General features: G+C 36.5%; 3 protein-coding genes, 2 long non-coding RNA genes and 1 pseudogene across 10 annotated transcripts; 5 read left to right on the top strand and 1 right to left on the bottom strand.

Annotated features, from left to right (window-relative positions):
* The first annotated feature begins 5824 nt into the window (after positions 1-5824).
* Positions 5825-9399, top strand: LOC106349969 (annotated as a pseudogene).
* Positions 9400-14447: 5048 nt separating this feature from the next.
* On the top strand, positions 14448-16401 carry LOC106349926 (methyl-CpG-binding domain-containing protein 2). 2 transcript variants are annotated; one of them, XM_013789886.3, is made up of 5 exons: positions 14448-14700; positions 14931-15414; positions 15503-15556; positions 15658-15806; positions 16080-16401. In XM_013789886.3, exons 2-5 carry the CDS (start codon positions 14951-14953, stop codon positions 16187-16189), a joined length of 777 nt encoding a protein of 258 aa, XP_013645340.1. In that variant the 5' UTR covers positions 14448-14700; positions 14931-14950; the 3' UTR covers positions 16190-16401. The 2 variants fall into 2 exon arrangements, with proteins under 2 accessions (XP_013645340.1, XP_013645345.1); XM_013789891.3 differs by having other exon boundaries at positions 16107-16401.
* Positions 16402-27885: 11484 nt separating this feature from the next.
* On the bottom strand, positions 27886-29751 carry LOC106349986. The gene is made up of 3 exons (XR_001271140.3): positions 29327-29751; positions 28682-29211; positions 27886-28561 (listed from the first exon to the last, which is right to left on the bottom strand). It is a non-coding gene; the product is annotated as an uncharacterized LOC106349986 (long non-coding RNA).
* A 3209-nt stretch (positions 29752-32960) lies between these two features.
* Positions 32961-35036, top strand: LOC125591381. Its single transcript, XR_007327371.1, has 3 exons — positions 32961-33272; positions 33403-33830; positions 34252-35036. It is a non-coding gene; the product is annotated as an uncharacterized LOC125591381 (long non-coding RNA).
* A 7422-nt stretch (positions 35037-42458) lies between these two features.
* LOC106449620 (putative clathrin assembly protein At5g35200) lies at positions 42459-46055 on the top strand. Of its 5 annotated transcripts, XM_048765534.1 has the most exons (17): positions 42524-42592; positions 42789-42871; positions 42969-43075; positions 43157-43226; positions 43293-43390; positions 43487-43628; positions 43711-43811; positions 43899-43982; positions 44092-44142; positions 44232-44297; positions 44371-44436; positions 44530-44610; positions 44696-44773; positions 44847-44999; positions 45093-45171; positions 45254-45366; positions 45454-46055. In XM_048765534.1, the coding sequence occupies exons 3-17, from the start codon at positions 42983-42985 to the stop codon at positions 45835-45837; spliced, it is 1659 nt and encodes a 552-aa protein (XP_048621491.1). In that variant the 5' UTR covers positions 42524-42592; positions 42789-42871; positions 42969-42982; the 3' UTR covers positions 45838-46055. The 5 variants fall into 5 exon arrangements, with proteins under 5 accessions (XP_022563990.1, XP_013746813.1, XP_048621491.1 ...); XM_013891359.3 differs by lacking the exon at positions 42789-42871 and having other exon boundaries at positions 42460-42592; XM_048765533.1 differs by lacking the exon at positions 42789-42871 and having other exon boundaries at positions 42528-42755.
* A 1301-nt stretch (positions 46056-47356) lies between these two features.
* LOC125591382 lies at positions 47357-49469 on the top strand. Its single transcript, XM_048765536.1, has 2 exons — positions 47357-48823; positions 48899-49469. The coding sequence occupies exons 1-2, from the start codon at positions 48601-48603 to the stop codon at positions 49384-49386; spliced, it is 711 nt and encodes a 236-aa protein (XP_048621493.1). The 5' UTR covers positions 47357-48600; the 3' UTR covers positions 49387-49469.
* Positions 49470-72089: the final 22620 nt, after the last annotated feature.

Consider the following 72089-nt stretch of genomic DNA (forward strand, 5'->3'; position numbering starts at 1 on the left):
TCATAGGAAAGGAAATATAGAAAAAAGCTGGTGTAATTAAAGATGTACGCTACATCAGGTCTCCTCCCGTACGAGAGATTCGTCCATGAATCCCGAAAGTATGTCGTCATCAGGCTCAAACTTGAAGAGCTTCACGTTGAACACATCGGCGGTATGAATATGGGAAGGAAGACGAAGGCGGTAGGCATTTGCATTGATTTTCTCGACTATCTAAACAGGTCCAATCTTGCGCGGTTTGAGCTTGTTGTATTGACCAACCGGGAATCGTTCCTTGACCAACACAGCCCAGACGTGATCACCAACTTGAAAATGTACCTCTCGACGCCGTTTATCCGCTGACCGTTTGTATTTGATTGCCGTGCCTGCTAAGTTATCTTGAGCCCGAGCATGAACCTCAGCTATCTCATCAACAAGCTCCAATGCTCGCCCATGGAACACGCCGGGTTGAGGAAGAGGAGACAGAGCCAAAGGGCCGCGCGGAATCACGCCGTAAACCACTTTGACCGGACTAAAACCAAGGCTCCTATTATGAGCGTGGTTATGAGCAAACTCAGCCTGACATAAAAGAGAGTCCCATGACCGAACGTTATCACCAACCAAGCAGCGCAAGATGTTTCCCAAGCTTCGATTAACAACTTCTGTCTGCCCATCAGTTTGAGGATGATACGCAGAGCTCATGTTCAAACTAGTTTTAAGCAGCCTCCAAAGAGAACGCCAAAAGTGGCTGATGAAACGGGAGTCTCGGTCAAAAACTATAGAAGTCGGGAGACCGTGTAATCGATAGATTTCGCGAAAGAATAAGGTGGCAATCTGCACAGCATCCGTTGTCTTTTTGCAAGGAATAAAATGAACCATCTTTGAAAATCGATCGACAACCACAAAGATTGAATCATTGTCGCGTTGGGTTCGCGGAAGACCAAGCACAAAGTCCATACTGATGTCACTCCATGGCTGAGTCGGAATAGGCAAAGGGAGGTAGAGACCAGCATTAGACGCCTGTCCTTTACTCTGCTGACAAGTCGTGCACCGTGCCACGAACCGTTCGACATCATGTCGCAAGGTAGGCCAAAAGTATGAATCAGTGACCAGCTTAAGTGTACGATCCCGTCCTATATGGCCTTTGCGATGTAACTCCACGATGATCTGTAGCCGGAGGCTACAATCAGGCACACACAATCGATTGTTTCTGAAGATAAAGCCATCGACCAAAGAATAATCGGATCGTATCCCATGAGTGAGATCCAACCAGACTGAAGAGAAGAACATATCCGTCGGGTATAGCTCCGCAAAGCACTCAAATCCAGTCACACTCACCCGTAATGTAGATACCAACGCATAACGGCGACTCAAAGCATCTGCTACTTTATTAAGCTTTCCTGACTTATGCTTGATCACAAATGTGAATTGCTGTAAATAAGCTATCCAAGAGGCGTGGCGTGACGAAATCTTGTCTTGCGTACGGAGATACTTCAATCCGACGTGGTCTGTAAAGAGCACGAACTCCTTATGAGCCAGATAGTGATGCCAATGTTTAATCGCTTGGACGATTGCATAAAACTCGATATCGTAGGTGCTATACCGAGCTCGAGCACCAGCCATTTTTTCGCTATAATAAGCAATAGGGCGACCTTGCTGACTTAAGACCGCTCCAATACCTAATTTACTTGCGTCACAATGCAATTCAAAAGGCAGGTCGAAGTCGGGAAGTACCAGAATTGGAGCTGTCGTGAGCTTAGTTTTAATAAGCTCAAATACTTGAGAAGCTTCCCGCGTCCATAGAAAAGACGTGTTCTTCATGCAATCTGTAACGGGAGGCATGATGGCGCTGAAGTTATGCATGAAACGTCGATAGAACGATGCTAATCCATGGAAGCTCCAGACTTCCGAGACCGTTGTTGGCGTGGGCCACGAGGCAACTGCGGTGAGCTTCTGAGGATCCACCCGTAATCCCGCGGCAGAGACGACATAACCAAGAAATAAAACCTCCGAGACGCCAAATTCGCACTTGTGCTTTGCCACAAAAAGCTTTTCGCAACGTAAAGCAACTAGAACGTCTCGTAAGTGATCGAGATGGTCATTGATGGACGTGCTGAATATGAGAATGTCGTCAAAGTAGACGACAACAAATCTTCCAATAAATGGACGAAGAGTTTGATTCATGACTCGCATAAACGTGCTAGGAGCATTAGACAAACCAAATGGCATGACGAGCCATTCGAACAATCCTTCACGGGTCTTGAAAGCTGTCTTCCATTCATCACCAGGCCGAATCCGAATCTGATGGTATCCACTTTTCAAATCTAGTTTAGTGAAAATAGTGGCCTTACCGATCTGATCCAAAAGGTCATCAAGACGGGGTATTGGAAATCGGTATCGCGTGGTGATCTTATTGATTGCGCGACTATCTACACACATATGCCACGTTTTATCCTTTTTCGGGATCAGGAGAGCTGGCACGGCACATGGGCTAAGACTTTCCCGTACATAACCTTTAAACAAAAGGTCCTCAACCTGACGTTGTAGTTCTTCGTGTTCTTCGGGTCTCATGTGATAGTGAGCGCGGTTAGGCGTTTGGCACCAGATCAATGTGATGATGTATGTCACGGAGAGGGGGTAGTCCGGCAGGCAGCTCGTCGGGGAATAAGTCCTTAAACTCCTTGATGACTGTCGTAAACGCAGGAGGAATGACCACGGTTTGTGCTGGTGTTGCATCGATTGCTACTAACGCATACAGTGGGCAAGACTCACGAAGTTCCTCTTCAAATTGGGATTTTGATATGATGAGGAGATTCTGTTGTGTAGCGTTTTGTTGCTTCGTACCGCGAGGGACATTGTCGGCATCCGGAGACGGTAGAAGAGTGATTTTGCGTCCTTAAAACATGAACGAATGTGTGTTGAGTTTACCATTATGGAGAACTTCTCTATCATATTGCTATGGACGGCCTAATTTGATGTGAGACACATCCATCGAAGCTATGTCGCAGTAGAACGTATCTTTGTAGAACGAGCCGATAGACAATGAAAGGAGTGTGCGTTGAGAGACAAAGACCTCTGCGCCAGTCTGCATCCATAGAAGCCGGTAGGGATGCGGGTGAGGCTCGGTTGTCAAAGAAAGCTTGCGAACTGCTTCCTCAGAGACGACGTTAGACGAGCAGCTCGAGTCTATCACAAATCTGAAAACTTTTCCTTTAACCGTACAGGTAGAGCTAAACAAGGATGTTCATTGTCCTTCTTCACTTGCTTTAGGAGCTAAACAATTCCGGCGTAGCATAAGGAAATTTACAGTGTCGCCGCAGACTTCTTCTTCTTCCACGTCTTCGTCTACGTCGTCCTCATCGTATATAGGCTCTCCAAGGACTTCCTTATCACTGGCGAGTAGACCACGCCGTCCTTGAAGACACGCGGTTTGTATGTGGACATGCTCGCCACAGGTGAAACAGCGGAGAGCATTCGGTCGAGATGGTCGTGGTTCTGCTACTGTCGCAGCAGGTTCCCCGGTGTGGTTGTTGTTACGTGGACCCGTTGACGTTGTAGTCGAATCACACCCTGCAGCTGATTTGGTGTCGTCAGCGATTGTAGTGGAGAGAGTGCGGGAGTTTCCAGACCATTGTGTAGCCGCCAAACGTGTTTGCTGTTCGACTAGTAATGCTCGTTGTCGAGCCTCTGAAACAGAGCATGGATCAAACTGTTGGAGCATGTTTTGGAGCTGTGGTCATAAGCCTGCAATAAAACGAGCCACTAACTGATCCTCAGAGTCATGAATATCCATTCGTGTGAGCATCTGATAGAATTCGTTTTCATATTCCGCTACGGATCGTGATCCTTGCCGAATATTGTGAAACTTCTGAAACAATAGGCGCTCGTAATTGTACGGGATAAAAGTTTTCCTCATATGTTTCTTGAGCTTGTCCCATGAAGTTATCTTGTCCTTGCCACGATGAGTCCGAGAAAGTTTAAGTTGGCTCCACCATGACGCGGCGTGTCCGTGAAAACGAGTCGTAATGAGAGGCACCTTCTTGTGCTCTGGAACATCTTTGAATTGTATGAATTCATCGACGGTAACAATCCAGTCGAGTAGGTCCTCCAGTTGTGATCCTCCGTGGTACTCGGGAATATCAATCTTTAACCCGACGTCCACCTTGTGTCCTCGTTCCTGTTATGTCGTTCATGTCGTCGATGAAGTTGTCGATTGTTGTCGCCGAATGGGTTCTCATCGTCGACGTCATCGTCTTGTTCATCAAAGATAGGGTTGTTGTTGCGGTGTTGGTGTTGTGGTGGCGTTGCGTGTTGTTGTTGTGCGTTCGCGGGGTGAGCTGCAAACGCCGCTTGAACTCCAGCCTGAACTCCGGCCTGAATTGCTTCAGTCATCGTCCGTCTCATATTTTCTTGAAAGTTTTCCTGAAAGTCATCCAGGAATTGTTGCATCTGTGTCCATTCGTTAGGACGAGGTGCCATTGAAACCGAAAATGATAATCATGACTAGAATCACAATTAAAAGGTCTCTGATACCAATTGACGGAGCGGAAGTACCGTCTAGTAACCGATAAAGCAAAGGTAACGTTGAATTATGAGAATGCCCGTTATCTTAACCTTCTTAAGTCTGTTGAATTCTTAGAGAATGCCCAGAAGTAAGGATTCAAGAGTTGTTTAAAACAAAACCCTAATTTATATTTCAATAATCAAAGTCGTATCTCTCACAAAGCCGAGAAGACACTATATATTGTAAACATAAAAGCCTTAGTCGGCTAAGAAACTAAACCCAAACCTAATTAAAAGGAAAAGCAAACTATCATAGGAAAGGAAATATAGAAAACCAAAGCCGGTGTAATTAAAGATGTACGCGACATCAAGAAGTCAACACAGTGGCTTTGGATTCCAGTTGTGCTTTCAATCCTTTGATTGTGCTTATCGAGAAGGTAGTGAATCTGGATTGATGATCTACGATCACACATAGCATGGTGAAACAGTGGTGAGTTGCAGTCTCCCACACGCAACCAAGTGACCCTAGATCTCTGGAAAAGAAAACGTTCTTCAGCCAAGGCCAGTTTGTTCCAATTCGCATGCGCTTGCTTCTCACTCTCAGCAGTACTACATGAAGGAGAAGCCATAAAAGATGTCTCATTTTAATACCTAATCAGAATATTAATAACTTTCAAACAAAACTTAAAAAATCTCTAAAATCAAAATAAAAATTTTATTTTAGGATTTAAGAATAAAAGTAACTAATTTTTTATTAAATTTTAAATTTTATAAAAAATTAATTCTGAATAAAATAAAGAATTAGTATTAAACTTCATGAAACAAACTAAATTTGAAATTAAAACTAAAACTAATATTATGATTTTTCTAAGACTATATAAAATTTAGTTACTTTTATTCTTAGAACTTAAAACAAAATTTGGAATTTTGTAGATTTGTTTTTGAATTTTATATATTTTTAAAATTTTGTTTGAAGGTTACTAATGCTTTTGGTTTAAAAAGTATAGTTTTAGTATTAGAATAAGCATAGATTTAAAAGCAAGTGCATTAAAATGAGTAAAATAATTAGTTTGAATATTAAAATGGATATTTAAAAGTTTAGATATTTAAAAGTTTAATAAAATTTATTTGGAGTATTTTTATGGAACTTTTTTGCAGTTATTGTTATAAATCGCCATGTAACGTGCAGGGCGGGTGGATAATCTAATGGTAATAACATGACTAGTTTTTCAATTGTCTTTTTCCTCTTGGTAGCTCAAGAAAAGTTGGTCGTGTTTACTCAGGACCTTGACTTTCTTATAGTCACTCGTCAACGCGTCGTAACTCGCCACAACCCCATTATCGGTTTCGCGCCAATATCAACTTTTATTTCATATGAATTTTCCACAAATGCAAATTGAAGACACCCGAATCATGTCTTCTTAGGCCTCTTTGATTTTCCTTTTCCTTTTCTTGTTCCTCAGAGCTTCTGCTCAAGATCCCACTTACCTGGGATACAACTGTCCAGACACGCCAACTTATTCCAGCGACAGCACCTACTTCACCAATCTTAGAACCGTCCTGTCTTCTCTCTCTTCCCAAAACGCCTCCTACTCCACAGGACCACAGGGTTCCAAAATGCCACCGCCGGGGTTGAGCGGGTCGAAATTTTAACTAAAAAAAAAGAAACTATCCGCGGATTGGCGGGTCGTGCGGGGCGGGTTGACCCGCGAACCCAGGCCTATCCACAGGGTTCCAAAACGCCACCGTCGGGGAAGACCCGGACATGGTCAACGGACTTTTCCTTTGCCGGGGAGATGTCTCGGCGGAAGTTTGCCGTAACTGCGTAGCCTTTGTCGTCAAAGACACCTTAGATCGGTGTCCCGAGGAGGAAAAGGTCGTGCTCTATTACGATCAGTGCATGGTCAGATACTCTAACCGAAATATTCTCTCGACCGTAAACACCGAGGGATCTCTAGTGTTAAAGAACACCAAAAATGTTACATCTAACCAAAAAGACAGGTTCAGAGATTTGGTCTTGTCGACGCTGAACCCAGCCGCCGTTGAAGCCGCGAGCAGTTCCAGAAAATTCGATGCGAGAAAAGCCAATTGGACTGCATCCCAGACTTTGTACGGGTTGGTTCAGTGCACTCCAGATCTGTCCAGAGAAGACTGTTTGAGTTGCCTGCAACAGAGCATCAATCAGTTATCCATTGACAGAACTGGAGAAAGATTTGTTGTGCCTAGCTGTTCCGCAAGATACGAGCTTTACCTGTTTTACAATGAATCAGCCACTATAAAACCATCACCACCACCACAGCTGCTTTCTACTCCTCCGCAACCTGGTCAGAGCTTTGTCTTCTTCCTCTGTTTATTCATGTTTCAGAAATTAATGTACACAATTTCGTCCTTTCCATTGTTATTCGTTGATGAAACACAAAATTACCAAACCTCAGCACGCTAATTTTTATTTTTATTAGGAATTTTGAAGATGTTTACAACACCCTTAATTGAGTTTACACACAGCCTAGGACACACAGTAGCTTGTGACCAAACGATCTCTAACTTAACTTTTAACACCAAATCTTGTAAGCATGTTTCGTTTTAACAACCAAACTTGTGTTCCAACGAGTAATTCACTTGTTTTTTTTACTATCTATAAGAAAGCAAAAACTACTTTTTCAATATTTTCGACTAACCTTAGCAACACACGCCTCCTTTATATATATACCTTATATCTATGATCCCATAAGCTCATAGATGCAATGTTAAATTCATCTAGGTATAATAGAAAAAAAAATTCTCCAAAATAAAAGGAATACATCATAAACTAAATATTTTCTAAACATATCTACAGTTGCACGTTTTCTTCGATTAAACTCTCCAAATATCTTATTGACATTTCTCTCTCTCAACTTCACGTGCTACATTATCATCTTCATCGATACCTTGAATGATTGCCTTCATACAACACCTTCCAATATCTATAGTTTCATTGTCAACTTAAGATTTTTTTGAAGCCAACCCATCAATCGTACTATATCATCCATCTCTTTCTCCAGGGTCCTCACATGTGTATTGAGTTAAACTTTCTACAGATGCCCACTTTGATACCAATCGAAAGTGCAAGTGTATGAATTTCCACCTCATTTTTATTTGTTATTGATCTGCATTGTTGTTTGGAAAGCAGAGAAAGGTGGGAGTTCAACTGGGTTAGTGGTAGCCATTGTTGTGGCTATTATGGTGGCTGTTCTGCTTTTCATAGCTGGTTATTGTTTCCTTGCAAAGGGGTCAAATAAGGCTTATCACATATCATATGCACTTGATGGTAAATATTTCTAGCATTAACATTCGTTTTTGGGTTTGAACTTTCAGTGGTATCAGTCCTCAGCATCTTTTTCTTGCATCTAAGAGTTTCACTGTGCAACAGGAGATAATATAACAACCGCAGACTCACTACAAATAGACTATAGATCAATTCAAACTGCAACAGCTGATTTTTCAGAGAATAATAAGATTGGTCAAGGTGGATTTGGTGAGGTATACAAGGTAATATTTGCTCCTTAACTGCCTTAAGTTGTGTTTTGTCTTCAAATTTTGTGCCAGCACGTTTAGATAATGGGATGATGCTGATGAAAACGGTAGGGTACACTATTGGATGGGACTGATGTTGCGGTGAAGAAACTGTCAAAGTCATCAGGACAAGGCGAAGCAGAGTTCAAGAATGAGGTTGTCCTTGTTGCAAAGCTACAGCACAGGAATCTGGTTAAACTTCTCGGATTTTGTCTACAAGGAGAAGAAAGAGTACTAGTCTACGAGTATGTGGCGAACAAAAGCCTTGATTACGTTCTCTTCGGTTAGTTTCATTTAATACTTTGTTTCAATGATTCTTGAGTCTTGGGGATGCATATCATTATAGCTAACTGTAATATATGGCTGTGCACAGACCCTGAAAAGCAAGTCCATCTTGATTGGACTCGACGATACAATATTATAGGTGGAGTTGCTCGAGGGATTTTGTATCTTCATCAAGATTCACGACTCACAATCATACACCGTGATCTCAAAGCAAGTAACATTCTCTTAGATGCGGATATGAATCCTAAAATTTCAGGATTTTGGAATGGCTCGGATATTTGGATTAGATCAAACCCAACAAAACACAAACACAATAGTTGGTACCTAGTAAGTCTTTCTCTTAACTTCTCATACGTTATATTTTTGTTTTTGTTTTTATTTTTATTTTGGAGACTTAGTTTTTGTTGTGAGTTTCAGTGGTTACATGTCTCCCGAGTATGCAATGCATGGTCAATACTCAATGAAGTCTGATGTGAATAGCTTCGGTGTGTTAGTTCTTGAGATTTTAAGTGGCAAGAGGAATAGCAGCTTCTACCCAACCGATGGGATACATAACTTTGTCTCTTACGTAAGTTTTGAGCTAATCAAATTCTATATATACCTGACCATGATTGTAAGTATTGATTGATAGATTAATAATCTAGGCGTGGAGGCTTTGGACTAATGGGACACCTCTTGACCTCCTGGATCCAGTTATCGTAGATAATTGCCAAAGGAATGAAGTTGTTCGATGTATCCATATTAGTCTTTTGTGTATTCAAGAAGATCCTGTAGATCGTCCTACCTTGTCAAACATTGTTCTGATGCTCACTAGTAATACTGTGACATTGCCCGTGCCTAGGAAACCAAGTATTTTCTTTCAGAGTAGACCCAGAAAAGACCCACTTGATTCTGTTGATGATGCCTCGATCACAGATCTATATCCTCGCTGAAGACGAATGTTGTTTACCTTCATGACTGAATCCTAAATCAATCGTTGTTGTAAAATAAGTGGAAAAGGTGCTATGTTATATTGCTATTTGTAGTGTAACTGTACGCACAACATGTATGTGATGTAATACTATTTACGTGGTTTTCCGAGTATTGAGATTCCAGTGCAATTTATGAGGCATTCATTATGTTTTGGGCACATTTTCCTGGAAATAAATATGTGTACCTTGTTCACTTCGAGGATGAGGATCTTTGATGCTCAATCTTATTTAAGTCTAAGGCTCTCAATCTTACAAATCTTATTTAAGTCTAAGGCATGTTTGTTTCACATCTAGATGAATCACCTCGACGAAGATGAGAGTTTTGTTTGTTTAGATTTAAAATTGTAACTCATCTGATTGGTTCATCTGCATGAGTTTCAGAAATTTAGGTTAATTTTAAAGTTCATCCAGCTAAACCAATTTGGATCGTTTGGATGAAGATAGATCTGTCAAAATGGTATAATGTCTATTATGTCCCTAATATGATTTACAAATTACAAACCTAAACCTCATATTATTTTGTTATCCACGAAAATGACAAAACCGCCAAAAACGAAAAAAACACGTTTTCACGCCTAAATGGGAAAAACACGTTTTCACGCCTAAATGGGAAAAACACGTTTTCCTGCCATAACGGAAAAATGTGTTTTCTCGCAAAAACAAAAAAAAAATGTATTCTCCCGCCAAAAACGGAAAAACACGTTTTCCTGCCATATACGGAAAATATGTTTTCTCGCCAAAAACGCAAAAACGTGTTTTCCCGCCAAAAACTGAAAAACGCGTTTTCCGCCAAAAAATGAAAAACGTGTTTTCCCGCCAAAGAAGGAAAAATGTGTTTTCCTGCCAAAAACGAAAAACGTGTTTTTCCGCCAAAAACGAAAAACGTGTTTTCCCGCCAAAAACGAAAAACGTGTTTTCCCGTCAAAAACAAAAAACGTGTTTTCCCGCCAAAAATGCAAAACGTGTTTTCCCGTCAAAAATGCAAAACATGTTTTTTCATTAAATTCGTAAAATCAAATTTCTGCTAAAACTGAAAAAAATTATATTTTCCTCCAAAACTATTTTTATATTTTAGACAATTAAGAAAAAAGAATTATGAAACAAAAATAAAATATGAATAAATCAAAACAAGGATATTTTAGTCATTTGTTTACTAAATTCATCATGATGGAAATGAAAATAAAGAAACAAACATAAGTCTATTTAAATGATTCATCTAGATGAACCATCTAGACATACAAACAAACAATCTCATAAAATCTGGATGGATCATCTAGATAAATCATATAAATGGATCATCTGGATGAAGATGACAAATGGTAAAACAAACAGCCCCTAACTCGATTGCACTGGAGTTTTCTTAGAGCTTACTGACTCCAGGTGGGATTCTGAAAGCATCTCCAACGTGGCATTGTAGTTAGGTAGGTCTATTACCTTGTTTAACCCTTCTATAATTAAGTCTCATGTTCTTGGACCGTTTCATTGGAGCTTCCTTGGCCTCTGGTATATGCTCTTGATCCATACATGTGTCAGTCAACAAAACTCTCTCTCTCTCTCTCTCTCTCTCTCTCTCTCTCTCTCTCTCTCTCTCTCTCTCTCTCTCTCTCTCTCTCTCTCTCTCTCTCTCTCTCTCTCTCTCTCTCTCTCTCTCTCTCTCTCTATACTATGTGAAATATTAAATTCCCTTGTCATGTATAAGTGGTATACATTTTCGTTAATCTTCTATAAAACTTTGAATGGACCATCTTTTCTTGGGGAGAGATAGTCCACGACATGGTGCTTAATATCCTCTATAGAGTCAATAACCCGATCATCATCATCCAACAATAGAGTTATTTGATTTTGATCAACAATAATTGTCATGTGGGAAAATGCAGTATTTGCATCACCATCAACCGTCCACTGAATCCTTGAGTGTTTTTGTAGGAAAGAGTCTTCAGCCTTTGCAAGGATTAGCCAATTGTCATGTGGTAAAATGCAGTATTTGCATCACCATCAACCGTCCACTGAATCCATGAGTGTTTTTGTAGGAAAGAGTCTTCAGCCTTTGCAAGGATTAGCCATTTACCTCTTAATGTCGCCTCAGCCTCAACAGCCTGGGGTGAGGGAAAAGACAGAGAAACCTGTTGGCAGATGGCTCTTCAGTACCTTTAGCTTCCTGCTAATTCTTAACTGTTTTGAACCAAAGAAAGGAATGTCTTTCAGCAACCACTTACCAGTTCTGAAAAACCAGGGCAGATGTTTAGATGCACATAAAACTTGAGAGGTCTTTTTGTTTATTGTTTAGCTGATCCAAAAAGACACAACATGTTCTGTGATCTGAAATTCCGGGCTAGCCAAAGACCCTAGTAGATTCCGAAAACTTTGTGAAACAAACATCATTAGTAAGAATTTTGTTTAGTTTCTTACATATATGGCGGTTTGACCAAGTAAAAGTATTGGTCAAATAGATCCCTTTGAAGACAATCCCTAAAGTCAAGCATGTCTCTATGTGAAGAGAAAGGAGCAGAGCTAAAGTGATCCTTTGTAGAAATAACCTCGTTGAAATCCTTCAAAACAATCCATGGAGTATCAAAAACATTTTGTATGTTAATACGGTTTCAAATTTTTTTAATTAGTTTCTTATTCTAGTTTGTTAAAAAAAAAGACTTCATTGTAGTATGAGATATGAATAAGATAAGTTATTTGAATGAGTTGGCTAAATATTTTCTAAAATAATTGAGATCTGTCAAGCGTTATATGTTGTTAAAATAGATTTGGAACTTTCAGTTTCCACTGGGATTGACCTAATACGAGTTACCAAAATAATTGTTCAGGTAACAATTTATTGTATTTTAGTCAACAAAAAAGTACTCTCTGTATTTCACAAATATAATATTTTTTTTCATTTGTTTCTCACATATTAAAAAAATAAATTAAGTATATATATCACAAATGCATCATTTTGTGTATCAATTTTCAGTAAAAATAATAGTAAGTCAATAAAATCAATTAATTTTTTGAAATTTACGATTCACTATTATTAATAATAGAAATTTACAGAAAAAAAATTATATCTTTGTCAAACATTTTTTTTCCAAAATTTTTATACTTTTGGAATGGATGTAATACATGTTGCAGTAAATTTAGCACTTTATTTTGTTTAAACTGATTTGGAAAAGATTACATTATAGAAGAATTCAAAAATAATAATATTTTTGCACTAGAAACTAGCAAGGACAGGCATCATTGATTTTACCCTTTATTTATGCTGGTTTGTTTCGAAATAAGGTGTATTAGGTGTTTTCGTTTGAACAATAGCAGACAGAATTCGGATACCATTAACATAATACGAAACTAATTCTCATAGTTATATAGGTTTTTCTATTTTGTTTATTTTATCAATTTTGTTTCAAGTTAATTTTAGTTAAGATACAGTTGAACGAGGTATGGGCTACAAAGTACAAATCAATATATAGTCAGGATTGACAGTTCCCATCCAATATCACCATCGCAGAAACACAATATAAAAACCAAATCGTTCCCAAAATGAAACTTGATCCATTTCCGGAAAGATGTTCCACAATGAGAGATTTCAGAAAGAAAAACATAAATACAAACTACCAGTCAGTGCAGGCTTAACGTTTTACAATGCCCTAATCCAATTTAAAACTATGCCCTTTAATATATTTATCTAAATTATAGAACCACTAATATAAAAGTAACTGAAATTTGAGTAAAAAATTGAATCACATCCACTGTTTATAAAAAAAAAAAATTTTAAACACTAAATTATATATTTTTTTTTTTTTTTGCATTTGTCCTTGCAAAATCATTCATTAAACTAATGTAATAAAAAATTTAACCATAGCAATCTTTTGTTTACAAGAAAATCAATCTACTCCATGTAATCCCTTGCGTAACATGTTATACCACAAATAACTATTTATTAGTTTTAACTTAGAAAAACAATCATCCATTTACAAAAAAATATATTTTAATAGGATTTCTAACTTTTTGGTATTGATTCTCATAAAAAATTTAGTTCCATAAACATATCATCAGTAGTTATGTTTGAAAGCATATCATTTAAAAAACAAAAATTCAAATTCAAACATCGTGACTTCAAATTATCATGACTAAAAATGTCCAATAAATATTATTTTAACTAAAACTTAATCAATTTTATTTATTTGTAAATATTAATAAAAAATAAAAATAAAAATACAGTAGAACCTCTTTATATTAATAATGTTGGGACTTTGAATTTTTATTAATTTATAGAGATATTAATTTACAAAAGTTTCCTGATTTAGATTTTTTATTTTAAGATATATTAATTCTAAGATAAGAAAAATATTTGATTTTAGTGTATAAATATTAATTGTTATTTTTTGAAATTTGACATTTATATTAATTATATTATATTATTTGGTGTATATAATATATATTGTATAGAACTTAAATGTGGTTTTAGATATAATATTACTAAATCTAATCAAAATATATTAAGTGTTAAGAAAATATAAATATAATTCTATTGTGAATCTAAAACAAACAATATAATAATAAGTTTTTACTTATATAGAATATGTATACATATAAATTATTAATTTATAATTTTAATGAGACCATATATTTACATAGAGTTTTCTAAAAATTATTATCTTATTATTTTATCAATTTGTGTCAAATTTTGAACCGTGCCAAGTTGGGACCGACGAAATTTATTAATTTATATAAATTATTAATTTATCGAGTATTAATTTATAGAGATCTTACCGTAGGTCCATTTAAATATAATGATATAATCAATTTTTTGGATGAATTGTCCTCTAGGTCGGCCCAGCTAAAAATCGAGCAATCGATGCTTTGGATTACTTGTCTTCTGGGCCGCCTCTTATAGGAGTGGTTACTCAACAGCCATGTGAAAATATAATAAAATTATCTCTTATGAAATATAAATAAAATATATGTAGAAAGGGAATTAAAATATTTAGTCACACTATTTTATAAATAAAATATATGTAAAAAGGGAATTAAAATATTTAGTCATCATTTAAATATTTTAATTCCCTTTCTACATAGATTTTATTTATATTTCATAAGAGATAATGGTGAAATGCAAGTTTTACACAATGAGCTTGCAAGAAACATATAATCCTTTTATGCTAACATATCTTTCTTAAACAGGTAAAATATCATCAAAGATATTGACTAAAACATGTCTTTTTTATGCTAACATATTTATGCAAAAAGGGAATTAAATCATTTTATATATATATATCTCTCTCTCTTTTTATTTATGTCTCGACAACAGCACCCAACAAATCTAAAAGCTCTTGTTCGAATTGGTTCCCTGAGATTGTCGGATTATCAAAAATCTGTAGAGGGAGCCTTGGCGGATTCTCTCTGAAACCCATCTTCTCTTCGTGTAATGATCCTTCTCCTTCTCCTTGAACATTTAATCTTTGGATCATATGTGTAGGGATCTCGTCTCTCTTGTTGGTTCCATTTATATGGGGTTGATGTCAATCATTTTGAATGAATCTGTTCATTTTAGGGTTTAACTCGTAACGAATGAGCTGATTCTATCTTATCAGTGTGTTTCTTGCATACATGATGTGAACTCTTTTTTTTTTATTTATTTATCATTTATTACAGGAGGTGGTTCTGTATTGAGTATGTCGTCGCAATCCTGCCATGGGAATGAGTCAAACAGTGTAAACAAGGAAGGAAATGTTGACCCTTCCTCTGTGAGCGAGAATCAGTTGGTTCTGTATGACCCCAAGGGGAATGAAACCGAAGAAGAAGGAGCCGAACCTAACCAATCTCAGACTTCTTCGCACAAAACACAGTGTCCTTCCATTGGGGCTTTTACGGTCCAGTGCGCAACTTGTTTGAAATGGAGGCTAATGCCTTCGATGGAGAAGTATGAAGAGATTAGGGAACAGATTCTCGAAAAGCCGTTTTACTGCGAAACAGCTTGCGAGTGGAAGGCGAATGTGACTTGTGATGTTGCTGAAGATATCTCTCAAGATGGAACCCGTGTCTGGGCTATCGATAGGCCTAGTATCTCTCGCCCACCCGCTGGCTGGCAACGCCAACTCAGGATTAGAGGTGAAGGTGGTACCAAATTTGCTGATGTGTACGTTTCTTTTCCCCCTTCCTCTCTTCTCGTTTATATGTCACAGTTTACTCTTTGTAATTCTTTTTGTTTTTTGTTTTGTTTTCAGATATTATGTTACTCCTTCAGGAAAGAAGCTTCGATCGAATGTGGAGGTCCAAAAGTTAGTTTTGTGACAGCTTTATTTATGATTGATTACCAATTTTGTTTTGTTAGTAACTTATTAGATAGCACCCTAGTAATAAGCTCATTACTGGCTTGTAGGTACTTGAATGAGAACCCGGAATACATAACCCAAGGAGTGAAGCTTTCCCAGTTTTCGTTCCAAATCCCGAAACCTCTGCGGGAGAACTATGTAAGGAAGCGCCCAGCTCGGCCAATGGAACCAAGCGACGCCCCTGTAGCTATTGAAGGTATGTCCCCCCCCCCACCTGACTTGTTCTACATCAACTGTTTTGTTGAGAGTTTTTATAAGGAATTATCGGAAAACCCACATCCTTTATTTTGTTCCTTTTTTTTTAGTTTTTCATGCAAATATTACTACTTGTGTGAGTTGGAAAACTTTACAAACCACTTACTTCTCTTCAGCAGCTTCTTCTTGATTTTTGTGATAGTCTTAGGAAATGTACTTAAAGAACTTTGCTTCTACAAGTTTTCAACATCTGGGTTGTTTTGCTTCTTTTCAGCTAACCCACTGGCATTGGTATCCCCAGATGCTCAGACACCATTGCAGCCAACTGAGCCTGGACTTTGCACGCACTTGAAAAAGGCAAGAAGATCAGAGCCATCTAGCTAGACAAGACTCAACTATCCCTCTTCGTTGTTCTTCGATGTAAATTGAGCATATATTTAATTTTTTTGGGTTGGGTACATTGAAGAAATTGGAGAGGACATGTGGGTTTAGCTTGTTTTGTGTGTATTATCTATCTCAAACTCCTTTAATAGGCAGAATATTCGTCTTTTGTTACAAAGTTTCTGGATATCCATGGAACTTCTTTCTTTCGTTAATGTTTTTTTATTAAACTCAAACTTGATAGATTGCCAAATTTAACTGAATTCACAAACCCCCTAAACCCTGGTATATCTGCATATAAGGTCTAGATAGCTTTAGGAAAAGTGATTTACTTGGTTGATTGCTTCTTTTGTTTCCACCCTTTAGTGATCATGTCATAAAACATATTTTCTACAGCTTTGAAATGCTTCAAGCCTCTCTAAATTGAATAAACCATTAAAGAAAAAAAACGAAAATATCCCTTCTTAAAAAAAAAAAGTTTAGTAACACTTAAAATTGAGGTCTTGTTTTATGCTGGTTTAAGTCTGTGGGAGTTCTATAACTCGCTAGCTTTGTATTTTCCCCTGTGTAATCACTATGTCAGTCGTATTAAACGCATAGCACCATCCGTTTTCGAAATTTCTGACACATGCATGATGCGTTATGTCAGAATTTCGTACAACTAAGTGATCCTCTCAGGCAGTGTCTTAAGAAAGTTATCAACAAGAAAACACCGATATTTCCTTCTAATCGAGGTCTTAAATTATATAACACTTGTGTTGTTTTTCTTATTCACCATTGACATGGACATCCTCAGATGATCAGATAGCATTTAGGCTAGGTAAGCCAGCCGACCTTAGGCTTCACATTTCATGTCAAGAATCCTAAAGTGGTAAAATATTATTGTATTTTTTAGCTCACGAGGCAGATTCTTATAAATAATTATTCAAACAATGATATTCACATGACTTAGGTTATAAGTAAAAAAGTTGATCTTAACATTGCCGCCTAGGGTCCAGTATCCCCTATCCCCTCAAGGTGGATCTTGAATGTTACAAGCTGGATAACATCCAGCTTGAGAAGAAAATATTCAAATTATGTGTCCCAATACCTTAGTCAATATATCCGCAAGTTGAAATTATTCTAAACATGCTTGGTAATCGTGGCACCACAAATGAGTTTGTCCCTATGAAATAACAACCCATATCAACATGTTTAATATGAGCATAAAATATTGGATTGTACGTAGGAAGATGAATTGCAGATAGACTCTCAGATGTTAGATTCGGGTTTATTATGGACTGGAAGAAGATTGTGCAACACTTGTACAGTGGACACCAATATCTGGAAAAAGATTGTGTAACCAAAACATTTCAGTGACAGTATCAGCCATGTTCCTATATTCAGCCTTTGCGGACCATTTGATAAATACCTCAGGGAAGAAGCGGGGTAGAGGAATTGGTCAACTCTTTTGAAGGTTGGGGAACCTACCGATGAAGATTCTCTCTACCAACGAATTCTCTCCCCACATTGAATGGACCAATGATGTAGCGTACATCATAATCTGATTGAGCGTTTTGGTTTATATTTTCTTTTTCTATCATTAGTATTTGTTTTGATAAAACAATACTTTCTTAATATTGTAGAGATAAGGAATAAGACTTTAGGATAGAAAGTTAGATCTTAATCTTTTAGTACTTAGAGCTTAAGTTTGCATTGATATTTTATAAAGCTTAGAGCTCTGCGTTAAAACAACTCTTGAATCCTTATTTCTGGGTATTCTCTAAAAATTCAACAGACTTAAAAAGGCTAAGATAACATGCATTCTCAGATTTCTACGTTACTTTCGCATTAATGACTAACGGTTATTTCCGCTCCGTCAACCAACAACTGAATGACCGTCGTGTCATAGGGCATGCAACCCAATAAGAATCACACCATACACTAAGAGTAAGTGGATTGACAGTACATTTTAGAATATCTTGTACTTGACTATTTTCCAAGTATATAACAACTCTTAAAGCAGCCTCATAATGATCTGGAGTGCTACATAGAGGAAAATAAGCATATGTTGAGGAAGAATCGGAGAATTTGGTATTTGGCATTGATATTTGGGCAAAACTGATATGACTTGAGGTGTAGACCACTCGGAAGAAAAACTAAGCCTCTCTGATCACACAGTTGATCAAGGCAACCATCATTCATAAGAAGAAGAGGAACATAGAATTAAAGATGATGCAACAAATACACCAAGAGTTAATCGATTTAATACAGAAGAAAGCTATCACTTTGCTCGATACAGAGCATTGATAAGATGTAAGAGCACCAAGAAGGTTTGATATAAAGATACTTAAGTGAAGATACTTATGTTGAGAGGGCTACTTCGATTTTAAAGCTCTCATCACCACATTTGATGTAGATTCTATCGAGCTTGCAAATTATAAAAATGCTTGAGGGATGTCAATTGGGTATAACTGAAAATAGGAATGGGTGAAGAAATGAACTTTCTAACTAAGAATCACATATGGGCGGTCGTTTCCAAACCAAAATAGCAACATGTTGGAAATATCAGTTTGATTTATGAGCCATTGTTGCCTCAAGTGTTTCTATGGCCGTTTCGTTGTCCTCATCAACAATATGTAGGGTTGCACGATTAGCATCCAGAGTTTGTCCATCTACGGCTTGTTCTATTTTCCCATTGAAGTCTAGTGGAGGACATTCCCTGGGCCATTAAGGGTATTAGGGTTTGCATGGGTCAAACTCGAGTTCAACCTCTGAGCCGTTGCGGGCTTCTTCTAAGGCGGAGTTCTCTCCTTGAGGAGCCACGTAATCTGGCTCGAGTTGGGCTAGACTTTGTGTGCTTTCTTCCATCCTTCTGGAATATCTCTCCATTTGCTCCCTCGGGGTTTGGACCTTTCACCTTCGTGACGATCCCTTGGTTGCAAGTGGTGGCATTTTTCATATTTCTATAGCTGAGAACATTTCTAAGACTTGCTTTCAAGGGCTCAAAATGTTATTTCAAATCCGTGTGTGTCGTGATGGCCACATTTTGATCATCTTTGATTACACTCATCATCATTAGTTTCGGCTATCCTCCTTCGTTTACCGACAAACTATTAGGGTCAAATAAAGCCAGTTCTTGGTGATACTACGAAAGACAAGAGATGAAAGATCAAAGTAATTTTTATTGATCAAATAGAAAATGTACAACACATAAGAGTAAGAACACTTGTTTTAGCCGCTTGCTTTTTGTAAAAATAGGTCAAATGTGCTAACCTCACTTCTTAGGTTTTCGAGCTTGTATTTATAGTATATAATCATGTGTACCCCTTGGATTAAGAAAGATTCATATATATATTTAGATATTATAAGATTTCCATTTATTTACATGAACTCCTTTTATCCTTAGGCATGAGTTTCCTTCCGTCCAATAGGCATTACGAATTCCTTCTAGCCAGTAGGATAGCGTCTGGCATATTACTTTTAACAAATAGGATTCTCATGGTTTAGTTTACACCCAACAGGACCCACATTTGGATATTTTTAGGTGGTGATTAGGCATGTTGTTCATATGTTAGATGCAAGTGATTTCAAGTCATTTGAGTTTGTGGTTAAAAGAAAAATGTGCAGGAATAAGTCATTCATTTCAGCCAAATGCACCTCACCCGTAGCAAGCATTATCATTAGCCCAAGTAGAAGATCACCTTGGTAAAGAAGCAGCATGCCTCGGTCTACCAAGATACCGGATCGAGGTAAAGAAACTTTTGGGGATTTTTGGCCCAACTTAACCCTAGCCAACTTAGATACATTTTTTTTTTTGAACATTTCCAACTTAGGTACCTATAGCACATGTAAACTATCCCTTCACTAAAAGAATCTTTTTTTTTTAATGAAATGTTAAATTTATTAACATCACAAAAAGAATATACGTATAACTATAAAGAGTTCAAAAACTGAAAATTGAAATATGTTCAGAAAACTAAAGGAATCTATTGAAATAGTGAATGATTTATTTTGTATCTATCAGACATAATTTGTCGCTAAAATTAGTCAGAAAACGGATAACCACAAATAAATTTTCTGGCCTTACCTCCACCGCTATTTATGACCATATAGCCAATATGTTGCCAAATAGCAATGAATTAGCAAGATCAAGTTCCGTAGCTACGAGCGACGATAAAGCTGGAGCTTGTTATGTTTCTCATTAGCGATAGTTTTAGCTACCGATTTTTCTTTGCTAGGTGGCTACATAAATTAATGAGTAATTCTTCTGGAATATTTGTAGCAAATATGGCCACAAATTTAGCTAAACATTATTTTGGCTATATATTATTTCAGATGTAGCAACAATTATTCTAATATATCATCTTTCTTGACAATATATAGTTTTCAGTTAAAACATATAAACAATAAATTCCAAATATTTAAGCATAATATAAATTCTTAAGCATTAGAAAAGTGAACAATCTTGTTGTAAAAAATTGTACCTGAAAAGTGAAAACACATACATAGCAAAAGTTCAAACTGAAAAGTATCATTTCAAGCTTCAACATAATCTTTTGGAGAACATATTTGCATATTATGATATGTAAAACCTGCTATTTTTGTCCTGGAAAAACAGAAACCAAATAAGAAACTAAATCAGTCACTAATTTCAGTGGAATTCAAACGTTCATGAAGACTGATCTCATTAAGTTACAAAATATTGAGAATTTCTATTCTAGTTGATGAAGGAAACACAGAAATAAATTCTGTTCAGCAAGTTTATTTGAGAAATTACTTTCATGCAATTGCACTTCTCATTTGTTTTCTTTCATTACCCACTATAATCACACGACCATAGACACGGCAATTCCTCTCTCTTAGGTGGAGCAGGACCAGCATTAACCCGCAAGCTATAACCCTCAAGCGTCAGCCTTCAAATGCCTGGAATGTTAATGCCAACATGATTAACAAAAATAGGCACAATGTAAAAATCTAAAAAGATTATCTTGCAAAATATGAACAACAAACATATTTGACAAAAAAAAAATCCCTGCAACTTGTATCACTAAGTTGACAAACAAGGAACAACCTAGAAGTTTGACAGCTTTCAGTAAGGAAGAAGTTGCATCTTATAAGCATGATACAGAACAACATAACAATGAAGTCTAGCCTAACCAAATAGAGGATAAACAACAATTCACACAAGCCAAGAACAAAAAAAATGACACAAGAAATTCAATTAACAATAAATCCTATAAATGTATAAACAAGCAAAGATATAGTAAATATTCCTTACATAGCTGCCTCAATTCCAGATACAATGGACATTGTCGCAAACCTCAAAGTCTGCTCCTTCCAGTTAGTTTGTCATAAATTACTTACAAAACCAAGCCCTCACAGATAAAATAAAGTATAAGACCATATTCTCAGTTATAAATAGTGTTGTTGAAACTCAATCTTTAGGGACAAGAGAACAACATATCTGAATGTCTGCATTTTTAATATCAAACTAGATTCTGATCCGCGCGTCCGCGCGGGTGTTTTTTTCCGATAATTACATAAAGATTTCATAACACAACAATTTAATGGTTTCATTTAATGGTTTCATTTGGATTGGATCGGTTCGGATAATGTCGGGTTTAGATCAGGTTTCTATTTTTATAAAATCTGAAATGGAACCGAATTATAAATAGTTTGGGCTTGGTTTAAGTTTAAAACCAAAATATAGTTTGGATATAGGAACCGTTTAGATATTTGTGAACATTGATTTGGTTTTAGTTTTTTTTTTTTTATTTGTGTTTCGGTTTGGTTGTCAGTTCTCGACTTAACAAATTCCATTTAAACAATATATCTTGTATTTGATAAATAGCTGAATTAAACTTATTTTCAGGATATATTTTTTACATTCCCGATATTAAGACTGTTATCATGTTAAAACTGTTGCAAATACCAACTTAATAATTATAGAGTATTTTGAGTATTTTTATGTATAACTATGAATTTTTATTAGATATTTTTTATAATATATAAATCAATATATTACTATGTAAAATATATTTTGTATTTGAAATATTTAGTAAATAATAAGGACTGGAAATATATTCTTAAAATTTCTACATATTTGTTAATTTTAATAATCTCTCTTAAAATCTATTCAAATTTTAATATTAATGATCTCAATCTAGATCTGCTCCCATTTATTTTCAAAATATTAGATTCACTCCTATTTTTTTAATATAAATAAACTTTTGGTTCATTTATGTATACTTATGGTTTTATATATATATAGTACATTTCTTTATAGTGTATACAATACTCTATAATAATTATATTATTGTTTTATATAGTAAGGATAATGTTCATAATGGAGCATTGACTATTTTGAAAATTTTCCAAAATGTATATATATTAAAATATAGTAGTATCTAAAATTATTTTAATATAGTCATATGTAAAAAAAAATGTAACTTTGTATTTGAGATATGTTCGTCAAATGCAAAAACCTTACCGATACTCTTCAATACATAAAATAATAAATCTAAACTAATACTCTTCAGTATCATAAATCCATATGTAAGATATTTTTCTAATTTCTTGTTCAGTAATTTAATGACATACTTTAAATGAATATGCTAAAATAAAAGAATTTAATTTCGTTAAATAATGTTTTGTTGGGACTAATTTAGATAATATTTAATATGACCCACATTTGTTAGTCTAATTGTAAATGACTAAAGATTCCGTAATGAAATCATAAATATCTAACAAAACTCCTTATAATACGAATGTACTGTATTTCGATTTTAAAATAATTAAAATGATTTTATAATTAATATAGGAGTAGCAGACCAATATTTAACCAAGGAACTTTGTTTTTATTTATGCAGACGCAATTAAACTGAAGCATTATTGCTATCAAATCACGCGATTTTAGCTCCACTCAGTTTTGTTATTTAAGTTTAAGTACACGTAAATTTATTAGGCAGGGTTAGCAAAGTTATAAAATGATAGTGTTTAAAGTTTAAACCCAATGGCATTCCATAGTAAATATTAGGAAAAGGTAAGGGTAAAGTACCAATTGTACTTCACTTTTAATAGAGTAGATGCTTTCTTAAATAGGCCTTGTAAAATAGCTAGAACTCCTAAGCAGACTCCTCAAATATCTCCACGGCTACTACCCAATCAAACTCCTACAATTAAGGACGACTAAAACAAACTAATTAAGACTAAGTATTTTTGTTGGACACGACTACACTTAACCGTTATTCTTCAATTCCTTCCCTAAACTGGAATCACTCTTTCCAATTTACTCATCCTTCAAAAGTACTCTCATACTCAATCTCAGGTTCTAAAATACCTCCAACTTAACAGTTTTTGTCATGAAATCCTATATATGTTCTTGTGTGGGACAATAATCAAGGTGTGTCACTCCTTCATTAACCAACTCTCTTAAAAAGTGAAACCTTGCATGAATATGTTTGCTCCTGCGATGTAACACTGGTTCCTTGTAATCTTAATTGTTATGTTAACTGTATCATAGTATAACATTGTTCCTTCTCTTAGCTCCACTCCAATTGTTTTGAGGATATTCCTTAGCCACACACCTTGACATGAAATTGTTTATGTTGTCCATTCACTCTTTGCAAAAGTGGCAACTGCAACGATGGTAGTCATTCCATTTTTCTTTAAGTGGTCTCGACCACCAAGATTATGTTTGTTTTCTTGGAAACAAAAACGATAGCTGCAATTGGAAAGACATATCTTCAGTGTGTTGTGATTATGTTTGGACATTGTTTTACATGTATTTTTAGACTATATGATTTCTTTTTAAAATATTATGATGTGATCTCGCTAGTATTCAGTCTTGTTAGGATCACTATATTCATGAGTTTATAAAATCTATGATATCTCTACTTCCTTTCCTTTTTTTTTTTTACAACAAAAAGCGAAACAAAACTAAGTTGATTCCTGATCCGAGAGCCACCTCGGAGGAATTGAGTCAACATAAACCATAGCATAAAGCTGATTCCAAACACCTCGTGCCAGCTCATCCGCCATTGGGTTTTGTGCCCTCGGAATATGTTGAATAGTAAAGGGATGAAAAAATTCCTTACATCTCAGAAACTCATCCATGCGTGTAGTGAACGCCGGCCATTCTGTTGGTGTAGACACCATCTTCACCAGTTGAGAGCAGGCAGTTGCAAACTTCACCTCTGAGATTTGTAGGGTCTTCATGCACTGCATCTCCCATATCAAGCTTTACATTCATCATGTAAAGGTGATAGACTCTTGCGAATAGACATTGCACCCATCATAGTATCAGATGATCCACCTTTTTTATAAACCCATCCTTGCCCCGTGCAAGAATCTTGTTCCCTCCATGCCCCATCAATGTAACACTTGTTTATGCCATATACAATATGGTTCTCCACAATATGTGGGGATGCCCAGTTGGTAGAATTTTCGGTCTGAGATTCAGCCCACATGACACTTTCTATTTACGCAGTCCGGAGAAGATCTAAAGGATCCCTTGTCTGATTATTATAAATCTTAGTGTTCCGATTTTTCCAAATATACCAGAAAAATAGTACAATTAATTTTAATTTTTAGTATATTTAATTTTTATAATTATATGTATATTTCAAAGTTCACACCATTAATTTAATTCATAACAACAATAAGTATTATCCAATATCAATGGAAACTATTGAATTTGAAAATAAAATCAAATGAACAATATACAATACAAATTATATAAACTAATACTCGATAAACTATTAAACACGATAAATTAATAAATTTCTCCAGTCTTAGTTTGGATCGTTGTAAAGTATGATATAATTTGACAAAATAATAAGATAATAATATTTTGAAAACTCTTAACTAAATATATAGTCTTATTAAAATTATAAATTAATTATTACTATATGTAAATATTTTTATATAAGCATATACAAAATATTTTATTGTTTATTTTTATGAAAAATGAGTTTCACCTCTAATTTATTTTTATTTCAATATTTTAGTTTTACTATATCAAATTACATTTAAAACACATTTATATTCAATTAAAACATATTCAACATACATAAAATATATCAAATAATCTATATAAAATAGATGAAATTTAATCTATTAATTTTAACTAATATATAATATTGTGAAATAAATATTATTTTCGTCTTTTTAAATAAAAATATCTAAAAATGTAAATTTAAAAAAGAAGTTTTATTTAAATTAATATTTTTATAAATTAATAAATTATCATATTACAAACATTATTAATTTATAGAGATTCTACCACATCTATCTATCTATATCTATTTATATAAAATAGAGTTTATTCTCTCCTGGATGAGACACGTAGGCAAACAGGTCAGAAAGTCAGTCTCTGTGAGGATGACACCTGTCCCCTTCACCAAAACTATGAGTTTCATTATGCGGAAAGGTTTCAGACTTTGGTTTAGCGAAGGGCCATAAATCAGATTAATCAATCCATGCCCGTAACTCCTGCATCTAATGCGATCCAGCCCTTTGGAATCCCTCTCTTTCCCTCATATATATCTCCAGTGTGATATAATCAGCGATTGGAGATATATTGGTGTCCTCTCCACGACCTTTGGTTTACATACGGCGGTGAATGTCTCCGTCGATGATTTTCAGATAATCACTTGGGTACAGCCGGCTATCACCACGACGCCGATTTCGTGGACGTCTACATCATCATATTCAGTGGCGCTAGGTTCAGCCCTTCCAGCAACACCTCCTTCTATACCGCCGGTTATACCCTTTTCACCTTGGCTACCAGATTGACTGCTCAGATATACTACTAATCTAAGATCCACAGTAGCATCAGAATTTTTGGACTTGAGTCCCAAGTCTGAAGTCACTTGGGTACGTCAGGATTTACTTTTCATCTTATAGAAGTCGAAAGAATAGAAGCACCTTCTTTTTTTATACTGCTCAGTGATCTTTTTTTCAGTTTTTTTGTAGCTGATTACGAGGAACTCACCACTTTGGATTGAGAAAGATGAAGATGATGACGGCGGAATTTTCTTAATTCCACTTTGAATTCGAGGAAGTTTTTACCTTTCACGAGATTTTTTTTGGGTTTCCACTCAAACATATATGCTAATAAACTTTAACCAAATTTTTGTTTCCTTTCAGAGTGTACCAGCACAGGAGCGGATTGAATCAGAAAAAAGCTTGATAATTGTAATTCAGAAGGAAAAGCAGCTGACTTTAGGGAAACTTTTACTCATGCTTCAGAAGGTTTATTCTTAATTGATCCTATGTTTTACTGTCCATTGCCCGTCAGGTTGTCCCTTTCCTTAGTTATTTGTGCTATATCTGTTCCAGTTATTCGAATAGAGAAATCAACAAGCGTGTCATCTCATGGAGAAATAGTTCCACTTAGTCTGCAGATGTACGGTTGCAAAGTGCTACAAAAGGTACAAAGCCACTACACTTTTCCTAGACTAATGGGTGAAAATTCGTTCTGGTGTAGGCTCTTGATGTCATAGAACCTGATCAGAGAGTTCTTTTAGGACATGAACTTGACTGGCAGCCGAGCAGGTGATGAGATGTGTTCAGACACCAAAACAGAAACCAGGAGCTCTTGAAATGCATCGATAATACTTCTTCAGACTGTTGGATCCATGTTACCTACATTCCATGATCAAGTTTCCTTGGTCTGAATGCATACTTATGGCTGCCGAGCAATCATGCACTAAGAATTAAAATAAATGTGTTTTTTGCCTTCTCCCTATCTTGGTTTCTCTCACAATAGCAATGCATCTTCACGTTTTCTTTGCCCTTATGTATAGAGTAACCATATCTTTTAATTAGTACTGAATGTCCCTGTAAATTTAGGCTTTTAATTTAGGCTATGTGTATGTGTGATGACGTTGGAGTCACGCAGATTGGGATTGTTCAAGAAAAGAGAATTTGTTTATAGAGTTCAGATATCAACCGTGTTTCTTTGTTTCAGGGGAGTGTTTATTTTTAGCAGCGTTTGTTCTATGTATAAAATGTGCTCTGCATTGATGATTCTAGCTAAGTTGAGTATTTTTGGCTATGCGGCTACCGAGTATGTGTCAACAGGTACATTCTATCAGTTCTCATATACCAAACTGGTTTCATTGTGAATTTTCAAGAGTAACCGAAGAAGCAACCATATATGATTCAGTATGTTTGTGTGATTCTCAGAATGGGATGCTTGCAGATTCTCGAGAAACAATGGGATTGATAAATAACATTTGAGAAAAAATAGAGCTAAGTCACCAATTACAAAGCGAAGATGGAAATATATGGAGAAAAAAGAGACTTTCTATTTCTCTTTTTTTTTTTACTGGAAAGATAAACTTTTTCCTTAAAGATAAACTTTTGCTTGCAGATTTTTCCTTAAAAAAACCAGATTAATTCTTAAAGTGATTTTTCAATCATGGTCCCCTCTCAAATTCATTTTTGGATCAAATTAACAATTATTCGTATTAAATGCATAAATGTTTTGTTGAAAAGAACACCCTTACAATAGTAGTACTAATAATGCAACCCTTATAAAATGAAAGAAAAACCATATTTTTTTCTTGAAATTATCCCAAATGACTCTATAATTAACATCATCAAACAAACAAAAACGAAAAAATTTACATATTATGTCCACATTAGAGTTTTATTTATTTATTTTGTGACCATGTCCACATAAGAGTTCAAAATTGACAATCACCCATAACACAACAAATATATGATGCGTCAAATCAACGAGAAAAGATTCGCTGATGAGATAGGTCCATCGTAACTCTCTCGACCAGAGAATAGTAGCCTTGGTTCGGTCAGGTGAGACACCTAAACAAACGCTGGAGATGCTCTCCGAAGCAAGTCTCAAGGACAAAGATTTATGTATAGACAAATAGACAAGCAAAATAAATCTACCACATATAATCCCTCATCCGGTCAAACCATCAACTAATCGATAGTTTTAAATATAAATCATTATCATCCATTTCCACTTCTCTTGCAATGCAAACCAAAAATTCAAACCATAAAATCATACAAAATAATAATGTATACCACAAGTATAATATATCCCGCCCGTAGGGCGGACCAACCCTAGTATATATATATATATTATAAAGTAGTGTTTTCTCTCCTATGGTGTTTCCATGTCACTAAGTTGTGCAACATGGTTGCGACACCTGTCCCTTTATGAAAACTATGCGTTTCATTAATTTAAGTGTACAATAGGTGTGGCCTTCGGATTTTGTTCGATACATAATAATATATATTTAGAATTGGGCCATAAAATATATCAAACCAAAGCCCAAATTGGTCTAATGAATAGACCGACTCACAAAACTTCATCTCTTCCGGACGTCGTCCTGGTGTCGATCCATGTTCAATCTCTTTACTCTGAAAACACAAGAAATTTAGTCAATGTTATTTATGTTGCCATTAACACAACCGACCCACTCCTCCCACCTCGTTTCATTCAATGCCTCTTTTCTTTGCTCAAGGGTCAGGAATCTATACCTATAAATAAGAGTCTTTGATTCTGTGAAATTCATCGGATCTGCTTCTTAATCTTTTGGCTTCCTCATAGCTTCTCTGCCAACTTGAAAGTAAAGTTGTTCCAACACCAAAATTTCAGGTCTGGCATGAACAAATATAAAAGGACGACATCAAGCAGCCAGATTAATGAGAATATAAGTAGAAGAGGCGACATGATAATTTACACCTTTGAGCTGACGACCACCAACGATTGATCTGTGAAGCAAAGAGGAAGAAAGGAAAAGATTAAGCCGACGGTGCCTCGCTGCCCTTGATGAACACCGAGAGGAGACCGCATTGTGCATCACCAGAGAGGAGAGAGAGAAAGAGAGGTTCCATAGGTTTCACCAAAAACAGAGTGCCAGAGATTTACTCCTATCGACCTGATAGGGAACATCATCGTGAAACCACATACCGCCGTTACAACTGCTCATGTGCCCTAGACAAGAAGTCGATGGGAGGGCAACGGTAAATCACAGACTTTAAACCATCATACGGGTTCTTAGACAGATCTGAAAGACAACGAGAGGAGTAAAATTAGCTAAACCCAAGCGCAAAACTGAGATCAATACATGACCCTAAAACGAAACAATAAAAACCTTAGACGAATCAAACAAAAAGAGAGACCTTTGAGCAGAAGAAGACTTGCTTGGTTCTTTGGCATCAGAAGACACGAGAGAGAGAGAGAACTACCTCCAAAAACGGAGACAAGAGAGACTTGAAGAAACGCCGTGAGAGAGGAGAAGGAAAATAAAATTAGGGCTTTCAGTTTATTAATATTTAACTTTTTTTTACTGATGAAACTTAAGCGTAAATTAGTAGTAGACTTCATGTGCTAAACCGAAATTTCAAATTTGTAATTTTTTGAATTCTCCTTTTTCTATGTTTAAATCTTCGTAGACTTAGGATATATACAATTAATGCTTAAACACAATTTAATTCCCAGAAATTTGTTTTCCATAAATTGTGTTTGTAATTTTACTATTTATTTATACCAAATTAAAAAAAGTATAGAATTTTGTGTTTAAAATAAAATTAAATAACAAAGATGTGTCTACGCTACTATTACAAACAAACGAAAAATTTAAAGGATATTATTGTATCAAACCGAATAGCCCACCAAGTTTTCTATCTGATATGGATAAGAAATTTAATGAAAATACATAAAATAATCCAAAATACATAAAATGTTGAAATAAATAGAGCGAGTTAATAAGAACAAAAAAAAAGAGATCAACTTAAGTTATTGTTAACATTTTATCAAACCTACGCCAACAAAAAAAAAAAAAGATTAACTCATCGAATTTTGTGTCATCTGACCAACACTAAACTTAAAGAACCAAAAAATAATAAGGAAAATTATATCCAAAGTTTATTAATAATTAAAAATCAAACAATCAGTTTGGAAAAATAAAAAAACATAATAAACAATACATTTTTAGTTAGAATACATAATATATCTTAAGAATGGTGGAAATTATTCAAAAATAATAATTCAATGTAAATATATAAGTTTCAAAATACAAAATTTAATTTAAAAAATCTGTTACTATATTCACATTTTGTTAAACTTATGCTGAAAAAAGAGTGAATCACAGATTTTTTTTGGAAAAGGAAAAGTAATAATTATTACATAATCAATACAGATATTTTTCCAAAATTAGTTTGGAAAAATAAGATCTAACTTTGCTCCATTCAAATAATTGTAATTATCGTTTGTAACACCTAATGTCCTAATATCTTATATAAACAAAGATTTACATTGCTCTTATCAAACAACCATAATTATTTATATAGAAGTTTATTTAACAAGGGGGGTATGATTTAAAGATATGTTGTCTACACTAAATTCCAATTATAAAACTAAAAATCACTGAATTCTTAATTTATTGCTATTAATAATTCAGAGTTGTAAGATTTTATAGTGTTTTAAGTATTATAACACCATAAAATATATAAATCAATCGAAATCATTCAGAAGCGAATGAAATCGAGTTGTCAAATACCATTGAAAACATCAATTCCACTATTACTAACATTATACAAAACAACTACAATAATTTTGACAAAAAAATTCCTCTAAACAAAAACAACATTCTCCACTATTTCATATACCCTTCATATACCCTCACAAAATAAAAAATACAATGGTATTAGAAATCTGGATCTTATTTTCTTTTGACCAAATCTGATTGATTTATGTGTTTTATAGTGTTATAAAACTGAAACACTATAAAATCTTATAATTTATGATTAAAACAACAAAAATAATAAGAATGCAATAATTTTTAGTTATTTAATTAAAATTTATTGTAGCCAACATAATCATATTCACACTCATCTTAACATAAAAGAAAATCTACATGAAATTACATTTTTTATAAAAACCGATCCATTAAATTCTGCCCGTAGGGCGGGCCTACCCTAGTCTATCTATTTATCTATCTATTATTATAAAGTAAGGTTTGCTTCACTCACATGCCGTCACGTCATCGCCACGTAGATAAGTCGAAGGCTCCTGTCCTGACACGTGTCAATTCTCTAAAAGCTCTGCGTTTCATTTATGGTGTACTAGGGGGGTGTCCGCGCTGTGCGCGGAATATTGTTTTATTATTGCTAAGAACATGATTTTTTGGATAATGTAATTATGTTGTTGTTTTTATTTTTTAAGAGCATTATTTGGTGTTTTTAATGTGTTATGTAGTAGTAGGTGATAAGTTAATATATTTTGTGTTTGTTTTTTTGAATAATGTGTTATTGTGTGTATAGTACTTGTTAATAGTGAAGTGAACCTCTAACGTAAAAGAATATTGAATTTCAATAACTTTGCATCTACGCATTTTTTGATTAATTCTAAGATTAACGGTTTTAACGTCAAAATTGTATTATATTTTTTCATATTTTTGAAAATTAAAACTTTTATGATATTTTTTGTCCTCTTCCCATATTTTGACTTGAGTCGTCACCGTCTATGTAGTTCGTTACCTTTCTGGTGTGCGGTGCTTCTCACCATCACCGGAAAAAGACTCACTTCTTTCTCTTGTTTTTCTTTGGATTATTCACCTGTGAGATTATATGGTATTTGTTGTAGATCAGATTTCTGAGTTTTCAGTTGTTCGGTTGATTGTCACGGTATTGTAGGCTGTTCCAGTCAATATTGATTGCTCATCTTTTTCTTTAGATTTCAGCTGATGTTAGGAATTGTATCTCCTTGGTTGGATCAGAGTTTAGTCGTCTTTGATGTTTTATTCCTCGTCGTTGGCTTACCGTCAATAACTTTTGCTCGTCTTGGGTTTCAAGATCTAGTTTTTGGTGTTCTGACTTCGATGCTCTCTTTCATAGTTCGAGGGCGGCTCCATAGTTTGCTGATTTCATTTCGTCTCTCTTTCGCTCTCTATTCTCGCATCTCTTTGCAGCATTCATCGCATCTCTGGTGGCTCTCCCTTTCACCATGTTTGCCACTCGAGGTTTAGATAATGTTTTCGTTCGTATATGCTATGTGGGCTTGGAAGGTAATTTTTGGTCTCAAGTTTAGTTTCTTATTTTTTGGTGGTTGTCTTCCATTCTCCTTCCTCAAGTTGTTTCTTTTCTTTCCATGTTTCCTTTGGTATAGGTGTGCGGAGTTAGTCTCTTGGAGCTTTGGTTTTTTCTATCCAGAGTTTTGTGTTTTTTCACTTGCATGGTCGTCTTGTATGTTCGTGTTTAGTTTATGAGATGTTTCTTACCTTTTAGCTACTGGTTGTGATTCCGGTGCTTTAAGCATATATCTTCCTGCTTCTTGGTGGCTTTGGCCTTTCGATTATTATTCTCCATCTGGCTCGTTTTCTTGGTTATTTGTGTTGGTGCTCTAATATCTTATTCTTAGTTTGATTATCTTATGATATTAATAGTGAAATAAATATATAATTTGTAAATAAAATAAGAAAAATTAGTAAAAAATAATAAAATGGTGAAAGTTTATGTATTTTTAGTTATTAATAAATTGAAAATTTAAAATATATTTATATTATTTTATTTATTTCGGACCAATAAGTGCGAGAAGGATTAGATAGTACACAATTAGAAATTTATGGAGTAAATTGTAATAATTTAAAAGAAGAAGGATTTAAAACACAAAATAGAAAACATGAAGACACATGTCAACAAACTCTCCTTCCACATGTCATAAGAAGGGAAAAAACCAACTTTATATATATATATATATATATATATATATATGTTTAATGGGCTGCGTTTATGTGGGCTTACTGTGTAACTTAAACAGTCCAAAACCTAGAAACAATTGTCGTCTTGCAAGCCGAGAAATTTTAGGTTTCATTCTCTTACGACGATGATATTCTTTAAAACCAACAATGGAGTTTCGACAGATCGAGTGTCTCAAATCAGCGTGAACGATCTCTTTCTGGCTTTTCAATCGTCTTCAATCGCTTCCTTTAGTCTTCTGTGCTGATTAACCGAAACGTTTTGAGCAGACTCATTCCCTTTATCTCCTTCTTAACTCCATCAACCACAAACCGACATTCAATGGATCTTTCTCTTCTGTAAAGCGGTGTGTATCTACACCTATAAAAAGGTTAGCTTTCTACTCTTGAAAAACATTCTCTTAATCCGTGAAAACAAGATAGAAACCGAGAAACGTTTATCGTCTCCATAAGCTTCACATCAAATTTTAGGGTTCATACTCCTTTTCGATCTCTTTATAGGTTCTCTGAGAGCTTCGAGAGATTGAGTTGAGCTGATGGACCAAGTAACAGTCAGATCAAGATGGACAAGGGAATTGCTACAATTCAAGCTATCACATGGGAGGTCGGACAGGGTGAGTTTATAAGAACTGCAATCCTTTTTGTATGAAAAGGGGAATGAATGATTGTTTGTTTGCAGAAAAACAGGTTCGTGCTTTGGATTTTTTTTTAAATGGAGGGATAGAAGTTGCGATGGAGGAGTCTGTCATGAATGCATAGCTTCTCATGAGGATGTTGCTCAAATTCGATGTCATCAAAGGAGAAGGGAAAGCTAGAGTACAACGATAACACAGAGTTCAATGTTTCATCTACTGCATTCTTCATCTGTCTGCATCACCTATGTTTACCCAATCAAAATGTCAACAACAGTGGTGAACGATATGCATCAGGTATTTATAACTAATAAGTTATGATGCTTCAGATGAGTTGCAATGATATGATTAGTGACTTTGGTAGATATACATTAGGATTCTGTTAAGTGATCATTTGTTTGTATGAATTAGTAGAATGGCTAAGACGGTTGAGAAAAATAGAAAACATAACTATGCAACAATGGATCCAAATCAATCAGCTAAAGACTTCCATGTATATTTTCTCTCTTTATATATATATATATATATATATATATATATATATGAATTGTCAAAGACTAACCTCAACTTTAAAATTTAAATGATTGAAGCTCAAATCGAGAGTTCTGATCCTACAGTATTTACAACGGTGCATAGCGTGATTCATTGCACATCTTGAGAATTAAATGCTTACTCCAAGTCTCCAGCTACTTAACTCTTCTGTCCTTACATTTGCTAGGTGACGAGATAGCCGGGGCTGGGATTGGATGAGCTTGAGCAGCTAGACCGTCCAGGATATATATCACAGGCAAATAAGATACACAAAGGTATACACAATCTCAAGAAATCACAAGCTTATATTTGATTCTTTGGTCCAAAGAGAATTTAGAACAGTACCAAATCTGAGATTTGTTTTCTTATTGCCAGTCCCGGTCTGATGCTTGATCAACTATCTGACCCAAAACAAAGGTACATGGAGAGCCTCACAGTGTTCAGTAATCTCAATACAACACTCTCATATTGATTAATTTACAGGAGGTGATGTTATTGGAAACCAACAGAGATCTTAAGAGAAAGGTAGTGCCATCAAAATCTTATAGCCCAAGAAATTGAATTCATTTGAGATCTTTCACAACATTGTTGTCTTTCTCTCTTTATCTATTTCTGTTGGAGGAAAGTGAAGCCGCCCTTAATCAATCATTATGAGGAGCTTCTTCTTCTGCAGAACATTCCCAACAATAGCAACAACAAGGCATGAGCTCTTATCAAGCAAACTTTTCGAAGCAAGAATTGGTTTTCTTCAGGCCTTTACAAGGAATGTAGCATTGCAGATGAGGTATTCATCATAGGGAAACAGTTAAGACCCAATGAATTGACCTTTTATGGTCAGCTAGATTTATAATTGAGTTTTGTTTGTTTTTATGGAACGATTATTATTACAATCGTTCAGTATATATTTGCAGGTTCTGTACCAGTGGTTATATGTAATTGACTACTTATACCTGAGAGGTTTACATGGTGTTACTATGATTGGAAAAGTCTGTTGGTTGGTCTGTGAATTAATATCGAATGACTTGAAGTATTAATTAAGTTGTTATATTGTTAATATTTGTTTATTCATTAATATTGAAATAAGGATAATATTATATGGGTTACATTATAGTGTATGTGTTTTATTTAGGATATTTGTTTATTTATTACTATTTAGGTAACTTAGGTGGTCGAAATTCCATTTCTAAAGTACCTTTAATGACTAAAACTGATGGTAATATAACGGGGAAGAGTAGGGGTAATTTCATAAAAGAGTTCCTGAATTAATAGTATTGATGTAATTTATCCTACTACCTTATTCTTACAGAAAATAAAATAAATATATTTCAAATAAATCAACACAAATGGTGTGTGACACAACCTCACAAAATCTAATCAATACAGCAGAAATTATTTTGGCATAATTATAATCATATAAATATTATAGAAATATTTTTAGAATTCAAAGTAACTAATTAGTACATCCGTAATATTGTTAGGTTTAAAAATATAGTCATTCGCATATTCTGATAGAAAGACATATATATAAATAAAAATTCGAAAGTAAAATCGTTTTAGTAGTTCCTAAGTGTTATTTGAAAATTAAAATTTAGTTTACTGTAAGCAATATATATATATATATATCAAATATAATATATTAAAAAAATTATTTAGATTTATATATTATGTACTTAATGTAAACGATATATATATATATATATATATATTAAAAATATATTTTCCATATAATTTTAAAATCATTTGTATTTTGTTATAGAAATTTAAACTTCGATCACAAATTCCTCAATGGGATCTAAAAAAATATTCAAATACAATGACATGTACAAAATTTAACTAATATGTATATTCTTATATGATAAAAATTTATATTAAACGTTTACTCTAATTTTTAAAACTATTTTAAAATTCACATCCCGCCCGTAGGGCGGGCCGGCCATAGTATATATATATATATATATATATATATATATATATATATATATATATATATGTTTTCTCTTTCCTGGGTTCGCCACCTCAGCAGACAGGTCAAAAAATCGAGTTATGTAGGCGTGACACGTGTCCCAGGTGAGCAAAACTCATCGTTTCATGTCATCTTGGGCCTTAACGTTATCATTTTCGGGCTTCTAAGTAGTTTATTTGCGTTTTGATTGTTGAGTTTAAAATTAGGGCAATCCCCTAGACTATATTTGCGAAGTGATTTTGCCACATGTCCTTTCCACAATCAATTTCACAAAATAAATATGACATAACTACTGAAATTGATGACATGACTTCCAGAAAAATATGACATGGATAATTTCCTTTAATGTTGATTTATATTTGTGGAAAACTTATTAGAAGATGGTAATAATTCATATATTACATTTAATATTGATATTTTTTTTGGTAAACTTTTTTTTAAAATTTGGTAATAGATCATACATCAATTATAAAACAAATATATTTATATATAACATTTCAAATTTTGAAATATTATTATTTTGTATAATTATACAATTTGTATTACTAAAGATTTCAAAAATTTATACAATTAAAAAAAAAAATTAAATATCTAATCGTAAGATCATTAGTTTCTTATATATCTACAAATTTTATAAATATTGTTTAGGTTACATTTTTGATAATTATACAATTTTATATCATTTTTATTAGTTTTATACAAATTGATTTAATATATATCAAATCTATATTAAATATTAGTAAGAAAATAGTAAAATCTATAATATTTAATAAAATATATTTTTAAATATAAGTTAAATTTAAAAAATTCCTTACTGCATATGGTCATATGCAGGAAAACACCTAGTTAGTTTGGAAACATGAAACAAAAGTTAGGCCCGATTGTCGTTTGCTCATTTTTCAAAAATGGCGATCTTTAGATTTCTTAGGAGGTGTTATTGGTTTATATATTTTGATTGATTTAGAAATCCATATAGTATTTATAAATCCAAGTAAAATATGCAAATCCGGAGGTTTTTCCTCGGATTTGAGTCTTTGTATTTTTAACTAAAAAATCTAAACAAATCCATTCAAATCCATTATTAAATCAAATATATTAGTAAATCCGTATGATTGAATAACACTTGATTTGATATAGAATTTATAAATCATTAAACCAATAACACATGATTTTAATACAGATTTGAAAATCATAGAACCAATAACACTAGATTTAGTTCGGATTTTCAAATCCATTAAAATACGACAACCAATAACACCTACTTAGGGTTCCTCTCATCGTCTTCTTCTTTCTGTAATTAGGTGGACCAAAATGAAGTTTCTTCAGCTTATGGGAGAAGAAACTTCATGACGAATCTCTTTAGATATTTTCGTTCGTCGTCTCAGATTCTTCTCCCCCCGGAGGTTACGGGATTCATTGATTCAGTGCCATTGAAGACGTCTTAACTCCTTAGCCTTCTCAAGTTTGAATTGTTTATTGCCGGCCTGAATCAGATAGAAGCTGCTGACATCTCAAGTTTTGGCTTCTCTCTCGGATCACTGCCTGTCCGGTATCTGGGTCTGCCGTTAATGCATCGTAAATTGAGAATCTGCGATTACAGGCCTCTGATTGATCAGCTCAAGCGCAAATTCTCTTCTTGGTCGCTCAGAGCTCTCTCATATGCAGGAAGAACAGTCTTACTCTCTTCTGTGATTTACAGCACTATAAACTTTTGGTTCTCATCCTTCATTCTTCCAAAGGGCTGTATTAAATTGATCGAATCTCTCTGTTCAAGGTTCCTTTGGAATGGTAACATCACATCACGAGCTGCAGCTAAGGTTTCATGGTCGTTAACTTGCCTACCGAGAGATGAAGGGGGTCTTGGCTTTAGAAACCTTACCATTTGGAACAAAACCCTTTGTCTTAAGCTGATTTGGCTCATCTTCAGTGATACTGATTCGCTCTGGGTACTATGGGTAAGAACAAATCATATGAAAGACTCTTCATTTTGGTGTTTGGATGAGGAAAAGTTTGGCTCTTGGACATGGAAAGCGCTACTCAAACTGAGGCCTTTAGCTGAAGGTTTCATCAGCTGCACGCTAGGAAATGGGTGTAAAGCCAGCTTTTGGTTCGACCCCTGGTCTCAACTTGGTCCCCTGATCAAACACTTTGGTCCCTCAGGCCCTACACAAACAGGGATTCAGCTGACTGCTGTGGTTGCAGATGCTTGCATGGAAAATGGCTGGCTGCTAAGACCAGCTAGATCTCGGGAAGCAGAGGAGTTTCACATAATTCTCTGCTCAATACCGCCGCCTTCTCGCTCTTCCTCCGATGATGTTTACAAATGGAAAATAAATGATTTGGAGCTGGACTCATTCTCGGCAAAGGGCACATGGGAATCTGTAAGGCCTCGTGGGCAAAAGCAAGATTGGGCAGATAAAGTCTGGTTCAAAGGTCACATCCCGAGTCAGGCTTTCATGATGTGGGTAGCGCACCTTGATCGACTTCCAACAAGATCACGGCTTGCCTCATGGGGACTGCAGATTGTTACTTGTTGTTGTGTTTGTAACCATTTCCAGGAAACACGGGATCATCTCTTCCTTAGGTGCGCCTATGCAGAGGAGATATGGAAGCGTGCAATTAAACGGTTAGGATACAGACCTGTTCTGTTCCACACTTGGGAAGCTCTTATCACTTGGATTGGTATAAGGGTCAGTCACTGTCCTCCTACTCTGCGCAAGATTACCGTTCAAGCGATTCTTTACAGAATTTGGCGCGAGAGAAATCAAAGACTTCACAATGGGACATCAACACCACCGCAAGTAACCTTTAAAGAGATCGACAGACAGATTAGGAACGCCATTTTGGCAAGGAAGCATCGAAGGAAATTCAAACACCTAATGAGCTTATGGTTGAAACATGAATAACGGCTGCCCATAATCTCTTTAGACAAATCGTCTGCTTTTAAGCTCTCCCCTGTTTTTAGTTTTTTTTGGCTTGGGCTTGCTTCCTGCTTTTATTTTTTGTATTAGTACAAACTCTCTCATTTTGATTAATGAAATTCACATTATTATCAAAAAAAAAAAAAACTCCTTAGCCAAGATCCAACTTCAATTACTCATTCAAGGCATCTTATCTTTCTTCAAGGCAGTGGAACTCTTGCTATAAAAAGGTAAGCCTTCGTCCCTTAAACCTCCTCCTCACAATTCTTTAAAACACTAGAAACGTTTTTTTAAAGGCGGGTTCCAATAGTCAATTTGTATATATGCATTTCAGTTTCTATTCTATTGGTGACGTTACAAACACCAACCTCTAAGAAAAGCTCAAATCTGTACTTTGTAGTTAATATCTCATCCCTTTGCACATAAATAAATATTGTTCGTAGTTGTTTTACTTAGAGATTAAAAGCTTTGAGAGGTATAACTGTATAAGAAACAAGCCCCGAATTCCTGTACATACGAATCATGTTTCTTAGTAAAAACCTTTTACTATCTTTGTCTTTATTGTGTTCTGCTCAGGTTCAGTGATCTCAATTTTCTTTTTTTCTTACAGAGCAAGACAGAGACCATGAATGGTAATTCAAGGAGAGAATCAGAAAGCCTTGAGTCTTGAGACCCTCCTCGCAGATCATCTGCTTTTGATAGCTTACGAAGGTACACATATCTCCCAACATCATCTTATGCACACACGCACACAAAAAAAAAATCTCTACTATGTTTGATGTTGGCTATCTGAGTCAGACGTTATATAATAGTTAGATGTTTGATTAATGATAAGGCCGGGTTCTCTCTGAATCAGACTTATCATCATCGTTCTCTTACTTTCTTCAACTAATATGCTTTATGATATCTGATACTGAAGACTTTTGCAGATAGAAGAGGAGGGCCTGGTTACATAAAAAATGAAATTAATCAGAAAAACGGTAATCAAGATGCACATGAAGAGTTGATGAGATCTCCAGCGGTGCTAAAAAATCCATAAAAAACTCGGAACCTAACATCATCTTGGAGGTAAAATCTATAAATACGTAACAGCAACTCACCACTCACCTATAAATACCACAACTCTCAGAAACCATACATTATCATAGATTCAGAAAACACTTCTGCAGAAGTCAACATGGGCACCATCACAGTCTCTCTCACCTCGAAAGTCCCTCTAAAAAATTAAAGTCTACATTAACTGACACTTTTCTCACGCACCATGGAAAGGAACACTATCGAAGCAACACTGGTTCTGGCCATAGCTGCAACAGACGATCAAATCTATGACGTCAACCTCCACCCGTTGACTGTCACTCCATAGTGTATGTTGTATATATGTTTACATGAATTAAACATAGCATGTATGCTGTGTATGGCCAAAACCAGTGATGTGTATGGTTCATCATTTATGTGTACATCAATTAATATTTATTTTATTATCATTGTTATATTATTATATGTCATCTAATATTATATTTGACATTTTAATATTTTTGAAGTTCAAACTTTCTATTTTAATAAAGCGATTCAAAGTGTTACTTGATCCAAAAATATAGTACACAATTAATATATCTTCTAAATAAAATATATATTATTAAAATAAAAATTGTTTAAAATGATAAATATGGTCAAAATTTGTGAAGTAAATAATAAATTAATTATATATATTGAATAAGACAAATGTACAAAAATATTCTGTAAAATGTAATTAAATAAAATTAAAAATCAATCATACTCTAAATCTAGCAATAATATTTTTTAAAAATCTAATCAGTTTGCATGATATAGTACTTTATTTAAAAGTTCTAAAAGTATGTATATTTTAAAATAGCAAGAATAAATATTAGATTGCTATACTATCTAGCTAATTTTAGAAAACAAATTTTATATCGATTCACTTTGAATATTATCTAAATCAATAGATTTAAAAAAAAAACACATAAGAGGAAAAAGTAACAATACATTCAGAAACAAATGTATAAGATAGAAAAATAATTCCTAATTTATGCATTGAACTTCAAATTAATTCCTTATTTATGTATTGAACTTTGTATTTTAATTATATAAGTAAAATAAACATTACAATGAAAATATTTAAAACAAATATATTTTCTATTGTTTTTTATTTGCTCACCCGTCCGCCCGTAGGGCGGGTTTGCCATGGTATAGTATGTAAATATATGAGTGAATTAAAAGTGTCAATGCATCTCTCTTCAAATTTTTAAGTATGAGCAGTGGATTGATTGCCTTTTTAATACGGTAGCATACAAAAAAGCTATATATAGTTGAAGTTGAAGTTGAAAAACTGAAATCAACTATACTACTATATAAGAACTTAACCTGTAAAGGGTATCTAATGTGTCATGGGTTCAATTCCGTTGGTAGGGGTCTGCTCCCTATGAAAGTTAATTTAAAATGGTTTAGACTTCTCCCTAGAGGATGTACGGGCTTTCGGATCTAAAACCTCTAGACATTAAAAAAAATACATTACATGATATTGTTCTTGTGAAAGACTATAAATCATAGTTGCAATATTATGTTTGTATAGAAAGGACGGCTCAGAGGAATATGGAGCTTACAATAAGATCATAGGCTTGTCGAAACGATAAAACATTTTCCATACACAAAACTAATATCATTTAATTGGTTGGTGTTGAGGGGTGTAAATCTGAATCCTGACCCAACATGGCAGAGGCCTAAAATCTATCATTTAGATTCTTGAAATGAAGTAAAAGTATCACCAGAGTGGAAACGCTTATATATCAAAGGCTACCGCACAACAATGATTGTAGATCTTTTTCACATGATACTAACATATAAGATCACAAAAGAACAGCAATATCTTGCAATTGTATACAATGAGAAAGATCGTCACCATTATAATTGTCTCTATCCATCAAATCATTTCGTCCAATTCTGCTGTTTTTTCAAGAACCTTCTCATCACCATCTTTCCCCTATTTACATTCTTATAGCTTTGGTCGCTTCTTTTTCTGTGTTTGTTGTTATCTTTTCTCACAGAGGAAAATGTAATAACTAAGAAGATTAGAAACTCAACTGATAAGTTGGAGTCAGGAACCAAAGCAAAACCAACATTTATTGAAGTTAGATTAAAATGAAGAATTAGAATCTTGTCTCGAAATCAGACCAACAACAAGAAAAATCATGAATTTAAAAAACCTATATCAGGAAAGGTTTTCCCACCCCAAAGATAATTTAGGTTAACGTTAGGATTTGGTCAATTTTGGTTTACTTTTAGTAATAATAATAAATGATGCAAAACAAAATAAACGCTAATACCATGCTTAAAAATAAGTTTTAATGCAGATTAATTAGCAAAGATTGACGAGTATCTTCAAGCATAAAAGTCAAGCGATGGACCTTTCTAATAGAATATTAAGGAAAACAATGTTTTTTTTTGTTTATGGTTAAAAGAATGATTTTTTTTTATAAGAAAAACAATAGAATATTAGTCACCGGCGAAGGCAATAAACCAAATTAAAGCAAACCACGTTAGCTCTTACCTCATTTTCGCTCTCACTTTTTGTTTTCTCTCTCTCTCTCTCTCCGTCTGCGGAACATACAACGAAGACTCTTGACTCTGTACCTCTCTCTTTCTCTCTCTCTTATTACATCGATTCGATTCCATCTTTATATTCTGTATGTATTTGTTCATTTTCCAAACCCCTTTGTGATTAAAGAGGCGGTTGAATCTTCTTGAAATTTTGCTGTTTTTTTCTTGAGATTTGCAAGAAACCTTGATCAGGTCTGTCTTCTTCTGATTTTGTCTAATTCTTAGGGATCTGGATTCATTGTTCTTTCTTGAGAAATATCCATGTCTCTGTGACTGATTTTGATGGGGTTTCTTGAAGTTGCTCTTTGGTGACATAAGGGGTTCTTCTGTGATTTGAAGTTAAAAGTTGACATCTTTAGGGCTTTTTGATGCAATCTAACGTTAAAAGGTTTGAACTTTTGTCAGGTTTATCAAAGGAAATGTCAGGATCACAGAGCAGTTTAAGAAGGTATCTTGGAGCTATCAAAGATACAACAACAGTTTCATTAGCAAAAGTCAATAGTGGTTACAAGGTAAGAAATAAACTCTTTATTTTTTTCTAAGTGAAAATCATTTTTCAGTAGCCTAAGAAGCAATGATTGGGGGGTTTTCAGGAATTGGATATTGCTATTGTGAAGGCTACTAATCATGTGGAGCGTCCATCTAAAGAAAGATACATCAGAGGTTAGTGTCCTAATTGATTTCTCTCTATACCAAAAGTGTGTTTAAACACAAGTTGTTGTTGTGCAGCTATTTTCATGGCTATCTCTGCAACAAGGCCTCGTGCAGATGTTGCTTATTGCATCCATGCTCTGGCTAGGCGGTTATCTAAAACACATAACTGGGCGGTATTGCTCTTCTTCTCTGCTGTTATTTTGTCTATCATTGTTAAATCTGTAAGAGCTGCTTCAGCCTCATTGATCATTGTTGTTTTTTATTTTCAGGTTGCACTGAAAACTCTTATAGTGATTCACCGGGCCTTGAGGGAAGTGGACCAGACGTTTCATGAGGAAGTTATTAATTATAGCAGAAGCAGGAGTCATATGCTTAACATGTCTCATTTTAAAGATGATTCGAGTCCCAATGGTACCACTAGTGTCTTTTTTTTAAATCTTTTGTATTAGAGAGAGCAAGCTATTTTGGTTCACTTATCTTTCCTTTTTTTCAGCATGGGTTTACTCTACTTGGGTCCGTTTCTATGCTCTATTCTTAGAGGAGCGACTAGAGTGTTTCCGTGTTCTCAAGTACGATGTTGAGATCGACCCACCAGTAAGTTTCTGTTTCCAGCTCGAGATACCTCAGAGTTTTGCTTTCCTTTTAGAAATCACAATCATGTGCTGTTAAAATAAAATACAGAGAACCAAAGAGTTGGACACTCCTGATTTGCTCGAACAACTTCCAGCACTACAAGAACTTCTTTTCCGTGTTCTTGATTGTCAGGTGACATCTCCACTCTTTCAAACTTGAGTAGTCTTTTGAGTTGATTCTGTTAGCAATGTGCCAATCTCAATGGTATGATTAAAAATTAACATTGGTGTTTTCTTTGCAGCCTGAAGGGGCAGCAGTTCAAAACCATATTATACAATTGGCACTCTCAATGGTATGATTAAAGGAAGTTAACTGGTATTGATTGCTACTTGTGGATTATAATAAGCATTTATGATTTTCAATCTGCTTCTCACCAACTAGGTTGTAACGGAGAGCACTAAAATCTACCAAGCACTGACAGATGGCATTGACAATTTGGTTGATAAGGTATGCTAACGTTTCAAGCTTGTGCCTACATGGGTTTTTATTGGGCCTTTCCTGAAAGTTTCTTTGTTGACAGTTCTTTGAGATGCAACGGAACGATGCTCTTAAGGCGTTGGATATGTACAGAAGGGCTGTAAAACAGGTAGACGCAACAAACTCTACTACTTGATATATGGTGGCTTCTCCTTCATAAGATCCATTTAATAGGGGTTACTTTGATTGGTGTCTCTCTCAGGCAGAGAGGCTTTCTGAATTTTACGAAGTTTGCAAAAGTGTTTATGTTGGACGTGGAGATAGTTTTGTCAAGATTGAGCAGGTTGGTTGGTTTTTTCATACATGTCTTGAATATATTAGTTCGGTTATTTGTGCGTCTTCACCTATATATATTTCGTTGTATGAAGCCTCCCACTTCTTTTCTACAAGCAATGGAAGAGTATGTGAAAGAAGCACCATTAGCAGCAGGTGCCAAGAAGGAGCAGGTACTACCAGAGTGTTTCTTGGTCTTTGACCCACCAAGCTGCTGTTAATGCTTTACTTTAACGATAATGGTAGGCAATGGAAAAGCTTGCTGCTCCCAAAGAGATCTTAGCCATAGAGTACGAAAAGCCACCAGAAGTTATTGAGGAGAAACCGGTATCACCTGAACCTCCGGTTAAAGCAGAAGCAGAAGCAGAGAAGCCTGTAGAGAAACAACCTGATTTGCTGGTATTTTTCCATTTGCTAACTAGTTACTAGACATTTATTTTTCTATTTCTTGGATTTTGCTGCTGACTTTTAAACTTCCTCTCTCGCTTATAGTCTATGGATGATCCAGCTCCAGGGGTCTCTGAACTTGATGAGAAGAATGCTTTGGCTTTGGCTATTGTCCCTGTTACCGGTAAAGCCACTTTGAATATTGCATGAAGTTATCATCAGCATGTATGTATCTTCTCTCATCACATATATTTGTTTCTTTTCAGTTGAGCAACCAGTTTCTCCAATTGATTTCACAAATGGGAATTCGTCTGGCTGGGAATTGGCACTTGTGACTGCCCCAAGCTCAAATGAAGTTGCTGCTGCTAAAAGCAAATTGGTAAATAAATAACGCCTCCCTCTCTCTCTCTCGTTGTCTTATATTCATTTTGGAAAAGTTGACATTAGATTTCTTCCTGTATCAAAGGCGGGTGGATTGGACAAGCTGACACTTGACAGCCTATACGAGGATGCAATCCGAGTGAATCAACAGCAAAACAGGAGCCACAATCCATGGGAACAGCATCATCCAGTTCATAACGGTCCCATGATGCACCACCAGCCTTTCTTTGCATCTAATGGAGTCTCAGCTCCTCCTCCTGTTCAAATGGCGAATCAATATCATCAGCCGTATGGGTTTCAGCATCAGAACTCAGGAATGATGATGGGACCTGTGCAGCCTTATCAGCAGCAGCAACAACAACAACAGAACATGAATCCCTTCGGCAACCCGTTTGTCTCGAATGGTAATCCACACCAACCATATGGCTCCGTTCAAGGAGGTTACAATCCATATTCTAGCCTTATGTAAGATGTGATACTAATGTATGTTTGTGTACAATCTATATATATATACAAGTATATGTTGTGAGGTGATTGTAGCTAGAGAGATTCTTTCTTTTTTGTTGTTGTTGTTGTTGTTGTTGTTGTTGTTGAGTAAATACATACATTACGTCTCTGTATGTGTGTGTATGTATCTGTAAGCGAGAGAATATATGATTCTTGAGGACACCATTTGGTTTTGATAAACTGAGTCTTGAACTCCGATCTCTCTGAAACACTCCGTAACGTCGTCTTATTAACAACACTAACCAATTACAAGAATGAATGAAGCTTTTAGTACGATAACAACTATGCTCTCATGGCGAACATACGATCATCAGACGATATCAAAGCATAAAGATGAAATGAAGAAGAAGAACTATATTTATATATCGTCTTTCATCGTGAGTCTTCTCAACCGGAAAGCTACTGAATCAAGTAGAGGCTTTCTTTCTTTCTTCCTTGAGTTCCTTCTGCGTTTGGTGCCATTCCTCTGCCAGCTCAGCACAGCCCACGTCTTGATATCCATCATAAACATATCACAAAATGTTGTAAAAAAATATAATGCAGTTTAACCCTAGATTTGAAATTAACCTAGGCGTGAGATTAAGAGGGAAATTATCACGGTATTTTCGTTTGGTACCAGCTGCATCTACTTTGAAGTTATCTAAGTCCAAATACACAACCTTGTTTCAATATTCCAACAGCCTACTATAAGATAATTGTGGGAACCGAAATTCACACCGTCGAGTTTTGTTAATCGGAGGAAAACCAAGTTAACTTAGCATTCCCTGAAAGTCCCGGTTATCTGCTGGGCCACGCACAACACAATCAATATGAAAGATTCGAAATTAATAAATCGTAAAAGAGCGAAAAGAGAACAAAGAGGTCTTATTTTCGAATTCGCGTTTGAGCGTGAACAACAGGTAAGATCCTAGGCCACGAGAGCTGTCGGTATGTTCGCTAGTCTAGCCACCTAAGTTCTAACCTAGTCGAGTCGCAGCTCGGTAGTAAAAACGGAAAAATCCCTAAATTGCTCTAAGTATTAATTTTGCTCTTAGAATCCCCCCCTCTTCTCTTCGTCCTAGGTCCTCCTTATATACTCCTCCTTAGGTTGGTTTACCTCTTCTCGGACCGGATTTGTCGCGAAGCGGGCTTTTCCATATTTCCTTCTTCTTTGTGATTATCTTCGGAAATTTGACATTTATCTCTTCCCGCGGATGCGATAAACCGTTATACCATTTTTTGGGTTCAAGTCTTTTGGGACCAAAGATGGGCCGTTGTCCACAATTCGGACCCTCTTTGGGCCGTATCGAGACTTAAGCGTTTTTACGATTTTACTCGCGAAGTAGCTGTTGGTATAGGCATGGTTCTTCCAACGGAACCCTGTTTCTTCGCATAGCCGAGGCAGTTGGTGTTAAGTTAACTGTAACCTGCTCTACTACGAAGAATAGGAAACTGTTCGAGAGACATAACCTTCCCAACTTCCCGAATACTTTCGACGATGATTTTTAGACGGAACATTGGTATCGTATCCACGGACCCGAAGACTAAGTTACGGAAACTTCGGACGAAGATGCATGGTTATGGGATGGGATCGGGTTCGGAATGGTCCATGGAGAATTGGCCGCGCTCGGCGGGCGAGCCGATCCGCGGCACGATCGAGCTCGCCGGCGAGCCGACCGGCAACACGGTCGTGCTCGCCAGGCGAGCTGGCCCATGTCACGGGCGAGCTGGCCCTTGTCACGGCCGAGCTCGCCGGCGAGTCGACCGGCAACACGGCCGTACTCGCCGGTCGAGCTGACCCGTGTCACGGCCGAGCTCGCCGGCGACTCGACTGGCAACACGGCCGTGCTCGCCGGGCGAGCTGGCTCGTGTCGCGGCCGAGCTCGCCAGGCGATCCGTTCCGGCTGTTCGTTTTCTCGGCTTTTGAAGTTTTGACCGAGATTCGGTTTTTCTAAGGACTTTCGGATATCGATTCCGTCGTGACCGATTTTGACCCCAACAGTTAGCCTCCCTGCTAGCTAGGATCCATGTACATGGGTGTTAGGTCCTAGCTTGCGGTATGGTCTGTTCTAGGTGGAATTTAGACGTAATCGTTTGTCGAAAGATCGAAGGTGAATAGTAAAAAAGAAAAAAAATTGTATAAGTAAGGGAAGTAAGTTTTTCAAATTCTTTACTCACTTCTTCCCTTAAGAAAAGATTTCTCCAAGATAATAAAAATTTCTCCAAGATCTCTCTTTGCTCAAAGAAAATGTCTTCAAGAAAAGGATCTTCAAAGAGGAATTCTTCCTCACACTCATCTTCGGGTGACTCTTCTGCCAATGAGGTGATCGCCCCGAAAGAAGAGTTTGAAGTTGAGGAAGAAGCAAAGGATGCGTACTACAAAGCTCTTTGCGCCTCGCCTCCGCCTTCGCAAGACATTCCGATTCCTAAGAGGCCCGTGAGGTCGCCAAACGCACCCCTTACACCGAGCATGGTCTCTCCCGACTACCTCACGACTCTCAGGGACTTTTACCAGATCCCAAGTGAAGTCGTATTTCAGATCCCGAGTGGCAACGAGAGTGCGAAGAACCCTCCGGAAGGTTTCTTTACTTACTATGAGGCCTTCCTGGTGTATTGCCGTTTGTGGTTTCCGATCCCTGGTACCATCGTCCGCGCGCTTCGCCACTTTGGGCTTTCGATCAACTAGCTAAGCGTTCCGGCCTTGCAGCATTGGCTCGGCGTGTTGATCTTCAGTTACGAGCTAGGAATGGACCTTAAACCTAGCGACTTCGAGGGATTTTGGTTTACGAGAGGAACGGGGATCGATGGCTCATACCGCACGGCGCCAAAGAAGGGTATGGCTACAATTCAGGGGCTCACTTCACACCCTAAGGCATGGTTCGAGCGCTTTTTCTTTGTCCGGATAGATGGGGAGTCTGTCGAGGAGAGCTACCTCCACCTATTCCGTCGGGAGTGGAACTTCACCCGTGGTAATACTAATAGCTATATTTTTCGTTTTGATACCTTGAAAACATGCGAAGATGATTTTTTTTATTATCTTGCAGTGAACAGGATCCTTCCGCCGACTCCTGCCGATCTTTTTGCCAAGCGAGATCTTCTCCGCAGCAGGCCGTTCTTCTGGAATTCCTTCACCGTCGAGCGGATTCGAAGCGCGGTGGAGCTCCATCGATCTCGAGTCGTCTCTCAGCCTCTGGACGTTCCGTATGGCGTAGAACCGGTCATTGATGTCTTGCCTGCTCAGAGGCAGAGAATCAGGTCTCGGAAAGGCAAGGGCGTTGCCTCCGAGAACGTCTTCGGAAACCTTCCGCTGCCAGAATGGAACCCTGGTTTCTCCCCAGGGGAAAGGATTGGAACCAGCGAGGTTCCCCTTCCCAGCGACTTTTTTGCCGACCTCCCTCCCGGTTTTACTACTCATAAGTCGCTGGACGAAGAGTCGAGGAGGAAAGTAGTCGCCGAAGGCTCCAGCTTAATCAACGAGGTTTATCCTTTGAACTTTGATCTAAAATATATTTTTTTTTGTTTCCCTTTCTGATCTTAAGTTCGTGCAGGGGATGAGAGTGTTCAATGCGGCGCTCGACGGAAGTTTCCGGGAGTCGCGTATCTCTCACTTCAAAGCCGAGGAGGCTGAAGGAGAACTCTTTCGGTTTCGGAAGGAGGTCGAAAAACAGAGCTGAAGACAGGCTCAGCTCCATTCTCGAGCCCTTGTCCGTGCGGAGAGGAGAGGAAAGAGAGCGATTGTCGCCGAAATGAAACGGAGGGCTGCTTTGTTTGCCACCGAATTCGAGAGCTTTAAGGATGCTCAAAAATTCGTGGGCGATTTTCGCGAGTGCTGTTGCTCGGTTGCTACCCTCTACGAGTCGCAGAACGAGGACTTCTCTTTTTCCGCCGAGGTCGCCGAGATGTCGGGTCTTATGAACGGGTGTGCCCATGCCGAATACTTGGTTCCTCCGATCGAAGGAAGGGTCCGACAGCTTTGGGACTCCATCGAGGTCTCGGAGGACACGGCGGAATCGGGAACCGGTGTCGGTGATGAAGGTGCCGGAGTCGTGGACGGAGAGGTGGATCAGCCCGTGAGCTCGTTCGGGATCTCCATGTCCGGGTTCCTCGACTTCGAGCTTTGAGGATTGTTGGGATTATTTCCCTTAGTTTTATTTCGAGGTTTGATGTATCAAGGCCGAGTGTGGCCGTATTTGATTTATGTGTGTTATGGCCTTGCGAGGCTATGTGAACTATGTGTTTGAGACCGACCGTTTGGTGGCTTTGGTTCCTAGCCGTTTTTTGCGGCTTCTATATATATGATGAATGATTGACATTCTGTGCGTTTTAGTTTATACTTCTTCCAAGTGTGAGGGAAAGATACGAGAAGTCACTTCGTATCTTAACTCTTGGTTTATCGTCTTGTTCGTTTGCTCTTACTGAACGAGGACATTCGGAAACGTTTAGGAGTTTCGCAAAGTTCCGTGAGCGTATTAGATATAGACGATGGGACATGTTTTTAAGATCTCGTATCATGTCTTGAGATGTTAGTGGACCAGTAGGACTGGGTTTAGGGCAAGACCTAGGTTTACTTTCGGCTCTAAGGCTGTGCGACGACTGATCGGCTCTCGTTTTGCCTGTGGGCGATTTCCACCTGGTTCTTTCCGATTTAAAGTCCGCGACTTGGCGCCGGCTTATATGACTTGTATGGAACGAACCGAGCACTCTCCAGAGACCGTCTGGAGTGCTGACCAAAATTTCGGATTTCTTGTATAGCGCGCTATGGTATCCTCGTCGGATGTAAGAGAACCTTTACTTTTACGAAGGGTTAGACTACGAGTTCTTTTTGAGAACTTTTTGGGTTTGTCTGTCGGGGCCAAGCAACGGGCAATTTTTAGAGTCGCGGACGGACCGGGTGTTTGGATAATATCTCTCGAAAATATTTACGACGTCTCGCTTTTTCCGAAAGGTATATCCTTTGTAGTGAGAAAGTTACGATCTTCGTTTTTAGAGAAGATGTATTTGGTCTTGCTTGACCATTGATACGCAGTTATTGTTGTTTAAGTTAGTTCCCATCCAAGGACTGCTTGAAAGGTATGCGTGTTTGGAGACCCTCGTTTTAGGTGTTTCTCAGGTCAATCTCCAATTGTTACGGCTTATTGCAAGTGAATCGGGATACCGAAATAAAATGAGTTTTATTGGAAAAGTTTCGAAAATATCGAGTACATGTGTGGATATTCCGAACTTTGTGGGAGCATACGAGTATACGTACCCACTCCCCCCCCCCCTTTTGGAGAGGGGGATAGCTGAACTTGTCAATAGGACAAACTGCCTACGTACCTATTTCGAGGATCAAGCCATCTCGTAGTTCTGCTTTGTTGTTGCGGGCGTTCCTACTCGTTGGATAGGGTCGTTTCTGTTACTTCGGCCGTTGAGGCTTTAGTTAAATCGGTGGCCGTTCCTTGAGTCGGGTTTTCCGCTGGTAGAGCGACGGACTCCGGGATCGCGTCGCTGTCCGGAGTCGTTGCCTGGGCGAGTGATTCCGAATCGCTCTTTGTGGAACCTTCGGGAGTACTCTGAGTTTTCTTGACTGGCTTCGGGCTAACCGCAGGGGTGTTCCGAGTTTGTCGTAGCTTATGCTCGGCCAAAAAGCAGAGCCTAGATTGTTTCTGGCATCCCCAGATTATTGTGTTCTGTTTGGTGTTGGGAACTTGATGCTAAGGTGGTAAGTCGACGGTACCGCCTTCATTGCGTTGATCCATGGGGTTCCCATGATAACATTACACTACAAGAAAACAGCGGTATTCTGACGGACATTCCAAGGAAACAAAAAATTGGGTTTCCTCGGAATTTCCTCGGAATTTCCTCGGAATATACCGACGGAATTCCAAGGAAATATCAATCCGTTGGAATATTCCGAGGAAATTCCGAGGAAAAATGTGTTCCTCGGAAAAAACCGATGAATTCCGAGGAAATATTATAGCCGTTGGAGGATTTTACAAAATTCCGAGGAAATTCCGACGAACTAGCCTTTTCCGTCGGAATTCCGTCAGAATTTCCTCGGTCTGTCGGCAGAATTTAAATTATAAATACAAGCACTCCTCTTTCTCTTCATTCACTCCATATCTTCATCCTCCCTCTTACTCTATTTACACACGAATTTGATTCATAAAAAATATGTCTTCTTCAAATTATTTTCGTTCTTGGATCGATCGACCTCATTTGGATCCGAACACGAGATTGCTTACGGAAGAATACCAACGAGGTATAACCGAATTCATGGGGTTAGTTCACCGAGAACCGGAAGCAAAAACAGGTATGTTAAGATGTCGTTGCTCTAATTGTAAAAATAGAAAGGTTATTAAAGAGTGGGATGTTTGGACTCATCTATATTTGAGTGGGTTTACACGAAGTTACAAAATTTGGTATCATCATGGGGAAACTGATTATGAACATGGTAGTACTAGCGAACCTCAGCCAGTGGTTAGATTAGAAGAACCAATTAGAACGGATGTAGATTATGGTGTAGGTACTGAGCAGATGGTAAATGATCATTTTAGAGGAGAAGATTTACCCAATGCATAAGCTAGGAGATTTTATGATATGTTGGATGCTGGAAAGCAACCATTGTACGAAGGTTGCAGAGATGGTCATTCAGCTTTATCATCTGCTACAACATTGATGGGCATTAAAACAGATTATAATTTGGCTGAAGACTGTGTGGATGCGATTGCTGATTTTGTAAAAGGTATTCTACCCGAGGATAATGTAGCTCCTGGTTCATACTACGAGGTTCAGAAACTCGTAGCTGGTCTTGGTTTATCGTATCAGGTAATAGATGTATGCAGCGACAACTGCATGATTTATTGGAGGGCGGATGAACAGCGGGTTACATGCAAATTTTGTGGAAAGCCTCGTTATAAAGATACGAGTAGAAGAGTTCCAGTGCCATATAAAAGGATGTGGTATTTACCTTTGACGGAAAGGTTGCAGAGGTTGTATCTATCTGAACGCACAGCGCAACCAATGAGATGGCATGCGGAGCACTCAACAGATGGTGAGATCAGACATCCTTCAGATGCAAAAGCGTGGAAGCATTTCCAATCAAAGTATCCCGACTTTGCGTATGAGAGAAGAAATGTCTACCTTGGATTATGTACTGATGGTTTCAGTCCGTTTGGCAAGAGTGGGAGACAGTATTCTCTATGGCCCGTCACTCTTACACCATACAACCTACCCCCAAACTTGTGCTTGCGACGAGAGTTTTTGTTTCTCTCGATTCTCGTTCCCGGACCAGAGCATCCTAAGAGATCACTTGATGTGTTTCTTCAGCCACTAATATATGAGTTGCAACAACTATGAGCTCAAGGTGCTGAAACATACGATGTTTCGTGTAAAGAAAACTTTCAAATGCGGGCAGTACTAATGTGGACAATAAGTGATTTTCCAGCATATGGTATGTTGTCTGGATGGACAACGCATGGAAGGCTATCATGTCCATATTGTCAAGATAACACTGATGCTTTCCAACTAAAACACGGAAGGAAAACGTGTTGGTTTGACTGTCACAGGAGATTTCTACCACCTGATCATCCATATCGTAGGAGTAGGAATTTGTTTACGAAGAACAAGAGGGTGTTTGACAGTCCACCTACGAAAATTTGTGGGAAAGATTTGAAGATACAACTAAGAGATTTTGGTGCAGAAAGGACGCCAAACGTCTGTGGACATGAGCGTTTTCCGGTAGATGCTGTTGGAGAACTACATAACTGGCACAAAAAAAGTATTTTCTGGGATCTGCCATACTGGTAGGATCATCTGCTAAGGCATAATTTAGATGTCATGCATATTGAGAAGAACTTTTTTGACAATCTCATGAACATGATCCTTAATGTTCAAGGTAAAACAAAGGATAATTTGAAGTCAAGACTGGATTTAGTCGATATATGTGCTCGTTCAGAACTTCATGTTGATGAGAATGGTAGGGCTCCTTTTCCCATATACCGACTTGATGCAGAGGGAAAAGATGCGTTCTTTGATTGGATTTCAAACGATGTGGAATTTCCAGACGGTTACGCATCAAATTTGCGTAACTGTATCGACAGAAATGAAGGAAAGTTTACTGGCTTGAAAAGCCACGATTGCCATGTAATGATGCAGCGCCTCCTTCCGTTCGCCTTCAAGGAACTATTACCACAAAATGTTCATGAAGCAATTGCAGGGATAAGTGGTTTCTTCCGCGATTTATGCACGAGATCAGTGACTCTTGAAGGTATTGAAAATTTGAAAACTAACATAGCCGTGATTCAGTGCAACCTTGAGAAGATATTTCCTCCCTCATTTTTTGATGTTATGGAGCATCTTGTTATTCACCTGGCAAGAGAATTGGAACTTGGTGGTCCTGTGCAGTATAGATGGATGTATCTGTATGAGCAGTATATGTTCCATTTGAAGAAGATGGTGAAAAATTTAAGTAGGGTGGAAGGTTCTATAGTCGCACAGATGATCAATGAAGAAACTTCAAACTTTGTCGAGTACTACTTTCCAGCAGAAGTTCAGACCAAAAAACAGAAGACCTGCTCGGCATGATGATAGAGGCGAACGGGCAACATATCATGTTACGGTTCCAGACATTTTCACAGACGTTGGACGACTTAGCGGAAAACCAAAGGACCGTCGACTTACTGAGCAGGAGCGCAGTTATTTGCAAACATATTTGCTCATGAACTGCGAAGACGTTCTTCAATATGAGAGGTAAATAAATGAGCTTACAAATTTTTATTTTAACAAGTTGAAATTTAAATCTTAATTAATTACATTATTGTCATCATATAAAGGATTTTCATGGCAGAAAAGCGGTTCGAGTATAGATACGCCACTTTGGACGAACTAGAAGAAATGAAGCAGAGAGAATTTACTGGATGGATGTTTAGTTATGTGAGTGCTTTAAACAAATTAAAATATATTTTATCACATATTTATACTAATTCACATTTATTGATATAACATATATATATGTGCTATTAATAGGTGTATGCTGGTTTGGCCAGAGGTGAAACATTTGACGATTGGATACGTGAGATGGTTGTTGGACCAAACTTTGTTGTGAAGTCATATCCGAGATTTTGTACTCGAGGATATGAATTCACAACTCCGAAGAGGAGACGTTCGAGTACGACTTATGATGCTGGCGTTTGTTCTGCATCAGGAGATGATGTATACTACGGACACATACATGAGATTTTGGAAATCAAGTATTTGGGCATGGTTGGATTGCGCTGTACTGTTTTCTATTGTGATTGGCACGACAACACTCCAGATCGAGGTGTGAGAACATATGCATTTGGTGATACATCAGTAAATTCGAGGCGAAAGCTGCAATATTATGATCCTTTCATTCTTGCTTCTCAGGCCGATCAGGTAATTAAATGTTAATTATTCAGAATGATTCATCATCATGTGTATTAATTTATAATTTTTCTAAATATTACAGGTTTGTTATATCAAGTACCCCCGGGTAAGGAACAGAGATGATCCATGGGTTACTGTTACAAGACTCAACCCGAGAGGCCGAGTTCAGGGAAGTTCTGAGCTGGAAGACCCACTACAACCAAGCACATCCGGCAACTTAAGTGCAGCAGAAGATTTAGCTGGAGTTGGCCTTGTAGTCGATTTAACCGACTTCGGAGAGGAAGCCGTCGTGGTCTCATGATGATCAGACCCGGCCTCGACAGCGTCGTGGTCGTGGTGGTACGGGGAGCCAGTCTCGGGATTCCAGCCATTTTCAGGATTTCCCTTCGCCCCACAGCTCCAACCATACATATCCCTATGCTGCACCCGCTTCTGCTCCTCTCGCTCCCGCTGCTGCATCCGCTCCTGCTCCTCCGGGTCCTCCGGGAGTGATGAGTGTTGCGGAGTTGGTTCAACAACCCGGTCGTGACCATCTTTCGTATCTCACTCCGTATCCACATGGACGGGGTCAAACATGGTAATTAAACATTTTTTTTTCTTTAAATTTAGATTCATTATTAATCGTTTGTTCTTTTTATTAGGTTCAACCAATCCGGGAACGGGATCAGCGCATGGATCAACCGTATGATGTACTCGGCCCTCGACAGGGGACATCCGACTTTCACTCACTTCCCTACCGACAAGCAGGTTCTGTGGTTTCGTCAGTTTGCGGTAAGTATTCTAATTTTTTACTTATATTTTTAATCTTTAATATAAATTTTCTACTAATTGTGTTTTTTTTCCAGCAAGAGTTCAACTGGAATTCCGATGAGACGCTCTTTATCTATCACCACTTCGTCCATAAAGTTATGGACAACTATGGGAAGCAGATCCACAAGTGGAAGAAGAAGTGGGAAATCAATAAGGTTCGATTTAATTTATTAAACAATTTTTTAATTTATTAAACTATTTTTTAATTTATTAAACTTTTTTTTAATTTATTAAACTATTTTCTTTTCTTTTTTTATTAAAAGGTCCCAAAGTCGATGAACGACACGGTCTGGAAGGAGTTGTGTGCGCATTGGGATAAGGAAGAGACGAAAGAAACTTCTTCCACCAACTCCACCAACCGCAGGAGCGACCGTAAAGGGAAGGGCATCTACAAGCATAACTTGGGTGCTCAATCTATTGCCACTCTGGGAGACCGCATGGTAAGTTCAACCGCTTTTTCTTCAATTATTTGAGTTTCAGAATTTTAATTTATTGTGCATTTCTTCTAATTTCTAATGTTTCTTTAATTTAGGTTTTTTTTCAAGGCGGAAGAAAATGATGGCGAGCCGGTTGATGATCTCGCCCTAATGAGGAGGGCGTATACCAACAAGAAGACCGGCCAGATTGATGACGGTCTTGTGAGGGACGTGGTCGACCTGGTCCAAACTCAGGTGGTAGACGAAGTGTCTCAGCTTCAAACCGAGGATGACGCTTCGACGGCTTCGACCAACTTGTCCCGGTTTCGAATCAACGAAATCGTTGAATCCGTAAGTTCTTTTTTTTAAAGTTCAATTCATTTATTTCTTGCTTTAAATTTGTAAATTTGGCTATTTTCTATTCAGTCGGTTCCAAAGAAGAAGGGACGTTTGGTCGGTTTGGGTCGTCGCACCCGGTCGGTTCCTCTTTCTTCTGCACCACCGCCCTTTGTTGATCCAGAAGTACTTACGGCTCAGTTGAAGGACAAGAATGATCGCATATCTTTGTTGGAGACCCAGATGGCGGCTTAACAGGCGGGCTATGATGCAGAGGATGTACCCGAACGAGGTGTTCCCGGACGTGCCAGACCCGTAGTTTTTTTTTTTCCAAAAACTCGGAATGTTTTATTTTTATTTGTGAAACTTTGAATATTAATTAATATGATTTCAATTTTAATTTTAATTTTATATTTTCGAATTTAAATTTCAAAAATTTTATTTTTTTAAAAAAATCAATATTTTTTACATTCCGAGGAAATTAATTATATTTTTTACTCGATCGATCGATGCGTTTTTGGACATAAATCCATCGATCGATCTGTTTATAAAAAAACGTTCGGAATATACCGAGGGACATCTTCCTCGGAATATACCGAGGGACATCTTCCTCGGAATATACCGAGGGACACCTTTCCTCGGAATATACCGAGGGACATCTTCCTCGGAATATACCGAGGGACATCTTCCTCGGAATATACCGAGGGACATGTTCCTCAGTATATACCGAGGGACATGTTCCTCGGAATATTCCGAGGAAGATTTCCCTCGGTATATTCCGATCGATCGATGGATATATGTCCAAAAACGCATCGATCGATGAGCTTCCGAGGAAATATCCCGACGAAGTTCTCCCTCGGTATATTTCGAGGAGATTTCCGACAAACTAGTGATCCTCGGAATTTCCTCGGAAATTTGTTTCCTCGGAATTCCGTCGGAAAATTCCGAGGGATTTCCGAGGAAAGAATAAATTCCGAGGAATTATTTTCGAGGACTTGTTTCGTCGGTATGTCGTCGGAATAACGTTATTCCGACGAAATTCCGACGATTTTTTCCCTCAGTATCCTTGCTGTTTTCTTGTAGTGTTATAGATGGCCGGGTATTGACTACGGTGAAGTCAACGATTTTCGTGACTTCCCTTGCCATGACCGGAAGTTTGATCGATCCGAGGGTCATTGATGTTGTGCCCGAAAAACCGGTCAGTGGTTTTGGTTCCGGGATGATTTCCCTGTGTTCGATATTCATTCTCCGGAGAGTGTCGCTGAAAATGATGTTGACCGTGCTGCCTGTGTCGACGAGGATTCTTCCCACTTCGAGGTCTCGAATCACCAAGTCGATGACCAGCGGGTCGCAGTGAGGTTTATCGAGTCCGACGGTTTCCTCCTCCTCGAAAACAATCGTATCGTTTGGAGCGTTGTCGGTCAGGGACCGAGTCGTCCAGTTAGAACTTGTTTCCGCCTTTCTTCCGTAGGCCTTGATGGATGAAACAGTGTCGCGGTAGAATTGCGATTCTCCAATGATCATGTTTATCCTCCGACGGGTACTATTGTCTCCAAGGTCATCCTGCCTTCTTCCGCGTTTTTCGCCAGACTGATTTGCGCGTGCGTCCCTCTCGGGAGACTCCTTATCAGTCCTAGGAGGGCGGTCGGAATCTAGGATGAGGTCTTTAATGCTAGTGACTTTCGAGAGGTCGCCAGCGAGGAGTTTTGCGGCTAGCCTTGCGCCGAGAACTTTGCAGTTCGTAGTGGAATTATCTTTGGTCTGGTGGAACTCGCAGTAGGAGTTATCCTTATACTGGTTCCTGGACCAGGTGTTTCCGGAGGTCGTCCCTTGTTCGGAATTGATAGTGTAGTTGTGCTCGCCCTGGATGTCTTCTCCCTCGTGGTGGACATACTTGTCGTTTCGAGCGCTTTTCTTTTTCGTGGGCGTCTTCTGCGGGTTGTACTTCTGGGAGAGGATTTTCATCTCCTCTTCCATTACGATGAAGTATGTTGCCTTATGAAGAGCATCCTGAATCTTTCTCGGTTTTTCGTGGGATACCCATTGCCTGAATTTTGACCGGTACCAGAGAGTTTTCTTCAGAGCATCGATCGCCACTTTGTCGCTGATCCCGGTGACTCTTGCCATTACTAGCTTGAATCTGTTCATGAACTCTCTAAGTGTCTCGTCTTCTCTTTGAGACAGGCTCCAGAGATCGACGTCCGAGGTTTCTCTGTCCATGAACATGGAATACTGCTTGAGAAACTCTGAAGCAAGTTGGCGGAAACTTCCGATGGAATTTCGTTTTAGGCGAGAAAACCATTTGAGCGCGTCTCCTTTGAGGTTTTCGACGAAGAGGAGGCAATAGCCAGCATCTCGTTCACGTTCCTTGAGTTTGAACCTCCCCATCGCGATCTGGAAAGACTGCAGGTGCGCTTTCGGGTTGGTGGTGCCATCGTAGATGGGAATTTTGATCTTCCCCGGGTCCGAGATGTTGGTCTCAGTAATCCGGTCAGTGAACGGGGTTTTGCGTGCTTCCTCGAGAAGTCTGTCGATCTCGGGCGCAGCACTTGTCGCGTGGTGGATTTGTGATTTCACCGCTTTCACGTCCGCTGCGGTTTTCGCGATGTACTCACGGAGATCGTGGATCTCATCAGGATTTCTGGCAGCCTTGCGAGCTTGTCTGTGTTGGCCGCGGTGGATCCTGGCCTGGTTTTCGGGCAGCTCCTCCTGTTCTACCCAATAGAGGTTTTCTTCTTACTCGGTCCATGGGTTTTTCGAAGGACGTGTCCTGCCGAGCGGACTGGCTTCGCGTTCTTCTTGGGTGGATGTCAGCACCGTCGTCCGAGTGATCGGATTGGTCGCTTATATCCAGGTCGATGCGCTCGATTTCTTCTCCTTCGTTGCTCCCGGTAGGAGGTGGAAGGTTCTCCATAGTTGGCTGTGCACCTGGCTGGAGCGTTTCATCAGGTTTTTTGGCCTGGGGAAGCCTTGTCCGCGTGTGCAGCTCGGTTGCCCGGAGTCTCGAAATCAAGTTTTCTACCGCTGCGGGCTCTTGTGGTTCCGCGCGGGGCTTTGTTCCTGGCCTTCGCCATTAAGGTTTCCACCTGTTTTGCGAGAGAGGCCACGAGTTTTCCTTGTTCGCCCGTCTTTTTCTGAGCGGAGGCGAACATTTCCTTCATCTGGTCTAGTATCGCGGTGTCGGCAGTGACCGTTGATACGTTTCCAGCTGGAGTTTTATCAGCGTTGGCATCGACGGGAGTCCCGTCGTGCGTTTGCGGGCCTTTGTCAGTGTTGGTCGTCATATCGGACTGAGCGTGTGTGGTTGCGAGAGAGATAGATCCGTACCCCCCACCCCCCTCCTTCTAGCGCCAAACTGTGGGAACCGAAATTCACACCGTCGAGTTTTGTTAATCGGAGGAAAGCCAAGTTAACCTAGCCTTCCCTGAAGGTCCCGATTATCTGCTGGGCCACGCACAACACAATCAATATGAAAGATTCGAAAGTAATAAATCGTAAAAGGGCGAAAAGAGAACAAAGAGGTCTTATTTCCGAATTCGCGTTTGAGCGTGAACAACAGGTAAGATCCTAGGCCACGAGAGCTGTCGGTATGTTCGCAAGTCTAGCCACCTAAGTTCTAACCTAGTCGAGTCGCAGCTCGGTAGTAAAAACGAAAAAATGCCTAAATTGCTCTAAGTATTAAGTTTGCTCTTAGAATCCTCTCCTCTTCTCTTCGTCCTAGGTCCTCCTTATATACTCCTCCTTAGGTCGGTTTACCTCTTCTCGGGCCGGATTTGTCGCGAAGCGGGCTTTTCCATATTTCCTTCTTCTTTGTGATTATCTTCGGAAATTTGACATTTATCTCTTCCCGAGGATGCGATAAACCGTCATACCAGTTTTTGGGTTCAAGTCTTTTGGGACCAAAGATGGGCCGTTGTCCACAATTCGGACCCTCTTTGGGCCGTATCGAGACTTAAGCGTTTTTACGATTTTACTCGCGAAGTAGCCGTTGGTATAGGCATGGTTCTTCTAACGGAACCCTGTTTCTTCGCATAGCCGAGACAGTTGGTGTTAAGTTAACCGTAACCTGCTCTACTACGAAGAATAAGAAACTGTTCAAGAGACATAACCTTCCCTACTTCCCGAATACTTTCGACGATGTTTTTTAGACGGAACATTGGTGTCGTATCCACGGACCCGAAGACTGAGTTACGGAAACTTCGGACGAAGATGCATGGTTATGGGATGGGACCGAGTTCAGAATGGTCCATGGAGAATTGGCCGCGCTCGCCGGGCGAGCCGATTCGTGGCACGATCGAGCTCGCCGGCGAGTCGACCGGCAACACGGCCGTGCTCGCCGGGCGAGCTGGCCCGTGTCGCGGCCGAGCTCGCCGGCGAGTCGACCGGCAACACGGCCGTACTCGCCGGGCGAGCTGGCCCGTGTCGCGGCCGAGCTCGCCGGCGAGTCGACCGGCAACACGGCCGTGCTCGCCGGGCGAGCTGGCCCGTGTCGCGGCCGAGCTCGCCGGCGAGTCGACCGGCAACACGGCCGTGCTCGCCGGGCGAGCTGGCCCGTGTCGCGGCCGAGCTCGCCGGCGACTTGACCGGCGACTCGACCGGCATCACGGCCGTTCTCGCCGGGCGAGCTGGCCCGTGTCGCGGCCGAGCTCGCCGGGCGATCCGTTTCGGCTGTTCGTTTTTTCGGCTTTTGAAGTTTTGACCGAGATTCGGTTTTTCTAAGGATTTTCGGACATCGATTCCGTCGTGACCGATTTTGACCCCAACAATAATAATACCAATATAGAACCACAAAGAACATTAGTTAAACAACCATACTTTGTAAAAATATCTATTATATCTCCAAATACACTGAAAATCAGGATACACAACTTTAACACGTGAGAAAAAATTACTTAACATAGATTTCATTTCTTTCCTTTACTGTAAGAATGATCATTCAATATATCTCCACTGGAAGCATCTGTGACAATTTTTCTTGAACAAATTCATCATTTTTTTTGCAATTAAGGTGTTTTTCATTAATATAAGTTCCATCAAATTTATGGTGTGTTTATTCACCACATCAATGAAGGAAAAATCTTCATTATTTTCCACTTATATAAACAAACCATTGATTTAAGTTGTGAAAAAATGAACTGTTATAGAAATAAAATAATGTATACATTACCAGATTATTTTGAATTTTTGCATAGGAACATGGGTCTGCTCTATGGATGTGGGGGCCTAAACCATTTTAATTAAACCTGGTAAATGAACGATAGCCTTCGCACTTTCTTCTCTGGATTTTGGTTTCTTCCAATAGTCCGACATTACTCTCCAATGTTCTAATATAATCCAGTCAAGTTTTTATCTTTTAGATTTTGCAAGACTCATCAATTAATCTATTGAAGCGATGCAGCAAATTCATCAAAGTTAGCTTTAACTAGATGCTCGATGGAGCTATTCCAGTCATTTTTAGTCTAGAATTAGAACTATGTTCTTAGGTTATTATTAAAAGTAGGATAAATTAAACTATAAAATTAAAATATTAATTTTTTTAAAGAATAGACATGTGAAGAATGTAGACACAAAGAACAAAAATTATCAACTAAGTTTAAAATATGAACGTGAGGAAAAAATATTACACAAAATAACATGTTTTTACATACATCTGAAATGAACTGCTATAAGCCATTGTTTTTTTATATTGAATAGGCACAACTCTATCAATAAATATATTATTATGTCCAATAAGTATAAAAAGTAAATCTATTCTTGAAAATAACATAGATAAAAAAACTAAACAACCTTAAATGATGACTAACCATGTATTTTTGTAAAATTGTGGTACTTTTTACTAGTTTTACCATGGTCCTATAAAAATTCTTCAATAATTTTCCTAACATGTGTTGATATTTCTGTGTTTGCTTGAACATGTTACCTATATAACAAGAAAACATCCAAAATCTCTCAACTTAAAAAAATAAAAATAATAATAACTAGGGGTGGGCGTTCGGGTACCCATTCGGGTTCGGATCTATTCGGATTTCGGTTTTAAAGATTTCAGCCTCATTCGGGTATTTTTAAAATTTGGTTCAGGTTCGATTCGGATCTTTGTGGGTTCGGTTCGGATTCGGATAACCCATTTAAATTATTTTAAATTTTTTAATATTCATTATATGCTTCAAATTTCTCAAAATCTATAAAACAAAATAATATATTATATATAAATTTGTATAATATATGTCAAATACCTAAAATTTACACATAAAGTGGTTTGCTTTGAATATTTGGATAGAAAATCAATAGATATTTCAAGTATTTTGGTGTTTTGAATATATTTTAGATATTTTAGACATTTACTTTTGACTATTTATGTATATTTTCAAGTATTTTAGACAACTTACAAGTATCTTATATATTTTGGATGTTTTTAATATATATTAAATCTAAAAATAAGTAATATATTTAGGTATATAAATCTATTTCGGTTACATTCGGGTACCCGAGATATTTTGGTTCGGATCGGGTTCGGTTTCGGTTCTTTAGATACTAAAATTTTGAACCCGTTCGGATATTTAATCAATTTCTGTTCGGGTTCGGTACTACTTTTTCGGATCGGGTTCGGTTCGGTTCTTCGGATCCGGGTTTTTTGCCACTCCTAATAATAACCTCCAACTTCTGTTTAAGCCATTTTAATATTTAACTTTTAAAAATTGATTATTTTGAAATGACTTAAAATGAGCTCATGTTTTTGTTTCGTTTTAAATTTTTTGATTTTAACGAATTTTTACCCAAAAAAACTAATTGTTTTTTGCTTAGTTACTTATTCAAGAAAACTACTAAGTAAGGTTAATTGCATCTTCGCTCTTTGGATTCATGTTTTTGCTTCTTATTATAATGGATTAAGAAAAAATTTATAGTAACGACAAGTATGATTTATATACATTTGTAACTAGAAACTAAATAAGTTAAGAATCCTATCGCACATGTATTATCTAAGACCGAAGTTGTAGATTCAAAACCAAAGGTTAAAGTCACTTCAAAATCTAAATTCATGAATTTCACAGATGTCTGAGGACAACTGCAACAACATATGACAACATAGACTTTCGTTGGACCAATAGTCTTGGTATATCAGCATTGTCTCGTCTCGGTAACATGTGAGTAATTAAATAAGATTACAATATATTTGGCTATTCTAAGAGAGTTCAATGTCTTTAAGCTTTGTTAATGTCTCATTACATGAGACACACCCACACACTTCAAAACCACTATTTTATGGTTAATATTTGTTATGATTATGGATCCAAGATCTCATTGTGAAGGAGTAACTAAATAAAAAATAATTAGTTTTTTTTTTCCAATTCAAAGTGAGAAAATCGTTAAAATAAGATATTTAAAAATGAAACAAAAACATGAAATTCTGTTTAACCCATTTTAATCTCCAACTTTAATAATTTTCCACTTTACACGAAAAATCTACCATTAAATCGATTTAATGTTAAATTTTCAGGTATCTAAAATGGCTTGGTCAACAAAATTTGAAGTTTAAATGGATAATTTTAAAAGTTGGAGATTAAAATGACTTAAACATGAGTTGAAGATTATTTTGGGTTTTTGTGTAACTTGAGAATTTTAGTTACAAAATTAGGATATTAGTGAATATTAGTGAATCTTTTATCGCTTTTTGGTGATTGGTTTAGTCGGTGTTTCAATATAAACTTTTACCTCTATCAACTAAATATAAATTTTCCAAAAATTAAATATTAGAAATTAACGCGTCGTTTTCAAAGTAAAGCGGCAGTCCATATATACAGATATATTTTTGCAATATGCTATAGATTTTCTAATATATTTGAGTGATACATCAAAGATACGATATGGTTTACCTTTGGTGGTAGTCTCTGAAATCAAATCCTTGTAAAATATATATGTTGTATCTCTAACTATATATCTCCACTATAACCTTCATAAGCATTTTTAGACCTTCATATTCACAAAATATATATGTTGCATCTCTAGCAATATCTCTACACTATCTCTCTCTCGTTTAGTTTGACATCTGACATGAATAACACAAATTTTTCTTTGAGTTTTATGTACCTCAACTAAATGCAAAGAATCTGTAGATATTGCATCTTCACTGAAAAGACTAGAAAAAGCTCACCTATTGCATTTTGGTCAAGATGCATAGTTTTGATTCCTTCATTTATACACGTCCAGTCTCTATCATATAATTATTTTTCTCTACATGCACAATAAAAAATAAATAATTGAAAACTAATACTATAACCCTCAGTCACTCGATAAAATTATAACAAAACATTTCATCAGATTCTTCATCTATTAAATCAAATTTATTATTTTCATCTTTAGTAACTGATCTTAATTCCATTTCTTCTTCTAAATCCTCAAGATTTTATGCTTCACCATGTGGGTGTGCCAATGTCTCAACTTGTGTTGAATAAAAAATCATTGAATTATCAGTTTCATGTTGCATTGGAGTGAAATCCAAGTTTTTGGTTCACCACCTCACGGTTGAAATCACGATTGCTACTCTTCACTGTTGATCTTTTCTAAATTATTTGTGGATATGGAACATAACATACTTGATCTGTTTGTGAAGCTAAACTAAAAGGATTGTATATTCCTTAACATTTTCCAATATGAACATCGATAATCCATATTTATTTACATGTGTACCTTTCCCAACAGTTGAATCATACCAATCACATTTAAAATTAACTGGTTCAGAATAATAGAGTTCAAAAATCTCTCGCAACACTCCATAATAATCAAGTTCTCCACTTGATCCATGTGATATTGTATCCTTAACACAAACTCCATAATTGAGATTAGTTTTGTTTGTTTTCATGGTCATATGTCTGAAATATATATCCCCGGAAAAATATATTGGTCAACAAGTAACTTTTTTCAGTAGACCATGGGCAAACGTTGGTAAACACTTAGATATATATTATCCATATCATTATTTTCTACTTGATATTTATCGACAAAAAATACATTAATATAAACTTATATTATCAAAGATCAATAAGAAATTTTTTATTAAGTTCTTACTGATTTTTTAACTACATCGCAAATTATTTTTATGTAGGTTGATTTAGATCACTTTCACTTATTCTATGATAGGAAGCAGTCATGCTCTTATGAAATAACCTACATAAAAATCATTAATAAAATAAATATGTGTTCCTCTATCCACCGTTTATGTAAATATAAATCAGTGTAGGCATTTATTAATTTCACTTACTTTTCAAATGGCCTTAGTTGTTAGCAATTCAGTAAAATATATTTATGTGTTATATGGTAGTCTTTATCTTGAAGCCATATTTCTCTATCTGCCACTAATCTCATCATGTTTGATTAAAAATATCAGGCATTACAAGGCATTACATCGGGTTGTTCTGTATTAACTTGATTGCATCCATCATAATGTCGATCATCTCTTCGAGTTTTCGTCTTGATATGCATCTCATAACAAGTACTAAAACCAGAAATCTTTTCATTACCCTATTATTTAACGATGGAACCTTATAATTTTTCTTTATTTTTTACTCTTTTCATATGGCCTATATATTTTTTTAAAAGATATATCCATCTAAATTGCACTTCCTCCAACTTGAGATTCGTGTGGCAGATGAAATGGAAAATGTTCCATGACAACGAAAACAATGGAGGAAATCTTTTTTTCTAGATTACAAAGAACCACACAAATGTTCTTCTGCAATAGTGTAACATTATCTTCATGTAAAATGTTCGCGCAAATACCCCGTAAAAATAAGCTAATATCTACAAACAAAAGAATAGATACTTAAAATTAAGATCAGGCAGCAAAATTGGTTTTTAGTTGTTTTTGTTCAAAACAATTACAAATACAAGGTTTGTATTAATTAAAATTTCAAAGAGAAACTATAATTACTTAATTGTGCTTCACGAACAGATTTATCGATCAGCTCGGCAAACGCAATTGGAAATAGTCGTTGCATTAAAATATGACAATCGTGAATTTTCATTCATGTTTGTTTTCCACTCAATAAATCAACACGTTTAGATAAATTTGATACATATCCATCATAAAAAATTAACATCTTTCCATCGTATAATAGTTTTTTTTTACATCTCCTTGTAGTCTAAAAGTTGGGGACTGATGCATTTCCATCAGTCATTAAGTGCAGCTCTTTTTGAGTAATATACTTCTACTAATCAAGTCATGATTGGATCTTATATTTCGCCTTTCCTTGCACATTCAACAAAGTATTGATGATGTTATCAAAAAGAATTTCTCTATGTGCATCACATCAAAATTATGTTGAAGTTTATGATATTTCCAATGTGGTAGTTTTCAAAATATAATTTGCTTATTCCAGTTGTGAGTGTCATTATACCCGGTCGTAGATTATACATAGTTATGATAACATGACATAAAGACTAATTATGTACAGATGGACCAAATGGACTGAATCCGTCTATGCATAATCCAAGATATATTTCTTGGTTCATCAGCAAAAGTATGAAATACATTATTAAAGTGTTCCCATGTTTTTCATATGAAGGATGACAACACTCGATGTGTATTCTGTATGTCATCTCATATCTTTTGCAGTTTATCGGATTAAACAGTCTATTAGCCATCGACAAATAAAACAATTGTTGATATGAAATTTTTTGCATCCATAATTCCAAAATAGCATGCAATTATCTTGACAAATATTTTTTTACAAGATAAACCGAACGACTGCATAAGTTTCTTTTTATCATAGTAAGAAATCATCGAATTATTACCTCGAGGTAAGTAATCTTGCATAATTTGAGAAGTTGAATACATACAAATTTTAAGTAGATTATAATTTGTGTTCAAACTCATGAGTCGAGCTACTAATGAGAGTTGTGAATGTCCTTTACATCCATCATATATTGGATGTTTCGCAGCATCCAAAATATCATTAAAAGAATTCCTAAGCATTAGCCTCTTCTTCCATACGAGGAAATGCATCATAAAACATAGAGATTCACTGGCTCCATATAAGCCTATGTTCGAAAGTGATCTTCACTAGTGTATCTATAAAACCAAATATAGCCTCTGGATGATTATTTAAAATCTTCTCCATGAAAAATCCAAGCCCAATAATGATTTATAAATCATCAATTATATAAATTCTTCAAAATGATCTCTTCTTGTAATAATTTTCCATTCTCACACTTCGAATATGGATAAAATAGTTTTCCATTCTCAAGAAAAAGTTCTTGATTCTTTGTAAATTGTATAAAACTTTTTTATATTTGGTAATTTTCTTCTGAAACTTGATTAGTTATTTTATCGAATCTTTCATACATCCATCGTCTTAAAATTTTAATAACTTTAGTGGATGACATTAAAATAATCTGAAAAATAAGATTATTATTAGACTTCAACAAAAAGACAGAAACGTAAACTTAACAAAAACAAAAACAAAATCATCAATTATAGGTGGCCACAATACGAAACCGGGTTCGAATTCCGCTGGCCACCGTCGATTAAATGAAGTGAAAAAGGCAGCCCTCCAGGATGCTTTCTGCGGAGGTGTACTTAGGCGCTAGTCGGGTTACCTCCGGAGTGTCCTGATTACCTGGATTATCAAAAAAAAAAATCATCAATCATATACTAATATCTCACCGAAGCTAAATAAATCACAGCAATAGAAAATATAAAACTTCAAAAAAACAATACATAGTTTATATTAATAACCAACTTTTCATGTAACTATTAATATAATCTCACGTTACTTTTAATTAGTTATACTACTAACTGAAATAAATTTTTATTATTTCTTTTGAAGTCAATCTTGTGTCATAATTTAAAAATGCATAAACTTACGGGAACTATGACAAGTATATGGTGCATATTTTCTTAGACTTTGCAAAATTAATTTAAAATTTTTGGCCGCGTGAATATACAAGAGCTAAATAATCTATATTATCATTTTGTTGTTTATCACTTGGAGGATCAAAGATGATTTTGATCACTCTGGAGATTTCTGAAAATTTTGAAAGAGGAAAGTCTAGAATCAAACGTGTCAGATTGAATTTCTTATAAAATTTTGAATTTACATAGAAAAAATAATCCATTTACCTGGTATATGGTTGGGATTTTGTTATTTTTCTTCATTTTTTTTTTGTTGAAGGTTTTTATCTTTTCTCTCATTGTTGTGATATAAATAGATCTACGTGATAGCATATAATAGATTGTTGAAACTTGGATTTATCCAGAACATTTATCAGGAACATACATGTGATTTAACGAACCTCTCATCCCCACCCCAACTAACTTTATTTAATGAATTAAACCCTCGCAGATCATAATTACCATTACTACAGGTAAATCTTTAGTTTATGGGTTTCTACATTAAATAAACATAGTTGAGGGGTTTTACCTTTAAAAATAAAAAAAAATCAAAATATAGTAACATTATCTAAAAATTAGTAATTTTAATTTTCAAAATTAGCATTTTAAAAAAATTCTGTAAATATATGTGTCTGATTTGTTTTAAAATCAACATTATATATGTATAAATTAAAAAAGTAAAAACCCAAAAAATATAACAAAAAATATATCATATCTAATAAAAATGTAATAATAAATCTTTAGATAATTTTTATTATATTTTCTCGGTTTTTATATTTTTAATTTATACATATATAATGTTGATGTTAAAAATACATCAAACTCATATATTTACAAAAACAAAAATGCTAATTTTTAAAATTTAAGTTACTAATTTTTAGATAATATTATAAAAATTTTATTTTTATTTTATTTTTTAGATTTTTAATGGTAAAACCTATCAACTATATTTACTTAATGTAGAAACCCCTTAACTAAAGATTTACCCGTAGTAATGATAATTATGACCTGCTATGGTTTAATTCATTAAATAAAGTTAGTTTATGGGTTTTTTCGTTAAATACTTAGTTTGAGGGTTTTTTTCATTAAATACTTAGTTTGGGAGTTTTTTCGTTAAATACTTAGTTTGAATTTTTTACCCAAAACAAAAATAGTTGAGGGGTTTTAACGTTAAAAGTCCTGGTAATTTTGACATGTGAGAGTTTAATTCATTAAATAAAATTAGTTTGAGGTTTTTTTTGTTAAATACTTAGCTTGGGGGTTTTTACCCAAAACAAACTAAAAACTTAACATTAAAAATCCTATAAACAAATCAAAAGAGGATATTACTTAAACGAAACTGCAGATGATGGAAACACCAACAATATCGCCCATAAAAGACCTCACAATCTTTACGATCAAAAGGAGGAGATCTTCGACGAGCTGGAAATGACGACAACAAACTCGCTGAAAGATAAACAATGTTAAATTTAAATTAAATGAATCTAATTAGAGATTTAAAGGAAATGATAGCATGCTAATTTGACCCATTAAGTAAATGTAAATGGATCATTTTGACATTTGAGTGATAGTTTAAAAATAAAAAAGTTTGCAAGAATATCTCACACCATTTCTCAGTTATACATTCATGATTTTATACTAACATGTAAAATATATTATTTTTTTTATATATAAAGATTCACTAAATTTATATGTTACATTACAATTTACTTAATTCGAAATATAAGATTAGATTAAAAAATGTTTTCCTCACTATATTCCAAATATTGAGGCTCCAATTGGTGACCATATTTTAGGAAAAAAGAGATGATGAATTTTTTGTTCTTCCAATTTTATACCAATTATATTTACTTTTTTGTCATTTTTATTACATGTAGGTCCCAGTTAATTCCACTTCTTTCTTCATTGTTTAGATGAATTAATAAAGAAATTTATTCCTTCTAGATTTTGATGAGGAACTAATGAATTTAAAAAAAAAAAAATTAATCAATGCCATTCCTGTTATGTATTTATTCATTTCCACAAATGAAAATATGTTTATTTATTTTTCTATTTCTTTGATTCATCAAACTATTTAGTGAATAAGAATAACATGATTTTTTTAACATCTTAACTTTATTAATAGCAAATCAAAGTACCAAATTACATTAAACATAAATTACAAAAAACATGTTAAGAAGAACATTAAACATAGACAACATTAACACAATGCTTTCTAACTCATTCATAGGATGAATTGATTCGCTAGCTTTCCTTAGTTTGTTCTTGATCTTGTACGATCTTTCTTGTGCCTCTGAATTGTTGTGAGTAAATGCTTGTATCTCTGACTAGATCATAGGATGCAATCCATTTTTTACATCACAGTTTATCCCCAACACTCCCTCTGCAGGAGATAACATACTTTGTTGTAACTGTCCATGGCATTGAATTTTTTTCGCTTTGAAACCGATAGAGCCATATTGTCAATATGTTTTGTTATCGAAACATCTATGAACTCTTTATTGCTTTAAATCCTTTGCTCTCCCATCCTTTTCTCAGTATCGTAATCTTGGCTGAAGAAGATATGTCCCTCAATTCATCATAGAAGAGTAAATCCTTTGCATCTGGTAGTGAAGTCATCTTTTGGTAACAAAATCTAACATCTTCCACTATGACAATCAACTCCAGGGGATCTTGAAGGAATGCAAGTTGAATAAACAAAATGAAGATCACTTGCCGTCGTACAGACTCAGAAGGGAACCCCCAAAACACAACAAGAAAACACATGCTTAACGACGAAAATTAACGAGGAAAAACAATCCTCGTAAATTTGCGTCGAGTTTACGACGAATTTACGTGAAAAACTAAAGTCATCGTTATTTCCTCGTAACGTAACGACAAAACTGTTTCGTCGTAAACACTACAAGAAAACACATGCTTAACTACGAAAATTAACGAGGAAAAACAATCCTCGTAAATTTGCGTCGATTTTACGACGAATTTACGTGAAAAACTAAAGTCATCGTTATTTTCTCGTAACGTAACGACAAAACTGTTTCGTCGTAAAGTGGATGTAATTTTACGAGTATTTTACGAGGAAAAACTATTTCCTCGTAAATACGACGTAAACTTTGCGTGGTATTTACGAGGTAATAGTTTACGTGTATTTAGCGAGGAAATTTTTGAATCCACCAACTTTATAGGTGTTACACGTTTTTTTTGCCCACCTAATTAATTTTCGTCGTAAATTCATAGCAAAATTACAACTACCAGATTCGAATTTTCCTATAAATATGGATGTTTGAACATCATTTTAAACACACCAACAACAAAAAACGTGAAAGAAAAAAAATGGCTGGCTCCGGGACTATTTACGAGTTGCGGAAGTGGATGTATATGCATAGAGATGCTAACGGGAGA

This window comes from Brassica napus, chromosome C8 (genome assembly GCF_020379485.1).
Source record: "Brassica napus cultivar Da-Ae chromosome C8, Da-Ae, whole genome shotgun sequence".
NCBI lineage: Eukaryota > Viridiplantae > Streptophyta > Magnoliopsida > Brassicales > Brassicaceae > Brassica > Brassica napus.

What these genes read in the sequence shown, in the direction of transcription:
- LOC125591382 (XM_048765536.1), top strand. Translation starts at nt 48,601, where the DNA reads ATGGACCTTAAACCTAGCGACTTCGAGGGATTTTGGTTTACGAGAGGA. An exon ending in GGAGTGGAACTTCACCCGTG is followed by an intron (nt 48,824 to 48,898) that starts GTAATACTAATA and finishes ATTATCTTGCAG; the next exon opens with TGAACAGGATCCTTCCGCCG.
- LOC106449620 (XM_022708269.2), top strand. Translation starts at nt 42,983, where the DNA reads ATGTCAGGATCACAGAGCAGTTTAAGAAGGTATCTTGGAGCTATCAAA. An exon ending in TCCGTGTTCTTGATTGTCAG is followed by an intron (nt 43,983 to 44,091) that starts GTGACATCTCCA and finishes TTTTCTTTGCAG; the next exon opens with CCTGAAGGGGCAGCAGTTCA. An exon ending in AGAAACAACCTGATTTGCTG is followed by an intron (nt 45,000 to 45,092) that starts GTATTTTTCCAT and finishes TCTCGCTTATAG; the next exon opens with TCTATGGATGATCCAGCTCC.
- LOC106349926 (XM_013789886.3), top strand. Translation starts at nt 14,951, where the DNA reads ATGTCGTCGCAATCCTGCCATGGGAATGAGTCAAACAGTGTAAACAAG. An exon ending in GGTACCAAATTTGCTGATGT is followed by an intron (nt 15,415 to 15,502) that starts GTACGTTTCTTT and finishes TTTTGTTTTCAG; the next exon opens with ATATTATGTTACTCCTTCAG. An exon ending in CGCCCCTGTAGCTATTGAAG is followed by an intron (nt 15,807 to 16,079) that starts GTATGTCCCCCC and finishes GCTTCTTTTCAG; the next exon opens with CTAACCCACTGGCATTGGTA.